The sequence below is a fragment of the Scomber scombrus genome, chromosome 16 (genome assembly GCF_963691925.1).
Source record: "Scomber scombrus chromosome 16, fScoSco1.1, whole genome shotgun sequence".
Classification (NCBI taxonomy): domain Eukaryota; kingdom Metazoa; phylum Chordata; class Actinopteri; order Scombriformes; family Scombridae; genus Scomber; species Scomber scombrus.
In genome coordinates, this window is record NC_084985.1 from 3050717 (window position 1) to 3120940 (window position 70224).

General features: G+C 39.8%; 5 protein-coding genes across 8 annotated transcripts in view; all 5 read right to left on the minus strand.

Moving 5' to 3' along the window:
* Window positions 1–3281: 3281 nt before the first annotated feature.
* Window positions 3282–18671, minus strand: LOC133996327 (zinc fingers and homeoboxes protein 1-like). Of its 3 annotated transcripts, none has more exons than XM_062435878.1 (8): window positions 18384–18671; window positions 15881–16162; window positions 14328–14825; window positions 11473–11599; window positions 8267–9523; window positions 7417–7539; window positions 5070–5662; window positions 3282–4339 (listed from the first exon to the last, which is right to left on the minus strand). In XM_062435878.1, the coding sequence occupies exons 2-7, from the start codon at window positions 16030–16032 to the stop codon at window positions 5078–5080; spliced, it is 2742 nt and encodes a 913-aa protein (XP_062291862.1). In that variant the 5' UTR covers window positions 16033–16162; window positions 18384–18671; the 3' UTR covers window positions 3282–4339; window positions 5070–5077. The 3 variants fall into 3 exon arrangements, with proteins under 3 accessions (XP_062291862.1, XP_062291861.1, XP_062291859.1); XM_062435877.1 differs by having other exon boundaries at window positions 3282–4293; window positions 14328–14954; window positions 15671–16162; XM_062435875.1 differs by having other exon boundaries at window positions 14328–14954; window positions 15671–16162.
* LOC133996801 (uncharacterized) lies at window positions 18417–31841 on the minus strand. Its single transcript, XM_062436386.1, has 10 exons — window positions 31618–31841; window positions 31402–31512; window positions 30370–30604; window positions 28588–28591; window positions 27731–27985; window positions 26991–27269; window positions 26608–26910; window positions 26047–26157; window positions 20844–20926; window positions 18417–18605 (listed from the first exon to the last, which is right to left on the minus strand). Exons 1-10 carry the CDS (start codon window positions 31839–31841, stop codon window positions 18417–18419), a joined length of 1794 nt encoding a protein of 597 aa, XP_062292370.1.
* Window positions 31842–38540: 6699 nt separating this feature from the next.
* LOC133996802 (major histocompatibility complex class I-related gene protein-like) lies at window positions 38541–40375 on the minus strand. Its single transcript, XM_062436387.1, has 4 exons — window positions 40320–40375; window positions 39719–39975; window positions 38953–39231; window positions 38541–38866 (listed from the first exon to the last, which is right to left on the minus strand). Exons 1-4 carry the CDS (start codon window positions 40373–40375, stop codon window positions 38541–38543), a joined length of 918 nt encoding a protein of 305 aa, XP_062292371.1.
* Window positions 40376–48479: 8104 nt separating this feature from the next.
* Window positions 48480–50353, minus strand: LOC133996803 (major histocompatibility complex class I-related gene protein-like). The gene is made up of 4 exons (XM_062436388.1): window positions 50278–50353; window positions 49546–49824; window positions 49159–49461; window positions 48480–48616 (listed from the first exon to the last, which is right to left on the minus strand). The coding sequence occupies exons 1-4, from the start codon at window positions 50351–50353 to the stop codon at window positions 48480–48482; spliced, it is 795 nt and encodes a 264-aa protein (XP_062292372.1).
* A 5380-nt stretch (window positions 50354–55733) lies between these two features.
* The window catches only part of LOC133996131 (ATPase family AAA domain-containing protein 2-like), a 21355-nt gene continuing 6864 nt past the window's right edge, over window positions 55734–70224 (minus strand). For both annotated transcript variants that reach the window (XM_062435692.1, XM_062435693.1), the window contains 23 exons: window positions 69321–69399; window positions 69087–69218; window positions 68521–68587; window positions 68130–68210; window positions 67518–67614; window positions 67292–67407; window positions 66843–67017; window positions 66635–66723; window positions 66231–66390; window positions 66011–66101; window positions 65254–65568; window positions 65048–65165; window positions 64210–64396; window positions 63505–63690; window positions 63147–63282; window positions 62837–63033; window positions 61471–61630; window positions 60729–60851; window positions 60310–60387; window positions 58287–58730; window positions 57263–57390; window positions 57017–57145; window positions 55734–55874 (listed from right to left, as the gene is read on the minus strand). In XM_062435692.1, the coding sequence (XP_062291676.1) occupies window positions 55842–55874; window positions 57017–57145; window positions 57263–57390; window positions 58287–58730; window positions 60310–60387; window positions 60729–60851; window positions 61471–61630; window positions 62837–63033; window positions 63147–63282; window positions 63505–63690; window positions 64210–64396; window positions 65048–65165; window positions 65254–65568; window positions 66011–66101; window positions 66231–66390; window positions 66635–66723; window positions 66843–67017; window positions 67292–67407; window positions 67518–67614; window positions 68130–68210; window positions 68521–68587; window positions 69087–69218; window positions 69321–69399 (3321 nt within the window). In that variant the 3' untranslated portion in view covers window positions 55734–55841. The remainder of the gene's footprint in view (window positions 55875–57016; window positions 57146–57262; window positions 57391–58286; window positions 58731–60309; window positions 60388–60728; window positions 60852–61470; window positions 61631–62836; window positions 63034–63146; window positions 63283–63504; window positions 63691–64209; window positions 64397–65047; window positions 65166–65253; window positions 65569–66010; window positions 66102–66230; window positions 66391–66634; window positions 66724–66842; window positions 67018–67291; window positions 67408–67517; window positions 67615–68129; window positions 68211–68520; window positions 68588–69086; window positions 69219–69320; window positions 69400–70224) is intronic.

Sequence of the window (70224 nt, forward strand, 5' to 3'; positions counted from 1 at the left end):
TAACTTTGCAAAAGAATAAAATAAATGACATAGCTCATACAAGGATCTCACGTCGCTGATGAAACCATTGATTAAACCTTTCTACGACTCCGCTGATTGTTCTTTGATGTTTGCATATTATGCTAGTAAGAGTCCGACATGGTTCAGTTAAACACGAAGAAAAAACAATACAAATAAAAAGCTTATTTCTTTTTTTTCTTTCTTTCTTTTTTTCCCCTTTCCCCACACACATATACGAAAAAAGTTAAAAAGCCAAGTGCTTGTGGTTTCTTGTCCCTAAAATATCATCTTGTTATTTTCTTGTGTGGAAAAAACCTGAAAGATTTTTTTTTTGTACTAGTTTCTACGACGACGTTTTAGGGTCAAATATGTAAAAAAAACAAAAAACAAAAACAACAAAATACAGACCTGGAGGAGAAGGGGGGGGTGGGGGGGGGGGGGTTATATTTCGAGAAAAAAATCTCGTGAGAAATTCTGAGATTAAAGTCGTTCATTTACGAGAATATTAAATCGGATATTCTCTGACAATATAAAGTCGCAAATCTGCGAGAAAAATACTCAAATTTCTTTTCTCGTATATTTGTGGGGGGGGGGGGTTTCTTGTAAATTTGTGACTTTATAATATAAAAGAATATCAATTTTTTTTTTCTCGGAATTTTACGACTTTAATCTCAGAATTTCATTTACGAGAAAAAAAATCTGAAAGAAAATCGGTGACAAAAAACTAACAAATTTACAAGAAAAAAAACCGTAATTCTTTCACATTATGAAGTTTACGACAAAACGACCTCAGATATTCTCTGATATTATAAAGTCGCAAATCTGCGAGAAAAAAGCTATTACTACTAAATTTGTGGTGGGGTTTACCACTTTCGCTTTAATTTCCCTTTTTCTTGTTTTTGGTATAATTGGGTTTTTTTTATTTGAAAAAAGTCAAAAAATGTGCGACTTTATAATATCAGAAAATATCAAAAAAAAAAATCTCGTAAATTACGACTTTAATCTCAGAAAAATGTTTACATTTTTTTTCTCGAAATATTTTATATTTTACATACGTGGCCCTAATACGCCGTCGTAAGTTTCACCCGTATTTGAGGAAATAAAACGCACTAATAACTATGTCTTTTTCTTTTCTTTTTTAAATTTCTTTAAAGTTACTTTGGTGGCGAGGACAAAAAAAAAAAAAAAAAAAAAAAAGAAGAAACGCCATCTTGAAAGACATAATTATTATTGTGTACTCGTATTTTCATGCATACAGTATTATTATTATTATTATTATTATTTTATCCCGTAGAAAAAGAAGAAAACTGTCTTTAAGTGTAAATGTCACAATCTTACCAAGTGTTTGTAGCTTAACTGACTGAGGTAAAGGTTGCCTGTTTCCTGAAGTAGAGCACACATGCCTTTTTTTTCTTTTTTCTTTTTTCTTTCCCTCTTATTTGGACAAAAGGACATTAAAACAGTATTTGGGTTCATCCTCTGTTCATTCTGCTTTAAAATTAAAAATTAAAATTAAAAAAAGACTCACGAAGAAAAAAAGGTTTTATTTTTGGAGGATTTGTGTGTGAAATGTTGAGCTGAGACAGAAAGGACGCGACACAGAGCCTTTTCTAATGCAGAGCGCAACGTTAAAGGGAAAATCCACCAGGTGTACTACATTTCCCAGAATGCCTTTCAACAGACACTTTAAAAACTACAAAAGAGAGAGAGAGAGATGGAGGTCAGCTGATCATCTTTTTATTGGCTCAAGTTTGAAACGACAGCTGCAACTAATGATTATTCTCATTATTGATAAGTTGTTTGAGCTACAAAATGTCAGAAAATGATCAAATGTATTGATCACTGTTTCCTAAAGCCTCAGAAAACGTCTTTAAATGTAAAAGACGACCAAAGAAAGTAGAAAATATTCACATTTAAGAAGCTGCAAACAAAGAAGTGACATTTTCTCCTAAAAAATGACTCTAAGCCATTAATCAATTAGTCAATAAACAAAAATAATCTCCAATTATATTGATAATCGATCGATTTTTAGTCATTTTTAAACTAAAAATATCAAATATTTCTCATTTCTAGCCTTTCTGAGTATTTCCTGCTTTTCTTTAGTTGATCATCTTTTTATTAACTCAAGTTTGAAACGACAGCTGCAACTTTATTTTCATTATTGATAAGTTGTTTAATCTATAAAGTGTCAGAAAATGATCAAAATGTATTGATCAATGTCTCTTAAATGTCTTGTTTTGTCCACAACTCAAAAAACATTCAGTTTACTGTCATAGACGACTAATAGAAAACCATAACTATTCACATTTAAGGAGCTAGAATAAAAAAAATTGGACTCCCCCCCCCCCCCTATAAATACATTTAAAGCTATTAATTGATTAATAAAATGCTCGACATGTGATTAATTGTCTGTCGATCAATTCATTGAAGCAGCTTTACTGTTCATACACTGATTAGGAAAACTCATTAAGGTGGATATAAAGCATCTACTGTAGTAGAGCTGCAACAATTAGTCAATTAATCAATTAGTAATTCAACAAAGATTATCTATAACTACAACTTGATAACTATATTGATAATTGATTAACCCTCCTGTTGTCCTCAGGTCAAGGAAGGACAGGAGGAAGGAAGGAAGGAAGGAAGGAAGGAAGTAAAGGAGTAAGGAGTAAGGAGGGAGGGAGGGAGGAATAAGGAAGGAAGGAAGGAAGGAAGGAAGGAAGGAAAAAACGGAGGGAGGAAAAGAGGAAGGGAGGAAGGAAGGGAGGAAAGAAGGAAGGAAGGAATGAGGAAGGAAGTAAGTAAGGAGAGAAGAAGGGGAGGAAGTAAAGGAGGAAGGAAGGAAGTGAGGAAAGAAGTATGGAAGGAGGAGGGAGCAAAGAAATAGGGAAGGAAGGAAAGAAGGAACAGTCAAAAGAGATGGGGTCAATTTGACCCGGGAGGACGACAGGAGGGTTAATCTTTATAGTCATTTTTCTCCCGTTCTAGCCTTTCTGTAATTTGTGAGTATTTTCCTGCTTTTGTTCGTCTTATGTGACAGTAAATATTATATTTCTGTATTTTAGACATAAACACATGATTAGAGGAAGTCGGCTCGGCTTTGAGGAAACTGCGACTGGGACCAAACGATTGATCAATAATGAAAATGATCGGTACACGCAGCCCTGATAGGTTTTAGTCCATTTGTGGGATAATTCATGTGCATTATGAAGAGTTTTTTAAGGTGGATTTTCCCTTTAAAGGAGTGTGCGTGTTTGGCTGCTGTGTGTTTTTCTTTGTGTCACTTTTTGTCCTTTTTTTTTTTTAGAGACTTTAAATGTTTGGAGGTAAAAAAAAAAATCAAAACAGAAACTGAATTGATGTTATTGAAACTGAATGGACCCAAAAAACATCTGCAAACATAGAAATAATTATCTTATTATCACCATTTCTCAAAAAACAGAACTCATAATAGCAATAATATTATAATGGATTTGATCCCCCGTCACATCATTAACGTCGTCAGGAGCAAATCACTTGAAAAATAAAATAAAATTTAAAAAAATAAGAGTTAAAACATCGACGTGGATTCATTCCAGCACTGATTTTTTTTATGATTTTTTTAAAAACAAGAACTTATAAACATAATGGCACTAATTTGAATTGTCTATTCACAAAAAAAAGGCTTTAAAAACCTTTTTCAAAAACAGCAAAAATGTTTTTTTTCATTGTTGGATTTTTTTTCTAAGGAGGAGAAAGATCACGTTCCCTTTCAGAATAAAAGGTCAGATGGTTTCCTCCGTTATTCAGAAAAAAAAAGAAAAAGAAAAAAGATTTTATTCAAGGAGAAAAAAACCACGAGAGGTCGTCTTCACCTCTTTAGAAATGTTTTGGATATTTTTTTTTCTTCTTTTCTTTATACAAAGTTTACCGAAAAACATCGATTTTTGTTTGTTTGTTAGAAAAATGACAAAAAAAGGCCCCAAAAAAACCCAAAGCTGTGTCATCCTCAGCAGAATAAAAGCCTTGTTATCTGTACAGGAACTTACTCTCTGGCGTCGGCCGTCCTGCACCTTCAAGTTGGTCCCCAAAGTTCATCAGAGCCAAAAAAAAAAACAACAACAAACAAACAAAGTAACTCCTGATGCTTTGTCCTGTTTTTTCTCTCCTCCTTCATCTCAGTGCTTCTCAGCTGGGACACAAAGTTCACCACCGACCCGTAATCACAGCGCAGAGTCTTCTTCTCCCAGAGCTTCCTGTTTCTGTTCCTGCGGCGTCAGGTCCCGACCCGCCGGCTGAGAAACACTGACACGAATCCTCCTCCGTGATTCACAGCGAGAGAGAGGGGGAAGAAAGTTTAATCCTAGGAAATAAAAGAAAAAGAGAGAAAAAAGATGATGAGACGGAAGTCCTTTTGAACCAGGCGGGGAGTTCCCGTCCTCTGAAATGATGCCAACGCGGAAGTAACTTAAAACTGCATTCTATCAAAAGGCCACCAGGGGGAGACGGTTTTGGTGTCAAAAGGACTTCCGTCTCTATACAAGTCAATGGAGAAATCACCAACTTCTCATTTGATTTCTAACCTCAGTAAACGTTTTCAAAATGTGTTTATGGTCTCAATCGCTAGTTTAAAGCCTTCTTCAATGCAGTATGATGTTCATTTGGGACATTTTGGCCTCCCTGATTTTATATGTGACGATAAAGCAGGGTATGCATTAGGGCGTGGCTACGTGGTGATTGACAGGTTGATTGGTTCACAGGTTCAGGAGGGCGCCTCATGCTCCTCCTGATGCCCATATAAGTAGAATCCATGTTTTTATTTTTCCCAGCATGCACCTGAAATTTTCAAGATGGCGCTGCTCAGATCCGATACTATTGGCCTCCGAGCAGCAGTCCACAAACCAATGGGTGACGTCACGGATGTTACGTCCATTTCTTATATACAGTCTATGGGTGATACACATTTTTATAGATGTGCAAATGTACACATTTGACATGTGGTTATTATTATAATTCATAATCAGCATTAAAACATGTTTGCTGTCTTCATCATATTGTATAAAACAGTGAATGTGAGTGTAGTCATGTTTCACCTTTCTGCTCATGTCTGCTCTTCTGCCTGAGGCTGTGATTGGCTGACACCTTGAGAGTCTTCCTGGATCGTTTCGTGGTCCTCCTCCTCCTTATCCACCACCTCCTCCTCCTCCTTCTCCAGCACCTCCTCCTCTTCCTTCTCCACCATCTCCTCCTCTTCCTCCTCCTTCTCCACCATCTCCTCCTCTTCCTCCTCCTTCTCCACTACCTCCTCTTCCTCCTCAGCGTCCTCCTCCTCCTCCTCCACCATGTCGTTGCAGTCTTCGTCTGATGCTTCCTCTCCTTGTTCTTTCACCTCCATCTCCTCTTCGCTGTCTGCGTGCTCCGCTCCCGCCGCCGCCTCCTCCTCCTCTTCTTCTCCTTCTTCTTCCTCTTCCTCCTCGTCCTCTCCCTCTCCCTCTCCCTCGGCCTCGGCCTCCTCTTCGCTGAAGGGCTCCTTGCCCTCCTCGGCCCGCCTGCCGGTCTCGGAGAACCAGTCCCTCACCTGCTCGTAGCTCATGCTGGACTTGGCCACCAGGTCGTCGAGGTCTTTCTCGCTCAGAGCTCGATGTTTGAGGTAGTAGTCCTTCAGAAACGACTTCCCCGACTTCACCTGCACACAGGACGAAGAAAAGAAAGAAAGAGTCATTTCATTCCTGTAGTACACTAATGTTGACTGTGTGTGTGTGTCGGAGGTATCGTTTTTTTTTCTTTTACCAATTTTTTAAAGGATTTTATCTTGTTGATTTTAATTGATTGTCTTTTACTAAATTAATCTCTGTAATATTCTTTTATATTCTATTTTATTTGTTGTTTGTTGTTTAACTTAATTACTGACTAATGGTGTAGACAGAAGACAAAAAATAAAAAAATAAAAAATGTATATTATACTGATATGTATGCAAGAGAAAATAGGAATGATAAAAATGTTGAAACATTTTTAATAAAAGTAAAATAAAGATGAAAACAACAAACAAAATCTGTTGTTTTATCATCCTGTGAAGCACTCTGTGACATTTGTTTTGTAAAGAAATTGCTATAGAAATTAAGATTATTATTATTAATAAAATATTTAATATGTGTTTATTCAGTAGTAGATTAGCACAAAGACTGGCAGTGGGGGGAAACTGCTAACCTTAATTAAACGACTTCTAACTGCTTTAAGTGTTTTCTTTTCTATATTTCTACATTTTAAATACACGAAACAACAACATGTAAACTGTTTGATTGGAGCGAAGGATAAAAACACACTGGATCTGTGTCTGTAAAATATAGATCAAGCCTATTTTTAAAAAGTTGCGGATTAGTAATTTGTTTAATTTGTCATTTGGTACAAGAGAAATTTAACTTTTATGTTTTTACGCCACAATTTAAAGAAGAAAAATCTAGATGAAGTTGCTTTGTTAATGTTACAGAAGAAATATTACAGGATGTAGTTTCTTCTTTTATAACTATGCAGTGTAATACTTTAAAGAAGTAAAGGGAAAGGAAGGAACTCCTGAAGGGATTTACAGACTGGAAGCAGTTTTAAAAGGAGGTCGATTGGATAGAAAATCTATATGAAGCCACAAGTGTAAAAGGTTTTAATGTTTTAACTTGGAGGAATACGTTTGGGTTTCAGTTCATGAATGTAAAGACGGAGAAAAAAAAGGAAAAAGGAAAAAGGAAGATGGAGAGACTGGAGGAAAACGGCTGTTTGAGGTGAATTAAATGAGATTTGTGCCGTTTCTGAACATTTTAACATTTTAATCCCATGAAATGAGAAAAATTAACTTCATTAAAAACAGACTACATGTTTTAATTGAATATGTTGAATATGTTGCTACTGCTGAGGTTTTTAAATACTCATAATTATAACACTGACAAAAACAGGAAGTGCAGCTTTCTTTCATTATGCTTCAAAATAATGGAATAATCTACCTAAAGCTATAAGAGATGTGAAAACATATTTATTTAATCTGGCTTTTAATTTCAGTCATTTTAACTTATTTTTTACTAAATGTCTAATTTTCTTATTTTTTATTTATTATTTTTTTTTATTTTATTGTATTTTTATTTTCTTTGTAAAGCACTTTGAGCTATAAATTAATTATATTGTTATTATTTTATTGCTTTTATTATATTTATTTTATCAGGATTTTAATTAACGTCATTTTAACTTTTTTACTAAATGTTTTTATGTATTTTTTATTAAGGTGCTCTACAAATAAAGTTTATTATTAGGATTATTTTCATATATTTTTGCTGATTTTATTTTAGAAGTTACAACATTTAAAACTGCTGCTCTTCACAATTTCACATATTTAAACATATTGGTGCATTTTAATGATGAACTCTCTCCTATCAGGAGTGAATAAAGACACAGACCTTGATGGCGGTGACGCTTTGCGGGGAACGTTTACAGGGATACGGCCGACGCGTCCTCCTCGACCAACCCCGGAAACGCTTCCTGGGTTTCTTCTTGGCTCCGCCGTTCAGCGCCTCGTCCACCTTAAATATCGATAAGTGAGTTAAAGTGACTGCAGGTAAAGTGTTGCTATGACTGTTAGTGAGGACTGAGTCCACTCCTGGTTAATATCACTTTTAGATAAAACCCAAGACTGTTTGACTGATTAACCGCCATGTCGTCCTCCCGGGTCAAATTGACCCCGTCTGTTTCCTCCCTTCCTTCCTTCCGTCTGTCCTCCCTCCCTCCTTCCTCCCTCTTTCCTCCCTTCCTTCTTTCCCTTCCTTTCCTCCCTTCTTTCCTTCTTCCTTCCTTCCTCCTTTCCTTCCTTCTTCTTTTCCTCCCTTCCTTCCTCCCTCCTTTCCTTCCTTCCTTCCTTCCCTCCTTTCTTCCTCCCTCCTTTTCTCTTTCTTTCCTCTCTCCTTCCTTCCTCCCTCCCTCCCTCCTTCCTTCCTTTCTTCCTTCCTTCCTTTCCTCCCTCCCTCCTTCTCTCTTTCTTTCCTCCCTCCTACCTTCCATCCTTCTTTCCTTACTCCCTCCTTTCCTTCCTTCCTTCCCTTCCTTCCTCCCTCCTTTCCTTCCTTCCTTCCCTCCCTCCCTTCATTCATTCTTCCTTCCTTCCTGCCTCCTTTCCTTCCTTCCTTCCCTCTTCCTTTCTTCCTCCCCCCTTCCTCCCTTGACTCGAGGACAACAGGAGGGTTAAATATAAAGACAGACATCGGACATTAAATAATAATATGAACATAATGTGAAAGAGGAACTGAGCCCCACCTTCCCGCTCTGATAGAGGTAGTACCACTTCAGGTTGCTGTTCTTGCAGGCGTAGCGCGTGTCTCCGAACCAGTTGACGATGTACGTCCTCGGCAGGCCGCTCTCCTCCGCCATCTGGTCGTACTCCTCGCCCGTCGGCCACTGCGTGCGGACGAAGGCCTTTTTCAGGATGTGGAGCTGCTCCGGCGTTTTCTTCATTGTCTTCCTGCTGGCGGGAGGAGTTGTCTGCCGTTCCTGAGCTGAGGACGAAGGCGCGGCACCGGTCGGTTTCGCCTTCTCGCCGTCTCCCTCCGCGTCTCCGTCTTTGGACATTTTCCGCCTCTCGGTGAACCAGGCGTCCACCTCGCGTCTCGTCAGCTTTGTCTCCGCCCGCAGCCGGCTCAGCTCCTCGTCGGAGGGCGTGTCCGACTTCTGGAAGCTCGCCTCCAGGTTGAGCAGCTGCTCCGGAGTCTTTTCCTTGAACTTCTGCGGCGTGAAGTCGGGGAAGGCGTGACGGAATTTGACCCGAGGGTCGCTGGTGGAGCCCGACGATCCCGGCGTGTTGGCGGAAGTCGGGGAGCACTCGCTGGCGTCGTCGCTGGAGTCGATGACGATGGTGGTTGTGGTGGCGGTGGTGGTTGTGGCGGCGGTGGTTGTTGTTGTTGTGGCGTTATTGTTGTTGTTGCTGGTGTCATTAAAGCTGCCGCTGTTGTTCCTTCCTCCTCGTCCTCCTCCGGACGCCACTCTGCTGGATGGAGACTCGCTCAGCAGGACGCCGTGATGGTCCTTTGAGTTCCTCTGGTTGTAGCGCGTGTCGCTGAACCACTTCTTTATTGCGCGTTTGGAGAGTTTGGTGACCTGCATGAGCCGTGAAATCTCTGCCTCGGTGGCGAACTGCCTCCTGCCGTAGCTCGCCTTCAGCTCCGCCAGCTGCTCCTTGGACTTCTTCGGTTTGGTCGCGCCGTCTAAACCCAGCAACGCGCCGGAGGACGAAGCCAACATTTCAGTCTTTGATTCTGACGTCGATGGTTCGGCGGCTTTGGGTTGGTTGCCGGGGACGCCCGCGACCGTCAGCGTGATGGGAGAGGCGACGGGCATGGTGCCGCCGTTACCGGACACCTGCGTGAGGACGAGGCCCGGCTGGCCGACGATCTGGCAAGTCTGGAAGATGGACTGCAGGCCGTTGGTGGCGGCGGCGAGGTTGGCGGGGATGACAGTGATGGTCTGAGGAACGGTCTGAACCGTGCCGTTAAACTTCTTCCTCCTCGCCTCCTCAACCTGCAGAGAAGAAGAACAAAGTGTTATCTATACTGTCTCTCCTCGAGGTCCTTTTAGTTCCATTTTTTCTTATTATTGGTGGAGGGGTTTTGTTTTTAACCCTCCTGTTGTCCTTGAGTCAAGGAAGGAAGGGAGGAAGAAAGAAGCAAAGGAGGAAGGAAGGGAGGAAGAAGGAAGGAAAGTAGGGAGGAAGGAAGTAAGGAAGGGAGGAAGAAGGAAGGAAAGGAGAGAGGAAGGAAGGAAGGAAAGGAGGAAGGAAGGACGAAGGAAAGGAGGAAGGAAGGAGGAAGGAAAGGAGGGAGGAAGGAAAGGAGGGAGAAAGGAAGGGAGCAAAGGAAAAAAGGAAGAGAGGAAGGAAAGGAAGGACGGAGGAAAGAAAGAAGGAAAGAAAGAAGGAAGGAAGGAAGGAAAGAAGGACGGACATAGGAAAGAATGAAGGGAGGAAGGAAGGGGGAGGAAAGAAGAAGGGAGGGAGGAAGGAAGGACAGAAGGAAGGAAGAAAGGGGGATGGGGGTAGCGCTGATGTAGAGATCTATATTCTTGATGTTGCTTTACAGTAAGTAATAGATTTAAGGCAGTACTGTTATTATAAATCATGTAACATAACATTTAAATTGTCATTTCCCAACATTTGGAGTCCACCGCAGTGACAACGACTTCACACTTTACTAAAGAACAGTTTTTGTCCCTCAGAGGAAACTTAACTAAATTAAACTGGAGGCACACGACAGTAAAAGCTTAAAAACTCCAATAAAACCAGAACAAAGAAAGAGAAACAGAGAGTTACACAGCTTTAAAAAAAATAATAAAACAAATCAGGTCACAGAATCGATAAAGACATTAACAGCAAGTCTATAAAAATGACTGTTTATGAAGTGATTAGAGGAACGAGTCTCGGCCTGCCAACTTCTGGCTGGAGTTAATAAAACAAGCTGCTTTAAATCTACAGCTGAAAAACTAAAGCCTGACTGATACTGGATGTTTAGGCTGATAATGTTAATAATGTACTTTATATTTACATGAACACACTTTTTTATTTTTTTTGGCAATGATCCCTCAAATGTGATTATTAAACACTTAGATATGAAATGAAGGCTGTGATATTTTACAGTTAAACAATAAACATTATTGTATAAAATGACACTGAAACAGTAAACCACACTGGAAATTTAATCATTATAATTAGTTAAGAATTTTTTTTAAAACACATGAAAAAACTGTACATATATATAAAACTTTTTTTTAAAAATTTTATTTAACATAGTTTTAGTCTAGCTTTTATTATATTTTATCTCTTGAATTTTATTTTACTTTTCTTCTGCCCTTTTAATCTATTTAACCTAGTTTTTCTTTTTTTTTTATTCATTTATTTAGTTTTTATTTTTCTTATTTCTAGATATTTTAATCATCCGTATTTTCTGCTGGGTGCATTGGTCTCAGTTTTTTGTCTTTTAATTTACTAGTTTTCAAGCTGAATAATAAAAAAAATTGTATATATTAAACTTGAATTAAGAAAAAGGATCAAATTTACATCAAGTGCAGTTTGTATAATTAAAAAATAAATACAAATATCGGCACATATCCGACAACATATTCGCTGATACTGATCTTTGATAGGTCGATAATATCAGCTGACTGATAAACTATCAGGCTCTAGTTAAAATGTGTGCTGTGTAAGATTATGTAGCAGTTCTTATTTCTTTTGATAAATAATGACATTTACCTAACTAATTAAAATAATTATGATTCTAACATTTTTAAAATATTATTTTTGTGTGAAATAGGAGGCGAAAAAAAGATGTTTTCTGACATTTACAGTAATTAGAAAACATCAGATGTGCATTACAGTAAGTGTAAAAACTGCAGCGTGATAATAGAAGACGATGTGATGTCATGTGATGTCATGTCATGTGATGTCATGTCATTTCATGTGATGTCATGTGACCCACCTCCTCTGGCGTCCAGCTGACTCCGTGTTTCAGCCTCTGAGCAGAAAACCAGACCTTGATCTGCTCCTCGCTGAACTTGGTCTGCGATGATAAACCCATGATCTCTGACACCGAGGGATACGGAAACCTACGACACACAAAAACAAACACAACAACAACAACTGTGAGTTCGACTGGCGGCTTCTCTTCTTCACCTGTAACTGCAGATATAAACCCAGTAGATTCAGGTCAGATAGTGGAGCCCAGAGTTCAGACTCAACATGGAGAAGCAGCTTTTACACAACTGGAACAAACTACCAGCTGAACTGAAATCAGGTTAAAAACACTTCTCTTCTCCTGTGCTTTATGATTGAGCTCTTTCAAAGCACTTTACATTTTAATCTTTCATTTGCACTCGAGTCAAGGAAGGAAGGGAGGAAGAAAGAAGGTAGGAACGGAGGAAGGAAGGAAGGTAGGAGGGAGGGAGGGAAGAAGGGAGGAAGGAAGAATGAAGGACAGGAGGGAGGAAGGAAGGGAGGAAAGGTAAGAAGGAAGGGAGGAAGGAAGGAAGAAATGGGATGGAGGAAGGAAAGAAGGAAGGGAGGAAAGAGAGAGGAAGGAAATGAAAGAAGGAAGGAAGGACGGAGGAAAGAAGGAAGAAAGGAAGATAGGAGGGAGGGAAGGAGGGAGGAAGGAAGAAGGATGGAACGGAGGGAGGGAGAAGGAAGGAAAGGAGGGAGGGAGGAAGAAAGGAATGGAGGACAGAGGAAAGAAGGAAAGGAGGAAGGATGGAACGGAGGAAAGGAAAGAAGGAAGGGAGGAAGAAAAGGAAGGACGGAGGAAAGAAGGAAGGAAGGAAGGTAGGAGATGACATCGCTCTGACATTTATCAAGTTTGTTTCCTCGGACTCGACAGCAGATTTTAAACTGATCTTCATGTGTGAAAGTCCTCAGGTTTTTTAACCTCACAGATAAACCATTTTTCCGCAGCACGCCAAGAGAAACATATTTCCTTCCTTCCTTCCAGGCAGCCGTTCATTTCAGGACATCTCTTCACGCTTTAAACACAAACTTGCGGAGACTTGAAACTTGCTGAGGATTCACTTTTTCCATCACAGTGAATTACAGTCACCTTTACTTAACGTCAGAGTTATAATATCACTGTGTGGACTGAAGCCGTAAACAGGGATAATTATATTCATTCTTACTGGTGACATGTTGGAATTAACCCAGAGATGATACACAGAAGAAATCATGAAAAAAAAGTTCTCAAACCGAAAACTGATAATGGAAACTAGTCTGCGGTAAAACTTAACATTTTTTATATTTTTGTTAACCAACAGTGAACTCAGTGACTAATAAGCTGAGCAAGATGAACAATTCAAAAATCTGTTAAAAACTAGTTTTAAAAGCAGCATCAGGTTTGTTAAAATCTTCATTTAGTATTTTTGTTGGTTTTATATCATTTGAAATGACATTTGCACCATTTTTTTTAACCAAAAGTAAGACTGAATGCTCCTGAAAATGTCAAATGGTGTAACCACAAAAGAATGATAAATATTACATGTTTTATCCACCTACAGTGTATTTAAGTGGACATTTAACTCTTTACATACTGTTCACATTCATAAATATGCTTCCCAAACATTAAAAAACTGCATTTTAGGAAGTAAGGAAAGGAGTAAGGGAATAGGAAGGAAGGAAAGGAGTAAGGGAGGAAAGAAGGAAGGAAGGAATGAGGAAGAAAGGAAGGAAGGAATGAAGGAAGGAAGGAAGGAAGGGAGGGAGGAAAAAAGAAAGGAAGGAAAAGAGTAAGGAAGTAAGCAAAGAAAGAGGAAAGGAGGGGAAGAATGAAGGAAAAATGAAGGAAAGAAGGAACAGTCAAAAGAGATGTGGTCAATTTGACCCGGGAGGGCGACAGGAGGGTTAAACAAGGGGTGAAAAGCTCATATTCGAGCTGTAATTATGTGTTCAAAACGTAGGCTGCAGTCTGTCCATCGGACCAGCAGAGGGCGCCATAAAAGCCTCACCTGTTGCTCGCCCTGTTGACTTATGGGTAAACTAAGCTAACGTTCATTTAGGGTTGTTTTGTTATGATGGAGGATAATAGTTAGGAAGGAAGGGAGGAAGGAAAGGAGGGAGGAAGAAGGAAGGAAAGGGGGAAGGAAGAAGGAAGGAAGAAGGAAGGAAAGGAGGGAGGGAGGAAGAAGGAATGAAAGGAGGGAGGAAGGAAGAAGGAATGAAAGGAGGGAGGAAGCAAGGAAGGAAGGGAGGAAAGAAGGAAGGAAAGGAGTAAGGAAGGAAGGAAGGAAGGAAGTAGGAAGAAAGGAAGGAAAGGAGTAAGGGAGGAAAGAAGGAAGGAAGGAATGAGGAAGGAAGGAAGAAAGGGAGGAAAGAAGGAAGGAAGGAATGAAGGAAGAAATGGAGGAAAGGAGGGAGACAAGAAGGAAGGAAGGAAGGAAGGAAGGAAGGAAGGAAGGAAGGAAGGAAGGAAGGAAGGAAGGAAGGAAAAGAGTAAGGAGGGAGGGAGGAAGGAAAAGAGGAAGGAAGTAAGGAGAGAAGGACGGAAGGACAGGAGTAAGGAGGAAAGAAGGAAGGAAAAGAGTAAGGAGGGAGGGTAAGAAGAGCAAAGAAAAAGGGAAGGAGGGGAAGAACGAAGGAAAAATTACACAAAGTCACGAACAAAGATGTAAGTTGTATGTACGATCAGCACTAAACTTCCCGTCCAGGTGTCGTTACCTGTTGTAGGCGCTGACCAGCAGAGGGCGCCATAAAAGCTTCACCTGTTGCTTGCCCTATTGACTTATGGGTAAACTAATCTAACGTCCATTTAGCGTTGTTTTGTTATGATGGAGGATAATAGTGAGCGGTTGTTACCTGTTGTAGGCGCTGACCAGCAGGACGTTGTTGTCCATGGCGGTGTTGTAGGTCGGGATGCTGCTGATGGGGATGAGGAGCTGCGTCTGCGTCTGAGCGCTGTTGTGCTGGTTCTGCAGAGCCGACAGAACCTGAGCCAGCGTCCCAGGAGGCAGCACGGCCCCGCCCCCGCCGCCACCGCCTTTAATCTGCAGCACGTTGGGGCTGTTGACCACGATGCTCTGCGATAGGGCCTGGACCTGCATCGCCGTGGAAACGGGGATGAGTCGGGGGGTGACGGCGGCGGGCGTCATCGGGGCAGGCGACAGCGTGGGCGGCTCCTTGTTCTCGTCATCCTCGTCGCTTTCCACTTTGATGACGTCGTCCGCGGCCATTTTGTGCAAGGCGGCGAACTTCTTGGGGTCGGGTCGGCTCTTGATCCTCATGATGGGCGTCTTGCTGAGGGCGATGCCTTTACGGGACGTCTCCTCCGCCTCCACGTCCTCCACTTTGATGAAGCTGCCGTCGAAGGTGAGGTCGTTGACCGTCTGCTGGAAGACGGTCTCATTGTTGCGCTTCACCATCGTCCGGGTGAAGTTGTCCTCGCCCGGGTGGAGGCGAGCGTTGTGGGCGAGCAGCGTGTCATAACTAGAAGAGGAGAAGGTAGGTTAATATCGAGTTAATCTTTGTGTCGTCCTCCCGGGTCAAATTGACACCGTCTGTTTTGACTGTTCCTTCTGTCCTCTCTAACTTCCTTCCGTCTGTCCTTCCTTCCTCCCTCCTTCTCTCATTCTTTCCTTCCTCTCTCTTTCCTCCCTTCCTTCTGTCCTTCCTTTCTCCCTCCCTCCTTTTTTCCTTTCCTCCTTCCTTCTCTATTTCTTTCCTCCCCCTACCTTCCTCTGTCCTTCTTTCCTTCCTTCCTCCCTCCCTCCTACTTTCCTTCCTTCCTTCTTTCCTCCGTCCTTCCTTCTTTCCTTCCTCTTTCCTCCCTCCTTTCCTTCTTCCTCCCTCCCTCCCTCCCTTCCCTCCTTCCTTCATTCCTTCCTTTCCTTCTTTCTCCCTCCCTTCCATCCTTCCTTCCTTCCTTTCTCCCTCCCTTCCATCCTTTCTTCCCTCCCTCCTTCCTTCCTTTCTCCCTCCCTTCCATCCTTCCTTTCTTCCTTCTTTGACTCAAGGACAACAGGAGGGTTAAATATCTTATTTTATCCACAACCCAAAAACAGTCAGTTTACGGTCATAAAAAACTAAAGAAACCAGAAAAAATTCACATTTAGAAGCTCGAATCAGACAATTTGGACTTTTTAAAAATTATTTATTTATTTTGACTCAATTATCAGAATAGTTGGCCGCTAATCAACGAGTACCTCTTGGTGTGGTAGTCACACTCCATGCAGACGTAGGAGGTGTTGATGACGACGTCGGGATGCTCCGTGTCCACGTGCATGGTGAACAGGTTGAGCTCGGACGTCTGGAAGCTGCAGTATTTGCACTCGTAGCCTCCTTCCGCCATGTTCAGGTCCATGTAGTGGTCTGACACCTGCTGGACGTCCGCCTCCTCGCCGCGCTCCTCCGACATGCCGCACGCCTCCGAGGAGACGGTCGCCACCATGCCGTTAGCTTCCTCCGACTCGGCCGCCTCCGTCACGTCCTCCATCTCCTGATCCGAGTCCAAGGTTTCTCGAGGAGGAACCATGCACGGAGTGGTGGATTTTCTCCTGCTCGACATCCTGAGGTTCGGTTATAGCGACCGCCGCGTCTAGCTGAGTATCGAAAATGTCTCAGTTCAAGACGTCCCGTCGCGGCTCCATAAAGAAGGACGCTACCAGTCGAAACGTTTCCTTTGTTGTCCTTAAATCCTGAAGAGAAGACAAAGGATTATTTTCATTTTTGATTATTTTCTTTATGAACTGATTAGTCGTTTGGTCTTTTAACCTTGGTGTCGTCCTCCCGGGTCAAATTGACCCCGTCTGTTTTGACTGTTCCTTCTTTCCTCCCTTCCTTCCATCTGTCCTTCCTCCCTCCTTCCTTCTCTCTTTCTTTCCTTCCTCTCTCTTTCCTCACTTCCTTCTTTCCTTCCTCCCTTCCTTCTTTGCTCCCTCCTTCTCTATTTCTATCTTCCCCCTACCTTCCTCCCTTCCTTCTTTCCTCCCTTCCTTCCTCTTTTCCTTTCTCCCTCCCTCCTTCCTTCCTCCCTCCCTCCTTTCCTTCCTTCCTCCCTCCTTTCCTTCCTTCTTCCTCCCTTCCCTCCTTTCCTTCCTCCCTTCTTTCCTTCCTTTCCTTCCGTCTTCCTCCCTTCCCTCCTTTCCTTCCTCCCTTCTTTCCTTCCTTTCCTTCCTCCCTCCCTTCCTTCCTTCCTTCTTTCTCCTTTCCTTCCTTCTTCCTCCCTCCTCCCTTCCTTCCTTCCTTGACTCGAGGACAACAGGAGGGTTAAATGCTCAAAAACTGTTCCCCGAAGCCCAAGTCTGTCTTTTTTTGTCCATCAATCCACAACACAAAGATATTCATTTTACTTTCACATAGTGTATTTTTCACATCACACGAAAAAAACCAATAAAATGCAAGGTATTATGGGAGGAAGGCAAGAAAAATGGGTAAAGTTAATTTAATAAAAATGGTGATTTTTTACAGCCAAGCTGACACAGGATCTTTGAGGCAACACTGACATCACAATATAGAGCAAACATGTCTAATAAAATTCCTTTAAATTCGGCTATTAAAGAATCATAACACAGATATAAGAGTAAGGCTGGGTATTGATACTCCATACCATTTTTTCCGATACCTGCAATCGATCCTTATTGCACCCAGAGATAGTAAATATGACTATTTGTACGGACTTGCTCAGAGCCAATCAACACAGGCATCCTTTGATTAATAAATATTAATAATTTCAAGACTTTTAAAATGCATTTGTGTAAAAATTAATCACTAAGGAAGGAGGAAGGAAGGAAGGAAGGAAGGAAAGGAGTAAGGGAGGAAAGAAGGAAAGAAGGAAAGGAGTAAGGAGGGAGGAAGGAAGGAAGTAAGTAAGTAAGTAAGTTAAGGAGTAAGGGAATAGGAAGGAAGGAAGGAATGAGGGAGGAAGGAAGAAAGGGAGGAAGGAAGGAAGGAAGGAAGGAAGGAAGGAAGGAAGGAAGGATAACTAAGACATGTTACAATGTAGAAATAAACTTATCAGCATGTCTGTATGTTGTCACTATTTCTATTTAACCCCTTTATATTGTTCATATGCATGTGTACAATCTCAAATGTACTAATCTAATCTTATACCATTCATCTGTTTTGTGCCTTTCTGCTACTCTGACACTTTAATTTCCCTGAATGGGACAAGTGATAATCATCTTATCTCTTATATCAACATTTGTTTGGTTACTTTTCGTTTGGCCTTGTTGGCTTCAAATCAAGATAAACATTTGTATTAGATGCTGTTGAAAAGCTGCGGTGAGTTTTATCAGTGGAGTGTGATTGTGTTAAAATCTGGTTTTAAAAAGAAATCAGGGGGATTGATTGATTGATTATAATTGAATATTATCAGAATAGTTAGCAGCAACTAAATCAATGCACTGATGAATTGTTGCAGCTCTTAACTCATTGCTACCAAACTTGTGAGGATGCAGCAGAAAAATGCACTTCCTGTAAGACACACACACACATACACACATATGCATCCCCTGTATCGTCAGCGTGTTTTTCGTACTTATTTATTGTTTATTTTTTGTTCTTCTATTTTTACTGTCCACTTGCTGCTGTAATACTGCACATTTCCCCACTGTGGCACTAATAAAGGAATAACTTATCTTATCTTGACTAAATCGATGCATTGAGTAACTGTTGCAGCTCTTAACTCATGCTACCAAACTTGTGAGGATGCAGCAGTATAATACACTTCCTGTGAGACACACACACACACACACACACATTCACATATACATACATATGCGTCCCCTGTATCGTTTCACACAACAACATCAAGGGGTCTGTCTTGCCCCCCCACCCCTCCCTCCCTCTCTCTCCTTCTCTCCTTCTCTCTCTTGCAGCTCCTGTCTAAAGGGAGAAATGGACAGAGTGTGTGTCTACCTGCTGTATCCTGGGACACAAATAGTGAGCTGGTTAGCGGCTGTAGCTTTGTAGCATCTCTGGTTGTCCGTGTTGATACGCAGTCTTCCGCCTTTTCCCCCGAACACACACCGAGGCTCCCATCTGCTGCAGCCCGCACACACAGCCGCCAATCACCGCCGGGACCGAGCCCTCTACCGGCGGGACGCCCCCGTGAAGACCCGCATTGTCTACTGTGTTGCTCTGCTAATAAAAGGGAGAGTTTATTGGAAAATGCACCGATAGTTCAACGAATCTGACGATGGCCATTTTTTTTGGTACCGCACGCTACAAGCGAGCAGCAGCCGAAAAAATACATCCGGTTCCGCCTTTTCAAAATAAAAAAAGCCGAATTTAAAAAAAATAAATAATAATAATAAAAAAAGTTAAAGGCATTTCATTTAATATTCTTTTGGCACGTTAACTGTAAACAGCCTGCTCCTCCTTCCCATGCTAGATGGTTGAGAGATGTTCTGTTTCACTTAACCTTCGTGTCGTCCTCCCGGGTCAAATCGACCTCGTCTGTTTTGACTGTTCCTTCTTTCCTCCCTTCCTTCCTTCCGTCTGTCCTTCCTCCCTCCTTCTCTCTTTCTTTCCTCTGTCCTTCTTTCCTTCCTTCCTCCTTTATTTCCTCCCTCCCTCCTTCTCTCTTTCTTTCCTTCCTCTCTCTTTCCTTTCTTCCTTCCTTCTGTCCTTCCTTCATTCCTCCCTCCTTCTCTCTTTCTTTCCTCTGTCCTTCTTTCTTTCCTTCCTCCTTCCGTCTGTCCTTCCTCCCTCCTTCTCTCTTTCTTTCCTCTGTCCTTCTTTCCTTCCTTCCTTCCTTCCTTCCTTCCCTCCTTCCTTTCCTTCCTTCCTTTCCTTTCCTTCCTTTCCTTCCTTCTTCCTCCCTCCCTCCCTCCTTTCCTTCCTTCTTCCTCCCTTCCTCCCTCCCTCCCTCCTTTCCTTCCTTCTTCCTCCCTTCCTTCTTTGACTTGAGGACAACAGGAGGGTTAACTCTATCATGCCAAGTGAATCATATTTGATGCATGAATTTTAGAGATCTCTAAATCATCAGTGTGATCATATTTCGTTGCTTTTTTTTTTATTTCACTTTGCATTGTTATTGTGTATTATCTCTTATAGGTGAGGTTTTAAGATAAGCACAGAGTGGGTTTCTACCTCATCCGCATGTTTTATATTTATTTTTAAATTTCTCTGACTTTTATTTTTGTGCAAATTAACCAATAAACCAATGTGAACCTTATAACAGGCTTCAGCAGTCTGGGCTTCACTCCTGTATCCTGCAGGTGTTTACCTTCATGTTAGTGAACGATGTCACTTAAAGGAAAAGTTCACAATCCTTCAAATCTATCTGTAAACTAGCAGTCAGGTGTCCATATGCACACTGAAAGAGGTTTTCCTCTCTGTAATCAATCCTCCTGTTCATACTGACTATTAAAACCTTCAAATGTGCTTCCAATGTAAAGTGATGGAGGACTAAATCCACAGTGTTTCCACACAGTCATTATAAAGTAGCTGATCAGCTTCTATTGAGCTTCAGCAGTCTGAGTTATTATATCAAGTGATATCTGACACATTTACAGTGTTTTTAGCATCAGATTCCCTCTTAGTGTTTCCCTGTTGAGCTGTGGTGTAACCATAGTAACAAAAAGACTTTGCTACTAAAAACACTGTAACGTTGAAACATAGAAGATGAAGATTTGACTCATTTGAACGCTGAAGCTTCATATTAAAGTTCAAAAGTTCAAAAAAGCTCAAAGTTCAAAGTCAGCTTTATTGTCAATTTCTTCACATATACTAGACATACAAAGGAATCGAGAAGACGTTTCTCACTATCCCATGGTGAAACAGATAAAGTGCACAGGCACAACAGATAAGACATTTAGTAATATAAAAAGATAGGCAATGAATATAAGGTCAAGGAGTCTACTTTGTATATGTAGGAAGAAGCAGCACAAGTTTCTGTATATTAGCTTCAGATCAACTTTTAAATACATGTTTACACAGAAGGAGGACTGTGGATTTAGTCCTCCATCTCTTCCATTATAAACATTAATGGTCAGTATGAACAGGAGGAATCATTACAGCAAGATAAACAGCAGGAGGACTGAAGAAAAACAGGTTTCACTGTTCATTTGGGCTCCTGACTGCTGTTTTAAGACACATCTGAAAAACTGTGTGTCTTAATAATTATAATTATTATTATTATCAAGCAGCCTAATCTTGTCAAGGGCTTTATAATGAGTTAATTATTAGAATCAGGTGTGTTAGAGTGAGATACCTAAAACATGCAGGGTTGGTGAAAACAGCTCTAAAAATATACATGCAACAGTTCCCAGCATTTATTCTGAAGGGATCCCTGTAAAGCGGAAACGGCTGCTGCTTTAGTGACGTGAGTTTGACAGATTTTAATGTTTTGTGTTTTTTTTTTCTTTTTTTCACGTCAGCGTCAGGGGTAGACGGGTTCGTGCGTCCTGCGTCACAGAGCGACGTCAGGAGTGTGAAGTAGGCCAACGTGCTGCGTGCTGAGGTTACGCAAGAAGAGACAGAAACAAGCTGTTCTCAGGTCTCTAATGCTGCTGCTGCTGCTTCTGGACATGCATTGAAATGAGCAATATTACAATATATAAATATCATATTACAGGTAAAATTTCTGTAATAAAAAGCTGCCTTAATTATATTGCATTATTATCAATCAATCATCCAAACTCTATTTGTAGAGCAGCTTTCATACAGGTAACTGCAAATCACAGTGCTTCACAGATAATAAGACAATAAAATGTTTTGAGACTAATGCACAGGAGAAATACAAAATGTGAAAATAGTTAATAGATAATAAATAGATAATTTACTAAATAACAGACAAATTAAATCAATAAGGCTTATAATAATAATAATAAAATAAAATTTAACAGCATGAATACAATACAATATAAGTGAATAATGTTGAACTCATTCTCAGTGAAAAGCCAGGCTGAAGACGTATAAAGTTCACATTTAAAGACTCTTCCAGCTGCTCGGAGCATAAAAACCTCAGTAAAGGTTTTAGTCCTGCAGTTTGGGAACAAACTGGTGCAAGAGGACCTGAGGGGCCAAACTGGTTGATACACTATGAGCATATAAGACATGTAGGCTGGTACAAGACCATGAAGTGCTTTTCAAAACCAGTAAGAGACAAACAATGTAAAGTTCAGAATCAGCTTTAACTGATTATTGTGACTCCAGTCAGTGCTGAGACTGATACAGGTGGAACTTTAACTGTTTTACAATGAAGCCAGATACTCTACAATCAACATACAATTCTCCTCAGCTCTTTAAACTCCTGACATCAAGGCTGAAGACCTACAACGAAACACATTGATGATGCTGCTCTTGAAAGCTGGGAATCATTCTGCAGTTCCAGCTTTCTTCCTGAAGATGGCGACATCGCAGCTTTGCAAATTCAACAGGTAATTGATCTAAACAGCATTAGTCATTAACTGACATCCTGCAGGTTGCAGGTTACAGGAATCTATACTCACAGAGTCCACTTTAAAAGCAAATATATTGCCCCTTGTATTAGTTATGTTTTTATAGATTGAAGAGAAGAAGTTCATGGTCTAAACAAACCTATGTGGAGACTGAGTTGGAGCTGTGTTCATGCCCTGCAGGACAAACTGGAGCATCACACCACCAGGCCAACATCAGGCATCAGTGGCTAAAACCTACAGCTGTTTGTCAACATTTCCCTTCCAACAAGTCCAGAGACGATGTGATGAGAGAGAACTGCTCAAACTAACATTAAGAGGTCAAGTCATTATTTTCATAATAACTGGTATATCAAGACTCCCAACATTTCCAGTTTAAATGACACAATAACGGATAGATGCTTAATTTTAATTCAGCATAGACAAGCCTCACTAGAGTATGACACGTATGACATAACAGGAACACCTCTTATACAGGTTTTCAGGAGGATTTTATTTATTAATTGAAGGTAAATATAAACCATATTACAACAAATTAACACAAAAATTACATTAGATGATGTAGCAGCCTTTCTAAAAAAAAATTTGCAGTAGGTACACTGAATAAAAAGAATGAAAACATAATCAATTAACAATTCATAATTAATCATTAACTTGTAGAGGATGTAGAGACAATTCTTTGAAGTGAACACATGTAGTAAAAAAAAAAAAACCCGATCACATAACCTCACAGAAGATGTTTACTGTCACATAGACAGTGTGACAATATGCAATAAAGAACATCCATCAGTACAAGTTAAATTGTCAATAATCCTCTAACAGCAATAATCCAACAATTAACAATAACGTTACAATGACATTAACATTAATCATCCACATAACAAATATAGACATGAATATGTCAAATGTATGCTCTGAGAAGTATTATTGCTTTAATATGTCAGTTTCAATTTTAAAAAGTGTCTAAATATTCACAAATATGTTTTGTGTAAGTGCAAAAATGTAGAAACCTTTACAAATTTAAGTGTAAAAGAGTTACAGCTGTAACTTGTAGTGGAGGAGCAATGTGTGTTAGACTAAGACATAACTCAGGTATTTACATTTTTGTGTATTACAAGTTTGTATGCAGTGTTCAAACTATGGGAGAAATCACAATGAAACTGAGAAACAAAAATATTAACTAGAAAATTTCAGAGAAATTTTGAGTGCCACGGGACTGCTGCCGGAACGAGTACACGATTTATTTCCAGTGTTCGAAAGTCAACCTGATCATATTCTGGTTTCCGGTATTAAGTACATCTTACTAGTCAGTATCAAGTGTAATGTACTTTATTCTCAACTTAACATCCCTGAAATATTGAGTAAATGTTAATCATATTTAAGCATAAATAATATTTATTTAAACTAATTAAAGTCCCTGTAAAGTAAGAATAAATATCTGAGTTTGAAATACCACAGAAAAGTGTGTTGTTAACCACCCTACCAAATGTGAATGATTAAAAAAAAAAAAAAAAAAAAAATCGCTAAATATGTGAAATTAGGCTTCAAAGTTGTGTAAAAATCAGCCTCTGGTCTCTGCTCCCAAACGCTGTGGGCGTTCCCACCGATTTCACTGAAGCCCCGCCCCCTACCGAGTGTCACCTATCAATCAAAGTCAACACCTCTACCTTAAACATGGACGCTATTGCTGAGAGCTTTCGGCCGCTAGCGTGGCCGAGCTAGCTCGGTTAACTGGTAAAACAGACAGACAGGAATTAGCCAATCACAAAAAAGTAGCTCAGTTTCTGCCCAGCAACAGGCTGCCAAGGACAGCAAAGGATCTACGGTTGCTACGGCGATTTGAGAATCTGCTTGGAAAAAATTCTCTAAATGCCCCAGAATTTGGCTTCTGACAAGGTCCCGAACAATTGCAAACTGTGAGAAAACCTTAACGTCTGTCCAAAAACCGAAAACACTGTGAGAGACACAGAAGCCGGCAGATTCTGACAGTGTTTATTTTATTCAGATATTCCTTAAAATGAGCGCGTAAGCTCAGTGCGAAGACAGAGTGAGATTCTTTTGGAAAAAAGACGATTACATTAGTGTCAATGGGGAGCGAGACAGGTATTGCCGCCGGTCTCGGCCCCCCCGTTTAAATTTTGTGCAGACCCCGCCTGTCAATGTCACATTTTATGAATCCAAACACCTACGTCTACATTTTGACAAAAAATTATTTGTCTCCTTTTCACGGTTTGGCCGTGAGCTCGAGTTGAATATAAAAATTGAGGTTATTTTTTTGTGCTTCTCGCACTCAAGCTAACTGACGCTTCCACTCTAACTTTGAAGAAAAAGTAATTTCCACTCCTCGTTTGACTGCTCATAGTTTGAAAAGTTTACATGTTATGTAAAAACAGTTTGGTGTTTTGGAGAGATCACAAGTTTTCCTCCGTTTTAAAGTTGGAATACCATTTCTTCATGCAGGTATGAGAGAGAGCTAGGTGACTGAAAAAAGGTGAAATTTTTTTGGGTTTAAAAAAAAAATTCCCATTCATTTCCAATGGGGAATTATGCTCGTTTTTTTGGGTATAACTTTGGGCAATTTGAACAATCCAAATAATAGCACCTCTTCCAATCGAGCCGCACGTTTTGATGTATATATTGTCAGGGTTTTCTCAAAGCTGTGGGAGGAGTTACGCGCCGAAATTAGGCGGAAGAATAAGAATAAGAAGTATGGGGAAGATTAATAGATGCCCCGAGGCACTCCCTCTGCAGTATTACTGCTGAGGGAGTGCCTCGGAGCTTAGCACCCGTGGCACTAATAAGCTTTATCAACTGTGCAGAATCTTCACTAATTCTTTTAAAACGTAACTGTGAAACTAATTGTGAGTAAAACATTGAAAGCATAGTAGTAGTTAAACATCTAGCGGTTTAGGATGTTTGGTTTCAGCTTGGTTTAAGTGCTGAGTATCATCATGTCTCCCACTAATGGATATAATGCTAATGATTATCAAAAACGGTATAAATTTGATATCTGAAGATAAAAGATGCTTCACTGGAGTGACGTTGTGGCTGTGGTAGCAGCTGCAGTGATTCATCTCCACCAAAGCTCTGAGGAAACAGCTGGACAGCAGCATCACTTCTCTCCAGATGTTGTTACTCCTGCAGTGGAGGATTCACATCAACATTAACGCTTGAGTCACATCTCAACATTCATTAAGACAAGTTTGTTAATGTACATTTATGGTGAAAAATAGGATAAAATATAGATGTCACAGTTTCTTTATTTGAGTTCACTATTAGTGGTCATATCATACAGTTTTTGATATCAGTCAAAAACAGCCAAACACTTTCAGTACTTTCAGATATGAGAGTATACTTTCAGTATATTCATTACAGTATTATATCAGTATACTGTAGCTAGTTTCAGGAGCAGCAACAGAGGAGAGATTCTTCATATAGTATCTGCTCAGTGTTGATGACATGATGAAATACTCACGTGTCTGCATCTTTGACTCAAGAGGGTTCAATGGTTGGCAACTCTGAATCTTGGAAAGAAAGATAAAGTGTCAGTAATTCAATTTAAACTATTAACTGTATTTGTTTGTACAGAGAGAGATAATCTGACAGTATACTCACCGTTTACACGGCTGAATCCTGAAATACAGATGAGATTACAGTATTTAAACATTTTAAATGTCAACATTTATAGAAGCAAACAAAGAAAAAACTAGTACATGTTTTATAGAAACACTGTATGTATTAATTTTACTTATTTCTGCTTTTATTTCAAATGGTAAGAAAGTAACCCTCCAGTTTGAGGTCAAGCTACTGAACATCAGCCAGGTTACACTGTTATTTGTATGAAAGCCCTGAAAGGCAAGTGAGATTTCTAAATTATTTTCTCTCCTGTGGTTATGACTAATGGTATAAAAAAAAAAAAAAAAAAAAAAAAAAAAGAGTCTGGATAATCTTTGTAATTTTTTTCATCTGTGTAAATGGATGAAAAGGAACAGTTTTGGGAGGTGAAATGTTTATGTCTCTCGGAAGTGTTTTTTGTTGCAATACTCATTTCGGCCACAAGAGGGCACAGGTGTACAACTACCATGTTCTAAATGGGACTGAAAGCATTTGGTCCTGGTGAGTTTTAATTTCTCCATGTATTAGTTAAAATTGACTTCAAGCTCATTGTTGTCCCTCACCATTTTTTCTCCTTCTCCAGATGAACACTCCAGTGATGCAGACTGCCAGGAGCAGCAGCAGTACAACAACAGCTCCAATAACAGGACCAGCAGGGGAGTCTGAGGGAGGAACTGGAACCAAAACAAAACATTCACAGTGTGTGTAGAACAATGCACCTTTGGTATTTTCACCTATAATTACTTAAACTGTGATAATCAAACATCATTATTAATGTGAAATTCACATTACTGGACATGTTGATCTGATGGTGTAATTTGGCATCACAATAATCTATACAGTTACCATCTGCAGTTGAATACACCTCATTGCTTCTGACCTTCATGTGTCCACCTTGTGTCTATGTTGAATGTGCGTAAGGTAATAAGTACATTTGTTAACCCTGGACTAACCCTCAGCTCCATAACGTCAGGACTGATAACTTTGTTTCAAACCCATTCTAATTATAAAATCAGAACCCTGAGTTAAAATTTTATGAATATTCACAGCAATCACGTGTTCATTTTATTGGATAGCAAATGTTTTTGAGGCAAAAACCTTTTAAATCAGTGTTCCAGTCTTACCAAAGTTGGTCTTGATCACAGTTTTGTCCAGTTTGGTGATGATGTCGTCCTTCACACCAGAGAGCTGAAACACACATTCATACTTCCTCCAGTCTTCAGGTGTGACTGATGAAAGGTTCAGGTCAACATTCATCTGGAAGGATCCATCATGGTTGGGGAGGATCTCTCCAAGCTCCACGTTCTCATGAAGCTCCTCTCCATCTTTCCTCCAGAATATCTCGGCTCTGTCAGGGTAGAAACCTGTAGCGAAGCAGCTGACTGGAGAGGAGGGAGTCTTCTGGAGGAGAGACACTGAGGGAAGGTCTTCAGAGACAGGGGGGGTTAGAAATGAAGAAACATTTAAATATTGAGTAATGAAACTACACCAGGTCACGTGATTCTACCTGTTCTCAGCAGATGGCTCTTCCCAAGGTCCAAATATCTCTTCAAAAACTCAGGTAAAAGCTTAGTAAGTATGTTTTTCCATTTTTCATTTCTGTGTCTATCACTGTCCATATAGTGTTTGGTGCTTTCAGCTTCTGGTTTTTGTGCGATCCATGTCAGTGTCTGTGGGTCAAATGCTAAGAAGTCTTCTCCATCTTGACCAAACTGAGTAAATCCATTAACCTCTCCAGTCTCATTGTCCCATTCACAGCTGTCTATCCTCTGGAAGACGTGGACAGCTGAGACAGAGACAGAGAGCAGAGTGAGATCCCACAGAGGATTACAGGTGAGGCTGCACTTTAGAGAAGGTCGAAAAGCATACTGCTTCATCACAAGGACAACACACAGAAATACAAACACTCACTTCAAGCAGCGATGTAAACTTTCAACCAAAACTTAACATTTAAACATACAGATGAAATCAGACCTAATAAGAAAGGCGACAAACACAAAAAAAAGTGTCAGATTCAAATCTAAATCTAGTTCAGTCTTTCGGTGAATACAGCACAAAGTTACCAGATAAGCTAAGTGAAATATTAATATTGACCATCCATTTAGTAAGAGTCACATTACATGGTGAGTAATCGAGTGAGTGATATGAGGGAAGTATAGGTGGATTTAACAAACATGTTAATGGAACTATATCTGTTTGCTATGTGACAAAAACACAACTTAGCGTTTTTACATTACTTTTACTTACCTCCAGATTCCTTATTATTGTCAATTAATGCTTTGTACTCTTGTAGGGCTGACAGACACCTGCCAGTGTACCACTTAAAGTGCTCTGGATCATCATCTATCAGTTTTTGTGCCCAGTCCAGTTTAGATTCTACTTTCTTTCCGATGCTGTCACAGTGACCTACTGGAACTTCATCAATGAACCCAACAACCACAACATCTGGGATGTTTTTGACTCCATAGGACGCGGTGTAGTCAAACTTTAGCGTGTGCTGCGCTGTAAGAGGAAGAAGTTTTAAAGGGTTTTTAAGTTCACATCCAGACTTATGACAAATACATAATTACATTTAACTACATTCAATATTTTTACATATAAAGGTAGTGACGAGCTGGTGATGAAAGTGGAACATAAGAGCCTGATATTATAATTGGACTGGAAGCCGAGGAGCCAAAAACTTGACACAACTCAAAACACAAATCAATGCTGGATATGTTAATAGGCATTTTTTTATTGAAATGTTAAATCTGGATACAAATACTGTACACTACTATGTGATTCCTGAAAGTACAAACATGCGATGAGCAAAGTATATGAAATTAAAGTGTCTTCTCTAATTTGCCTTATTTTGCTTGAATAGTGATATAATATTCACCTTCCCAATTTTTTTTTAGAAATTATATGATTTAATTTAATGAAACACTTTTTAAAAATCTGTCTATAATAAAGAATGCCATAATAATAATTAACATGAGTTGTTAGTTCAGTTAGAAGCTTCTAGTTCAATGACGTCAGTATCAAAAACCTCATCCAAGAAAGAACAAAAGCCAACTGAATTAGGTCAAAGTAAATAAATACACATACTTAATAAATATACTTACACAACTGTTTAAAAAAAAAAAAGAAAAGAGTATTACATTACCTGGAGTGGTATCATGGCAAAAGAGAAGAAACAACAGAATCCCCTTCATCTTGCGTTGATACAGACTTTAAAAACACTTTGTGGTGGAGGAAAGACTGTCAACAGTCCACAAAGACAATATGAGGAAATGGAATAAGTGGACTAACCAGTATAAAGGAAATATAGTTGTGCATCATGTGCTACCAGGAAGTGTCAATTCAATGTCTGACTCTATTAACAAGACGTTTAATAGCATGTCGTAACATGAGCAACTGTTTAAAGTCAAAAATAAAATTGATCCTAAAATCAGAAAATGAGGGAAAAAAAGTTACACAATTAAGAAAGTGTAAGCAGTTCAAAGATGCTCTTTAGAAGACAGAGTGCACCAGCAGGCACAGTAAGACACATGTATCTACAATATACAGGACAGCACAATTCATACAATGTGGCATAGTACCTGATAGAAATTCATTAATTTTAAAACTAGTGAATGACTTTCCACTAAAGCTCTTTGTCTGCACTTGTTTGCGGCTAAAGTCCAAAGCACATTGTGTTATGAAACACAGAATCTGATACATTAAACATGACGCACTTATTCACCTGAAGAGCTAATAATGTTTCCAGCTGCAGTTTGCCAGAGAATTATTATTATTCTTCCTAAAAGGATACACATGACTGCTTTAGTATTATTGTATCTCAGTGTCTTAACTTCCCATAGTAACAAGAAACCTGCTAAACTTGTTTCTGTTTTCAGTTTACTTTTTTCTCATTCCTCCTCCTGTGTGATAAATCACGCAAAGACCTATCTGGATTGTTGACATATCAACATTGACAGAAATGTCAGTAATTATGAAAGTTAACATTACAAAGTAATAAAAATTAGGAATTGACAGTGTTTTCAAATGTAAACAGTGCTCGAGTTTTAATAAAGTTTAAAATCTTGAATGTTAATATGGATTAATATTACATAATGGTGCTTACCATTAATATTGTGCTTTCAGGGTTTTACCCTCAAGCCCACTGTCTCCCAAACTAGGGGTCGGGTCCCTCCAAAGGGGGTATATTTGTATAGCAAATTTCAACATGAAGGCAATTCAAGTGCTTTACATGAAACATAAAATGCATCAGGACAGAATATAAAAGCAACATGGCAAAATTAAAAAAAAAAAAAAAATTTAGACACAATTAAGTTTTAAAATGGAAATTAAATTAAGCTAAAATACAATAAGACAGATATAAACAGGAGAATATAAAGTTACAGTGCAGTGTGAGATGTTAACCTTAAAATGTGGATTTGCAAACAAAAAAGTCTTCAGCTGTGATTTAAAAGAAAAAAAGAGTTTGAACTGACCTGCAATCTTCTGGGAATATGCTCAAATATGTGGAGCATAAAAAACTGAACGTTGCTTCTCCAGGTTTAGTTTTGCAGACTTGTTCCACATCACCTTAGAGTTCTGGATGGTTCATAACACAGCAGCAGATCAGAAATGTATTTTTGCCCTAAACCATTCAGTGCTTTGTAAACCAGCAGCAGTATTTTGAAGTCTGTTCTTTGACAGGCCATTTTGGGGATGGTTATCACAAGTGTACAAGACATATTTGATGGTCCATATCTTTTGAACAAAATCAGCTAAAGGAGAGTTAGACGACTGTATTTCTACCTGACACTTTAGGCTTCCATTAAAAATGAAAAGGGACTATACACCGATCAGGCATAACACTATGACCACCTGCCTAATATTGTGTTGGTTCCCTTTCTGACCTGTTGAGGCATGGACTCCACTAGACCCCTGAAGGTGTGCTGTGGTATCTGGCACCAAGATGTTAGCAGCAGATCCTTTAAGTCCTGTAAGTTGCGAGGTGTGGCCTCCATGGATCTGACTTGTTTGTCGAGCACATCCCACAGATGCTCTATTGAATTGAGATCTGGGGAATTTGGAGGCCAAGTCCTCAAACTATTCCTGAACCATTTTTGCTTTGTGGCACGGCGCATTATCCTGCTGAAAGAGGCCACAGCCATCAGGGAATACCGTTTCCATGAAAGGGTGTACAAGGTCTGTATCAATGCTTAGGTAGGTGGTACGTGTCAAAGTAACATCCACATGGATGGCGGGGCCAAGGTTTCCCAGCAGAACATTGCCCAAAGCATCACACTGCCTCCGCCGGCTTGCCTTCTTCCCATAGTGTATTCTGGTGCCATCATAGACTGTATATAAAATGGACGTAACATCCGTGACGTCACCCATTGGTTTGTGGACTGCTGATCGGAAGCAAATAAGATCGGATCTGGGCAGCGCCATCTTGAAAATTTCAGGTGCATGCTGGGTAAAAAAAACCCACGGATTCTACTTATATGGGCATCAGGAGGAGCATGAGGCGCCCTCCTGAACCTGTGAACCAATCAACCTGTCAATGACGACGTAGCCACGCCCTAATGCATACCCTGCTTTATCGTCAAATATAAAATCAGGGAGGCCAAAATGTCCCAAATGAACATCATACTGCATTGAAGAAGGCTTTAAACTAGCGATTGAGACCATAAACACATTTTGAAAACGTTTACTGAGGTTAGAAATCAAGTGAGAAGTTGGTGAATTCTCCATTGACTTGTATAGAGACGGAAGTCCTTTTGACACCAAAACAGTCGCCCCCTGGTGGCCTTTTGATAGAATGCAGTTTTAAGTTACTTCCGGGTTGGCCTCATTTCAGAGGACCAGAACTCCCCGCCTGGGTGCCATGTGTTTCCTAGGTTTGGCCATCAACGTGAAGTAAAAGAAAACATGATTCATCAGACCAGGCCACCTTCTTCCATTGCTCCGTGGTCCAGTTCTGATGCTCACGTGCCCATTGTTGGCGCTTTCGGCGGTGGACAGGGGACAGCATGGGCACCCTGACTGGTGTGCGGCTATTCAGCCCCATACGCAACAAACGGCGATGCACTTTGTATTCTGACACCTTTCTATCACAACCAGCATTAACTTCTTCAGCAATTTGAGCAACATTAGCTCACCTGTTGGATCGGACCACACGGGCCAGCCTTCGCTCCCCACGTGCATCAATGACCCTGTGGCCGGTTACCACTGTTCCTTCCTTGGACCACTTTTGATAGATAGTGACCACTGCAGACCGGGAACACCCCACAAGAGCTGCAGTTTTGGAGATTCTCTGACCCAGTCGTCTAGCCATCACAATTTGGCCCTTGTCAAACTTGCCCAAATCCTTACGCTTGCCCATTTTTCCTGCTTCTAACATCAACTTTGAAGACAACATGTTCACTTGCTGCCTAATATATCCCACCCACTAACAGGTTCCACAATGAAGAGATAATCAGTGTTATTCACTTCACCTGTCAGTGGTCATAATGTTATGCCTGATCGGTGTATTCAGTAAACGCTTTAAGAGGAATTCAAAGGAAAGTAAAAAGTGTGACTACCAACCCTGTTCTCCCCTAATCATCAGTAAATGTCAAAAGGGAAGAAATTAATTTTTTTTTCAAGACACAATTTACAACAAATAACCTACACAAATCTTCAGATCACAAATCATTCTCATTCAATGTACATTCTGTCAGATATAATTTGAAAGTGAATGAAATATATTAATTTTTTTGTATATAATATATACTATCTATCTCTAGATTTTATGATTCTCTATGTAGTGTATTTTTTTGCGGGAATTTTGTATCCTTTTTTTAATACACAGCTAATCTGTATAATTTAGCTTTCTGATGTATTGTTTTATCTGAGTTTTTGTCATGTAATGAAAATAAATAATTTAAGAGTCTTTGTCAATATCTTCCTCATCATATAGACTACTATTTTACAGTTGTATGTTAAGGATTCATGTCTAAAAGTACTGAAATGCCAGAAATATATTTTGAAACTGTGTCACTCTTTACAGTTAATTATGTATTTTGTTTGTAGAATAAAATAAAATAAATGAAAAAAAAGTAAGTATAGCACTTTTGTGTATCAAGTTAGTTACTGTCCACTACTAAATATGAATGCTCAAAACCAAACTACACATTTGAGACACGTAATGTAAACTCAAAGAGAATGTTACAAATGTTAACATAAAGAACAAATATCAGCGAACAGGAGAACATTTGCAAAAGGTAGAATATTTTATCTGTTTTCTAGATTTCTAGACACACCTGATTATAATAATGAACTTGTTATCAAGTAGCTTAATAACAAATCATTATTAGAATCAGGTGTGTTAGAGTGGGGAGATACCTAAAACATGCAGGGCAGTAGCTCTCCAGGAGCAGAGTTGGAGACCATGGTTGTAGAGGCAGTCTGGAAAAAAGACCAACAATTTTGCAGAAGTGGCATTGCGTGTCCTCAAAGACAAGATACTGCAGAGGACGAAGGCCTTCAATCCTCCTCAGCTCTTTAAAGTCCTGACATCACGGCTGGAGACCAAGGCCGTAGCCAGGATTTTTCAAATACCGAGGTCAAAAATAAGACCACAATTTATATGACTGTTCGGTTTAATACATGATATATTTATATAACGCTTTCTTGTTGTGCATTTCTCAGTCATGGTCACTCTTGTGGTCCAGTTCTTTCTTATTATTTCCAATTGTGCAACTTAAATCAACTCCTATTTCAGTATTCTACAACTTCCATGATTGTATATTTAAAAATTATAACTGCAATATATTATTTTCTTTGTTTGTTCTTAAAATGTGGAATGGAGCAAAGCATGCTGGGAGAAAAGGGCTCATCATCCAATGAATGAACAGTTTGCAAAATCGGGTCAAGTCCAATTCACAAATGTAGACATAAACATATTTCTGGCGATTTCAAGGCTTCACTCCACCGCTGGCTATAGCTGGATACTTTAGCTTTGACATGGCAGCAGAACCTTCAAGTACGTGTCACATGACGGTACGTTGATGCTAGGATAATTGTCTCGTCGACTATTTTCACTTCACAATAAAACAAAACAATTAAACAAAACAAAAAAATACCGAGGACATGACCTCGGTGTCCTCAATGGTAGCTACGGCCATGCTGGAGACCTACAACGAGACACATAGATGATGCTGCTCTTGAACGCTGGGAATAATTCTGCAGTTCCAGATTCATTCCTCAAGATGGCGACATCGCAGCTTTGCAAATTTATCTAAACAGCTGTCATCAACTGACATCCTGCAGGTTACAGGTTACAGGAATCTATACTCACAGGCTCCACTTTAAGAGCAAATATATTGCCCCTTGTATTAGTTATGTTTTTGAAGATTGAACAGAAGAAGTTCATGGTCTAAACAAACCTATGTGGAGACTGAATTGGAGCTGTGTTTGTGCCCTGCAGGACAAACTGGAGCATCACACCACCATGCCAACATCAGGCATCAGTGGCTAAAACCTACAGCTGTTTGTCCAACATTTCCCTTCCAACAAGTCCAGAGATGATGAGATGAGAGAGAACTGCTCAAACTAACATTAGGAGGTCAAGTCATTATTTATTTCAAGACTAAACTTGTTACAAACCTTTAAACACACGTATGACATAACAGGAACACCTCTTATACAGGTTTTCAGGAGGATTTTAATTATTAATTGAAGGTAAATATAAACCATGTTACAACAAATTAACACAAACATTAAAAACATTTTTTTTTTAATTCCGGTAAGTACACTGAATTAAAAAAAAAGGAGATATATAAAATAATTTTTCTAATTCTCATTTAACATTATGAACAGACTAAACATGATGTCTATACCTTTGTATAACACATCTGAGAACTGTGACCCCCCAAAACAATCATGTTTTACAAATCATTAATGAAAAGATGATCAATTAACAATTCATAATTAATCATTAACTTGTAGAGGATGTAGAGACAATTCTTTGAAGTGAACACATGTAGTAAAAAAAACAGATCACATAACATCTCAGACGATGTTTACTGTCACGTAGACAGTGTGACAATATGCAATAAAGAACATCCATCAGTACAAGTTAAATTTTTCAATAATCCTCTAACAGCAATAATCCAACAATTAACAATAACGTTACAATGACATTAACATTAATCATCCACATAACAAATATAGACATGAAGATATCAAATGTATAAGCTCTGAGAAGTGTTATTGCTTTAATATGTCAGTTTCAATTTAAAAAGTGTCTAAATATTCACAAATATATTTTTTAAAGTGCAAAAATGTAGAAACTTTTACAAATGTGTGTAAAAGAGTTACAGCTGTTACTTGTAGTGGAGGAGCAATGTGTGTTAGACTAAGATATAACTCAGGTATGTTTGTATGCAGTGTTCAAACTATGGGAGAAATCACAATGAAACTGAAAAACAAAGATATTAATAAGCTTTATCAACTGTGCAGAATCTTCATTAATGCTTCTAAAACGTAACTGTGAAACTTATGGCGAGTAAAAGCATTGAAAGCATGAGTAGTTGAACATCTAATGGTTTAAGTGTCATCATGTCTCCCACCAATGAATATAATGCTAATGATTATCAAAAACAGTATAAATTTGATATCTGAAGATAAAAGATGCCTCACTGGAGTGACGTTGTGGCTCTTTGGTGTCTGGTAGCAGCTGCAGTGATTCATCTCCACCAAAGCTCTGAGGAAACAGCTGGACAGCAGCATCACTTCTCTCCAGATGTTGTTACTCCTGCAGAGGAGGATTCACATCAACATTAAAGCTTCTGTCAGCTCTCAGATAATCTTCACACATATCAATCTTCACTGCATCCACTGATGACCTGAAACTCAAGATTCTGATCTATGAATTCACATTTTAGTTTGATGTATCCTGTGACTTTCTGATTGTTCCTGTAAGGTCACATCTCAACATTCATTAAGACAAGTTTGTTAATGTACATTTATGGTGCAACATAGGATCAAATATAGATGTCACAGTTTCTTTATTTGAGTTCACTATTAGTGGTCATATCATACAGTTTTTGATATCAGTCAAAAACAGCCAAACACTTTCAGTACTTTCAGATATGAGAGTATACTTTCAGTATATTGATTACAGTATTATATCAGTATACTGTAGCTAGTTTCAGGAGCAGCAACAGAGGAGAGATTCTTCATATAGTATCTGCTCAGTGTTGATGACATGATGAAATACTCACAGCTGCATCTTTGACTCAAGAGGGTTCAAAGGTTGAAAACTCTGAATCTTTGAAAGAAAGATAAAGTGTCAGTAATTCAATTTAAACTATTAACTGTATTTGTTTCTACAGAGAGATAATCTGACAGTATACTCACCGTTTACAGGGCTGAATCCTGAAATACAGATGAGAGATTACAGTATTTAAAAATGTAAAATGTCAAATTGTATTAAAGCAAACCAAGAAAAAACTAGTACATGTTTTATAGAAACATTGTATGTATTAATTTGACTTATTTCAGCTTTTATTTCAAATGGTGAAAGAGTAACTCTCCAGTTAGAGGTCAAGCTTCTGAACATCAGCCAGGTTACACTGTTATTTGTATGAAAGCCCTGAAAGGCAAGTGACCTTTCTAAATTATTTTGTGTTTATGACTAATGGTAAAAAAAATAAAAAATGTTTTGTTTGAATAATCTTTGTAATATTTTTCATCTGTGTAAATGGGTGAAAAAAAAAAGTTTTGGCAGGTGAGATTTTTATGTGTGTCAGGAAGTGTTTTTGCTGCAATACTCATTTCGGCCACATGAGGGCACAAGTGTAAAACTACCATTTTCTAAATGGGACTGAAAGTATTTGGTCCTGGTGAGTTTTAATTTCCCAATGTATTCAAAACATTAGGTACATTTATTAGTGTTGTGTCTTCCTTTTGGTTATAGATGTATTTTAATTTGCACCAATCTGTTTTTATCGTCATACACTGAGAAACATATTGACACATGAAAATAAAAATGTCTAAAAAACGTACAAAATACATTTTTTTAAAATCCTGGCAAGACTTTTCTCCACTTGTTTCACAGTTGAAAAGGAATTAACCTCTGAAGTATAAATGTCTAAATTCAGTACCGGAATACATTAAAACCTATATAATGGACTTAACAGCCGTGACGTCACCCATTGGTTTGTGGACTAATTTTGAACCAGGCGGGGAGTTCCGGTCCTCTGAAATGATGCCAACGCGGAAGTAACTTAAAACTGCATTCTATCAAAAGGCCACCAGGGGGCGACCGTTTTGGGGTCAAAAGGACTTCCGTCTCTATACAAGTCAATGGAGAATTCACCAACTTCTCACTTGATTTCTAACCTCAGTAAACGTTTTCAAAATGTGTATATGGTCTCAATCGCTAGTTTAAAGCCTTCTTCAATGCAATATGATGTTCATTTGTGAAGTTTTGGCCTCCCTGATTTTATATTTGACGATAAAGCAGGGTATGCATTAGGGCGTGGCTACGTCGTCATTGACAGGTTGATTGGTTCACAGGTTCAGGAGGGCACCTCATGCCCCTCCTGATGCCCATATAAGTAGAATCCGTGTTTTTATTTTTCCCAGCATGCACCGGAAATTTTCAAGATGGCGCTGCCCAGATCCGATACTATTGGCTTCTGATCAGCAGTCCACAAACCAATGGGTGACGTAACGGATGCCTGGTGGCTTTTTGATAGAATGCAGTTCTAAATTACTTCTGCGTTAGCCTCATTGCGGAGGACCTGAACTCCCCGCCTGATTAAAACAGTGGAGTTAAAATGACTACAAGCGCATTGTTGTCCCTCACCATTTTTTCTCCTTCTCCAGATGAACACTCCAGTGATGCAGACTGCCAGGAGCAGCAGCAGTCCTACAACAGCCCCAATAACAGGACCAGTAGGGGAGTCTGAGGGAGGAACTGGAACCAAAACAAAACATTCACAGTGTGTGTAGGACAATGCACCTTTGGTATTTTCACCTATAATTATCTAAACTGTGATAATCAAACATCATTATTGAAAATGAAATGTGTTACTTTGATCCCCTTAAAACACAGAGCTTTCTCCGTCATGATGCACAGACAGACTGTTGAGGAAATGGATGTGCAGAGTTGTAAATATGACTACAGCAGCTCAGTTATGCTGCCATAAGCAGATGATGTCTCTTTTTAAGCGAAATTCATGTTACTGGACATGTTGATCTGATGGTTTAATTTGGCATCAAAATAATCTATACAATTACCATCTGCAGTTGAATACACCTCATTGCTTCTGACCTCTGTGTGTCCACCTTGTGTCTATGTTGAATGTGCGTAAGGTAACAAGTACATTTGTTAACCCTGGACTAACCCTCAGCTCCATAACGTCAGGACTGATAACTTTGTTTCAAACCATAGACTGTATATAAAATGGACGTAACATCCGTGACGTCACCCATTGGTTTGTGGACTGCTGCTCGGAAGCCAATAGTTTCGGATCTGAGCAGCGCCATCTTGGAAATTTCTGGTGCATGCCGGGAAAAATAAAAACACGGATTCTACTTATATGGGCATCAGGAGGGGCATGAGGTGCCATCCTGAACCTGTGAACCAATCAACCTGTCAATGACGACGTAGCCACGCCCTAATGCATACCCTGCTTTATCGTCAAATATAAAATCAGGGAGGCCAAAATGTCCAAAATGACATCATACTGCATTGAAGAAGGCTTTAAACTAGCGATTGAGACCATAAACACATTTTGAAAACGTTTACTGAGGTTAGAAATCAAGTGAGAAGTTGGTGAATTCTCCATTGACTTGTATAGAGACGGAAGTCCTTTTGACACTTAAATAGTCGCCCCCTGGTGGCTTTTTTATAGAATGCAGTTTTAAGTTACTTCCGCGTTGGCATCATTTCAGAGGACCGGAACTCCCCTCCTGGTTCAAACTCATTCTAATTATAAAATCAGAACCCTGAGTTAAAATTTTAAGAATATTCACAACAGTCAGATGTGTTTATTTAATTGGATAGCAAATATTTTGAGGCAAAAACATTTTAAATCAGTGTTCCAGTCTTACCAAAGTTGGTCTTGATCACAGTTTTGTCCAGTTTGGTGATGATGTTGTCCTTCACACCAGAGAGATGAAACACACATTCGTAACTCCTCCAGTCTTCAGGTGTGACTGATGAAAGGTTCAGGTCAACATTCATCTGGAAGGATCCATCATGGTTGGGGAGGATCTGTCCAAGTTCCACATCCTCATGAAGCTCCTCTCCATCTTTCCTCCAGAATATCTCGGCTCTGTCAGGGTAGAAACCTGTAGCGAAGCAGCTGACTGGAGAGGAGGGAGTCTTCTGGAGGAGAGACACTGAGGGAAGGTCTGTAGGGACAGGGGGGGGGAGGTTAGAAAATGAAGAAACATTTAAATATTGAGTCATGAAACTACACCAGGTCATGTGATTATACCTGTTCTCAGCAGATGGCTCTTCCCAAGGTCCAAATATCTCTTCAAAAACTCAGGGAAAAGCTGAGTAAGAACGTTTTTCCAATCTTCATTTCTGTGTCTATCACTGTCCCAGATGTGTTTGGTATCTTCAGCTTCTGGTTTTTGTGCGATCCATGTCAGTGTCTTTGGGTCAAATGCTAAGAAGTCTTCTCCATCTTGACCAAACTGAGCAAATACATTAACCTCTCCAGTCTCATCGTCCCATTCACAGCCCTCCATCCTCTGGAAGGTGTGGGCAGCTGAGACAGAGACAGAAAGCAGAGTGAGATCCCACAGAGGATTACAGGTGGCTGCAGTCTATGTGAGGCTGCATTTTAGAGAAGGTCGAAAAGCATGTAGAAGAGTTACCGCTTCATCACAAGGACAACACACAGAAATACAAACACTCACATCAAGCAGCGATGTAAACTTTCAACCAAAACTTAACATTTAAACATACAGATGAAGTCAAACATGATAAGAAAGGCAACAAACACACAAACAAGTGCCAGATTCAAATGTAGATCTTGTTCAATCTTTCAGTGAATGCAGCACAAAGTTACCAAATAAGCTAAGTTTAATATTAATATTGAACATCCATTTAGAAAGAGTCACATTACATGGTTAGTAATCGAGTGAGTGATATGAGGGAAGTATAGATGGATTTAACAAACATGTTAATGGAACTATATCTGTTTGCTATTTGACAAAAACACAACTTAGCGCTTTTACATTACTTTTACTTACCTCCAGATTCCTTATAATTGTCAGTTAATGCTTTGCTCTCTTGTAGGCCTGTCAGACACCAGCCAGTGTACCACTTCAAGTGCTCTGGATCATCTTCTAGTAGTTTTTGTGCCCAGTCCAGTTTAGCTTCTACTTTCTTCCCGATGCTGTCACAGTGACCTACTGGAACTTCATCAACGAACCCAACAACCACAAAATCTGGGATGTTTTTGACTCCAGAGGACGCAGTGTATTCAAACTTCAGCGAGTTCTGCACTGTAAGAGGAAGAAGTTTTAAGGATTTTTAAGTTCATATCCAGACTTATGACAAATACATAATTACATTTAATTACATTCAATATTTTGCCCAGCATGATTTCTAAGACATATAAAGGTAGTGACGAGCTGGTGATGAAAGTACAACATAAGAGCCTGATATTATAATTGGACTGGAAGCCGAGGAGTACAAATACTGTTCAGTTAGAAGCTTCTAGTTCAATGACATCAGTATCAAAAACTTCAACCAAGAAGGAACAAAAGCCAACTGAATTAGGTCAAAGTAAATAAATACACGTACTTAATAAACTATATATACTTGCACAACTGTTTAAGAAAAAGTATTACATTACCTGGAGTGGCATCATGGCAAAAGAGAAGAAACAACAGAATCCCCTTCATCTTGCGTTGATACACTTTAAAAACACTTTGTGGTGGAGGAAAGACTGTCAACAGTCAGTCTGAGGGCTTGGACTAAGTGGACCAACCAGTATAAAGGAAATATAGTTGTGCATCATGTGTTACCAGGAAGAGTCAATTCAATGTCTAACTCTATTTACAAGATGTTTAATAGCATGTAGTAACATGAGTAACTGTTTAAAGTCAAGAATAAAATTGATCCTAAAATCAGAAAAAAAAGTTACACAATTAAGAAAGTGTAAAAGCAGCTCAAAGATGCTCTTTAGAAGACAGAGTGCACCAGCAGGCAAAGTAAGACACATGTATCTACAATATACAGTACAGCACAATTCATACAATTGTGGAACTTTCAAAGTGCCTGATAGAAATTCATTAATTTTAAAACTATTGAATGACTGTCCAATAAAGCTCTTTGTCTGCGCTTGTTTGCGGCTAAAGTCCAAAGCACATTGTGTTATGAAACACAGAATCTGATACATTAAACATGACACACTTATTCACCTGAAGAGCTAATAATGTTTCCAGCTGCAGTTTACCAGAGAATTATTATTTTTCCTCCTTTTAAGCTGTGAAAGCATTACAGTAGAAATGGTCAAGATACAGTGATCATGATGTGACACAGATGCACAAACAACCACTTTAGATCATTTAGATTGATTCAACCTGGGTCATAAGTTTAGTTGATACACATGACTGCATTAGTATAGTTGTATCTCAGTTTCTCAACTTCCCACAGTAACAAGAAACCTGCTAAACTTGTTTCTATTTTCAGTTTACTTTTTCCCTCCTCATAGTTCAGATTTCTGTGTGATAAATCACATACAGACTCTCTGGATTGTTAACATATCAACATTTACAGAAATGTCAGTAATTATAAAAGTTAACATTACAAAGTAATAAAAAGGAAATTAGGAATTAGAAAGTGTTTTAATAAAGTTTAAAAACTTGAATGTTAATATGGATTAATATTACATAATGGTCCCGCTGGCTCCCAAACTAGGGGTCGGGTCCCTCCAAATGCAAGGCAGGCAAAGCAAGGCACATTTATTTGTACAGCACATTTCAACATCAAGGCAATTCAAAGTTCTTTACATAAAACATAAAATGCATCAGGACAGAATATAAAAGCAACACATTGAAAAATAAAAAATATTTAAACACAATTGAAAGTGTTCAAATGGAAATTAAATTAAGCTTAAATAGAAGATAGATATAAACAAGAGAATATAAAGTTACAGTGCAGTGTGAGATGTTAACCCTAAAATTTGGATTTAATTAAAAGCAGTTGCAAACAAAAAAGTCTCCAGCCGTGACAAGAAACCTGCTAAACTTGTTTCTATTTTTAGATTGCTTTTTCCTCATGTGGTAAGTCAATTAATGTGGCTGTTGAAATTCATGTCTGAGTGCATGACTACAGCAAGATTTCTGGTTTGGTTTGTGGTTTTAAACATCACCAACTTAAGTGGAGCGCTGACTTTTAATTGTTCTTCCTTGTCACCAAAAACAATTACTTCAGTTTTATCTTTGTTTATTTGAATAAAATTCTGGCAAATTGAGTCATTCATTTGTTCAGGGCACTTACTCAGTGCTTGTATTGGTCCATAGTCCCCTGGAGATGTGTTTATGTAAATTTGTGTTTTGTCTTCAACTATGGTAGGTTATTTTGTTGTTTTCTATAATCTTAGCTACTGGAAGCATGTATATGTTGAACAGAAGAGGCCCTAGAATGGTACCTTAGGGAACGCTACACGTCATTATGTATAATTACCTATTGACACAAATTAGACCCTGTCCTTTAAGTAGGATTCATCTAGTTTAGTACTGTGCCCGGAAGTCCCACCCAGTTTTCCAGTTGATCTAGTAATAAGTTGGTCGACCGTATCAAGTGCAACACTGAGATCCAGCAATACTAAGACTGAAATTCTGCCACTGTCAGTGTTTAAGCATATGTCATTGAAGACCTTAACAAAAACTGTCTCAATGCTGTGGTATAGTTGAAATCCTGACTGGAAGACATTCAAACTGTTGTTTAGTGCCAAGAAGTTGTTCAGCTGTTGGGAAATTGCTTTTTCAACGATTTTACTTAAAGATTGAAGATTTAAAAGGGGCCTAGAATAGCTCATTAGTGAAGTGTCTCAGTTTTCTCTTCTTTAAGAGGGGCTTGATGCCAACAGTTGTCAGAGCCTGTGGAAAGACACCTGAAAGAAAAGATGTGTTGACAATCTGTAGATCTGAGGCTGTGCAGTTAGAAACAGTTTTGAAAAAGCCTGTAGGCAGAATATCAAGGTAGCAGGAGGAAGATTTCAGATGTTTTACAATGCCCTCCAGGTTTTTATAGTTGATTGGATAAAATTATCTCATACTAGCTGAATTGATTTTAAATGGACACAGGGACAATACATATCCTGAACCTGATATGGAGGCACTGACTGTCTAATATTCTGAAATTTGTCAGTGAAGAAGGAGGCAAATTCATTGCATGGCATGGTGTAACGAAGTTGAGAGGCTACAGATATAGGAGGGTTGGTTTACCTGTCGACAGTACCATATAAGGCAAATGTATTATTGATTTTGGCAATGATGTCAGAAAATAACCTTGCATCCCGTTCTGAATTATAAATACAAAGCCTCTTTTTGTAGAAGACATAATGAACCTGGAGATTTCTTTTTCACCACCTGCGTTCAGCTTTTCAACCTTCTCCTTTTTCTACTCTGACCAGCGTGGCATTTCTCCATGGAGATCTAAATGACACAATAAGGGATAGATGCTTAATTTTAATTCAGCAAAGACAAGCCTCACTAGAGTGTTTCCCAGAACTTGTTCCAAACCTTTAAACACACGTATGACATAACAGGAACACCTCTTATATAGGTTTTCAGGAGGATTTTATTTATTAATTGAAGGTAAATATAAACCATATTACAACAAATTAACACAAACATTACATTAGATAATGTAGCAGCCTTTCTAAAAAAAATTCCGGTAAGTACACTGAATTAAAAAAAAAGAAAATACAAATATTTTTCTAATTCTCATTTAACATTATGAACGGACTAAACTCAACGGCGACAAAACTGAGGTCCTCCTCATCGGTACCAGATCAACCTTAGCAACACTCAACACTTTCTTCATGTGCATCAACAATTCCACTGTTCCTACATCCCCTCAGGTAAAGAGCCTGGGTGTCTTCCTGGACAGCACATTATCTTTTGAAGTCCACATCAATAACGTTACTCAGTCTGCATAATTCCATCGGCGTAACATCAATCGTCTCCGTCCCTCACTTTCACCAACCTGCACCGCTATCCTGATAAACACAATGATCACATCCCGTCTAGACTACTGTAACTCTCTCCTCTTTGGTCTTCAGCGGAAATCTCTCCATAAACTCCAGCTGGTACAGAACGCAGCCGCTCGCATCATAACCAGAACTCCCTCTACTGTACATAGGCGCAGGAAGTGCGGCAGCTGCTGCAGCACCCCCTGGTGGCGAAGCTTTAAAACTGCTATGAAAATAAAATGATATCTTATAAATATATCTCCGCTTCTTATTCCTGCCGCCGTGCAGGCCCAGATGGTAGCCTATATGTATATTATGATTGTGATTTATGTATGCCTATTATTATAAACAAACGAACAGTCTGCAACTTTTAAAGATTTTGCATATAGTTTGTTACTTTGTGGCACTAAATCCTTTTTAGACCGTCATGTGGTTTATTGACACTTAATCAGAGTGTCATTTTTATTTATCGAAAGTATGATTGCATTACGTTTTTCTATAGTTTGTTTTATTTGATGGGTTTGTGATTGACGTCGAAATTGCATTGCATTGCATTTTCTGTATGTTCTTTTTACGCACTAATTGCTGTATGATAATTGCTTACACTATGTTTTATGTTACCCGCCGCCACCGTGCAGGTAGTTTATTTAATATGGTTTGTGACTTAAATAGGCTGTATCAAAAGTTATGATTATTACATTGCATTTTCAGTATCTTCATGGTTTTATAACGCACTTATTGCTGTAGTCTGTTAGGCATACACGCTGGTTTATGAAACTCCTGTCGCCGTGCAGGCATTTGATGTGCTAGTCAAAAATGCTTTTGTCTGTAAAAACATTTAATTTGATAGCCTAGTGTTAGTGCATTCAGGTCATTCTGTTGTGTGATTTGCTTATTGTTATTCATAGCCTAGGGTTACTAGTGGTTGTTTTAAAATAAACACACATTGCCATCTAGAAAACCGATCCTGGTGCATCGAGCTCTTGTTTTTGACATTTTGTTTTTTGACATTTTGATTATGGTTGGTTGCACTATGTTATGGTTGGTTGCACTATGTAAATATCATATTGAGATAGGCTATTTTATGTTGCGATATAGTTTATGTTCACCGTCAGCTCAGCTGTTCTTCATGCAGGGGAGGGACGAGTGATTTTTTAAACGGAGACAGAGCGATAGAGAATACAGCGTCTGCATAATACAGAGCCTGTGTACCACCACCACCCCACCACAGCAACCCCTGCCGAAAATATCTCCCCGTGCGCTTGTGTTGTTGTGTTATATGTGCCTTGTAAGGTGTCCTTGAGTGCTTTGAAAGACGCCTTTTAAATAAAATGCATTATTATTAATAAACATGATGTCTATGCCTTTGTATAATACATCTGAGAGCTGTGACCCCCCCCCCCCAAACAATCATGTTTTACTAATTATCAATGAAAAGATGATCAATTAACAATTCCTAATGAATCATTAACTTGTAGAGACAATTCTTTGAAGTGAGAACATGTAGTAAAAAAAAAAAAGATCACATAACCTCACAGAAGATGTATACTGTCACGTACACACAGTGAGGATATGCAATGAAGTACATCCATCAGTATAAGTTAAACTGTCATTAGTCCAACAGTTAACAATAATGTTACAATGACATTAACATTAATCATCCACATGACAAATATAGACATGAAGATGTCAAATTTATAAGCTCTGAGAAGTGTTATTGCTTTAATATGTCAGTTTCAATTTAAAAAGTGTCTATCCTAATTATCATCAAAACAATACATTTGATATCTGAAGATAAAAGATGCCTCACTGGAGTGACGTTGTGGCTCTTTGGTGTCTGGTAGCAGCTGCAGTGATTCATCTCCACCAAAGCTCTGAGGAAACAGCTGGACAGCAGCATCACTTCTCTCCAGATGTTGTTACTCCTGCAGAGGAGGATTCACATCAACATTAAAGCTTCTGTCAGCTCTCAGATAATCTTCACACATATCAATCTTCACTGCATCCACTGATGACCTGAAACTCATGAATCTGATCTATGAATTCACACTTTAGTTTGATGTATCCTGTGACTTTCTGATTGTTCCTGTAAGGTCACATCTCAACATTCATTAAGACAAGTTTGTTAATGTACATTTATGGTGCAAAATAGGATAAAATATAGATGTCACAGTTTCTTTATTAGTGGTCATATCATACAGTTTTTGATATCAGTCAAAAACAGCCAAACACTTTCAGTACTTTCAGATATGAGAGTATACTTTCAGTATATTCATTACAGTATTATATCAGTATACTGTAGCTAGTTTCAGGAGCAGCAACAGAGGAGAGATTCTTCATATAGTATCTGTTCAGTGTTGATGACATGATGAAATACTCACATGTGTTATTTAAGAGCTGCATCTTTGACTCAAGAGGGTTCAAAGGTTAAAAACTCTGAATCTTTGAAAGAAAGATAAAGTGTCAGTAATTCAATTTAAACTATTAACTGTATTTGTTTTTACAGAGAGAGATAATCTGACAGTATACTCACCGTTTACAGGGCTGAATCCTGAAATACAGATGAGAGATTACAATATTTCAAAATCTAATATTTCAACATTTATAGAAGCAAACAAAGAAAAAACTAGTACATGTTTTATAGAAACACTGTATGTATTAATTTGACTTATTTCAGCTTTTATTTCAAATGGTAAGAGAGTAACCCTCCAGTTTGAGGTCAAGCTTCTGAACATCAGCCAGGTTACACTGTTATTTGTATGAAAGCCCTGAAAGGCAAGTGAGCTTAAATTATTTTGTGTTTATGACTAATGGTAAAAAAATAAAAAATGTTTTGTCTGAATAATCTTTGTAATATTTTTCATCTGTGTAAATGGGTGAAAAAGAAAAGTTTTGGCAGGTGAAATGTTTGTGTGTGTCAGGAAGTGTTTTTGCTGCAATACTCATTTCGGCCACAAGGGGGCACAAGTGTAAAACTACCATGTTCTAAATGGGACTGAAAGTATTTGGTCCTGGTGAGTTTTAATTTCTCCATGTATTCAAAACATTAGGTATATTTATTAGTGTCATGTCTTCCTTTTGGCTAGAGATGTATTATAATCAGCGCCAATCTGTTTTTATCGTCATACACTGAGAAACATAGTGACACATGAAAATAAAAATGTCTAAAAAAACTTAGAAAAGAGATTTTTTTAAAATCCTGGCAAGACTTTTTCTCCACTTGTTTCACAGTTGAAAAGGAATTAACCTCTGAAGTATAAATGTTTAAATTCAGTACTGGAATACATTAAAACATATATAATGGACTTAACAGCAGTGACGTCACCCATTGGTTTGTGGACATGGCCGTAGCTACCATTGAGGACACCGAGGTCATGTCCTCGGTATTTTTTTCTTGAAGTTTCGTTTTGTTGTGAAGTGAAAATAGCCGACGAGACAATTATCCTTGCATCAACGGACCGTCATGTGACACGTACTTGCAGATACCGCTGCCATGTCAAAACGAAAGTAGTCGGCTATAGCCAGCGGTGGAGTGAGGCCTTGAAATCCGGTAATTTTTTCACCGGCCCCGGTGTCCCAACTGGTGTCCAATTTAACTGGTTTCCTTACCGAACAGCTCCAGCTGTGTTGTGCTTCCGTCAGCAGATTCGTCACAAATTCACAAATATACACAACATATTACTGGAGATTTTTAAGTAGCAGTTATATAGTGCTCACTTCCAGAAAATATATTCGGTGCAGTAGATGTTGAACTGCGACTTGAAAATCGCCAGAAATATGTTGTCTACATTTGTGAATTGGACATGACCCGATTTTGCAAACTGTTCATTCATTGGATGAGCCCTTTTCTCCCTTTCCCAGCAGGCCGTGCTCCATTTCACATTTTAAGAACAAACAAAGAAAATAATATACAATTTTTAAATATACAACCATGGAAGTTGTAGAATACTGAAATAGGAGTTGATTTAATTTGCAAAGTTGGAAGTGATAAGAAATAACTGGAACACAAGAGTGACCATGACTGAGAAATGCACAGCAAAAAAGCGTTTTAAATACATCATGGATTATTTTAACCTTATGTATAATTTGTAGTTTTCTTTTTGACCTCGGTATTTGAAAAATCCTGGCTACGGCCTTGTTTGTGGACTGCTTTTGAACCAGGTGGGGAGTTCCAGTTCTCTGAAATGAGGCCAACGTGGAAGTAACTTAAAACTGCATTCTATCAAAAGGCCACCAGGGGGCGACCGTTTTGGTGTCAAAGGGACTTCCGTCTCTATACAAGTCAATGGAGAATTCACCAACTTCTCACTTGATTTCTAACCTCAGTAAACGTTTTCAAAATGTGTTTATGGTCTCAATCGCTAGTTTAAAGCCTTCTTCAATGCAGTATGATGTTCATTTGGGACATTTTGGCCTCCCTGATTTTATATGTGACGATAAAGCAGGGTATGCATTAGGGCGTGGCTACGTAGTGATTGACAGGTTGATTGGTTCACAGGTTCAGGAGGGCGCCTCATGCTCCTCCTGATGCCCATATAAGTAGAATCCGTGTTTTTATTTTTCCCAACATGCACCTGAAGCTGCCCAGATCCGAAACTATTGGTCTCCGAGCAGCAGTCAACAAACCAATGGGTGACGTCACAGATGTTACGTCCATTTCTTATATACAGTCCATGTTTTGAACACAAAACGGTCGCCCCCTGGTGGCCTTTTGATAGAATGCAGTTCTAAATTACTTCTGCGTTAGCCTCATTGCACAGGACCGGAACTCCTCGCCTGATTAAAACAGTGGAGTTAAAATGACTTCAAGCGCATTGTTGTCCCTCACCATTTCTCCTTCTCCAGATGAACACTCCAGTGATGCAGACTGCCAGGAGCAGCAGCAGTACAACAACAGCTCCAATAACAGGACCAGTAGGGGAGTCTGAGGGAGGAACTGGAACTAAAACAAAACATTCACAGTGTGTGTATGACGATGCACCTTTGGTATTTTCACCTATAATTATCTAAACTGTGATAATCAAACATCATTATTGAAAATGAAATGTGTTACTTTGATCCCCTTAAAACACAGAGCTTTCTCCGTCATGATGCACAGACAGACTGTTGAGGAAATGGATGTGCAGAGTTTTAAATATGACTACAGCAGCTCAGTTATGCTGCCATAAGCAGATGATGTCTATTTTTAAGTGAAATTCACATTACTGGACATGTTGATCTGATGGTGTAATTTGGCATCACAATAATCTATACAATTACCATCTGCAGTTGAATACACCTCATTGCTTCTGACCTCTGTGTGTCCACCTTGTGTCTATGTTGAATGTGCGTAAGGTAATAAGTACATTTGTTAACCCTGGACTAAAACACTCAGAACCCTGAGTTAAAATTGTAAGAATATTCACAGCAATCTCATGTGTTCATTTAATTGGATAGCAAATGTTTTGAGGCAAAATCATTGTAAAATCAGTGTTCCAGTCTTACCAAAGTTGGTCTTGATCACAGTTTTGTCCAGTTTGGTGATGATGTTGTCCTTCACACCAGAGAGCTGAAACACACATTCGTACCTCCTCCAGTCTTCAGGTGTGACTGATGAAATGTTCAGGTCAACATTCATCTGGAAGGATCCATCATGGTTGGGGAGGATATCTCCAAGCTCCACGTCCTCATGAAGCTCCTCTCCATCTTTCCTCCAGAATGTCTCAGCTCTGTCAGGGAAGAAACCTGTAGCGAAGCAGCTGACTGGAGAGGAGGGAGTCTTCTGGAGGAGAGACACTGAGGGAAGGTCTGTAGGGACAGGGGGGGGGGTTAGAAAATGAAGAAACATTTAAATATTGGGTCATGAAACTACACCAGGTCACGTGATTCTACCTGTTCTCAGCAGATGGCTCTTCCCAAGGTCCAAATATCTCTTCAAAAACTCAGGGAAAAGCTGAGTAAGAACGTTTTTCCAATCTTCATTTCTGTGTCTATCTTTGTCCCAGATGTGTTTGGTATCTTCAGCTTCTGGTTTTTGTGCGATCCATGTCAGTGTCTTTGGGTCAAATGCTAAGAAGTCTTCTCCATCTTGACCAAACTGAGCAAATCCATTAACCTCTCCAGTCTCATTGTCCCATTCACAGCCCTGAAGCCTCTGGAAGGTGTGGACAGCTGAGACAGAGACAGAGAGCAGTGTGAGATCCCACAGAGGGTTACAGGTGGCTGCAGTCAATGTGAGGCTGCTTTTTAGAGAAGGTCGAAAAGCATGTGGAAGAGTTACCGCTTCATCACAAGGACAACACACAGAAACACTCACTTCAAGTAGCGACGTAAACTTTCAACCAAAACTTATCATTTAAACATACAGACGAAATCAAACATGATAAAAAGGCCACAAAAAAGTGCCAGATTCAAATCTAGATCTTGTTCAGTCTTTCAGTGAATGCAGCACAAAGTTACCAGATAAGCTAAGTGAAATATTAATATTGACCATCCATTTAGAAAGAGTCACATTGAGTGATATGAGGGTAGTATAGGTGGATTTAACAAACATGTTCATGGAACTATATCTGTTTTCTATGTGACAAAAACAAAACTTAGCGTTTTTACATTACTTTTACTTACCTCCAGATTCCTTATAATTGTCAGTTAATGCTTTGTACTTTTGTAGGATTGTCAGACACCTGCCAGTGTACCACATCAAGTGCTCTGGATCATCATCTATCAGTTTTTGTGCCCAGTCCAGTTTAGCTTCTACTTTCTTTCCGATACTGTCACAGTGACCTACTGGAACTTCATCAACGAACCCAACAACCACAAAATCTGGGATGTTTTTGACTCCAGAGGAAGCGGTGTATTCAAACTTCAGCGAGTGCTGCGCTGTAAGAGGAAGAAGTTTTAAGGGTTTTTAAGTTCACATCCAGACTTATGACAAATACATAATTACATTTAATTACATTCAATATTTTGCCCAGCATGATTTCTAAGACATATAAAGGTAGTGACGAGCTGGTGATGAAAGTGGAACATATGAGCCTGATATTATAATTGGACTGGAAGCCGAGGAGCCAAAAGCTTTACACAACTCAAAACACAACTCAGTGCTGGATATGTTAATAGGCATTTTTTTATTGACACATTTGCTATAACGACTGAATCAACTTTATTAACCTTACTGATCATTACTTTATATCAGTTTATTAATGACTACACACTGTAACTATTCACATTAAAAACTAACTGAAGTGTTAAATCTGGATACAAATACTGTAAACTACTATGTGATTCCTGAAAGTGCAAACATGCGATGAGCAAAGTGTATGAAATGAAAGTGTCTTCTCTAATTTGCCTAATTTTGCTTGAATAGTGATATAATATTCACCTTCCCCAATTTTTTAAGAAATTATATGATTTTATGATATTTAATTTGATGAAACACTTTAACACAATCTGTCTATAATAAAGAATGCCATAATAATAATTAACATGAGTTGTTAGTTCAGTTAGAAGCTTCTAGTTCAATGACATCAGTATCAAAAACTTCATCCAAGAAGGAACAAAAGCCAACTGAATTAGGTCAAAGTAAATAAATACACGTACTTAATACATATACTTACACAACTGTTTAAAAAAGAGTATTACATTACCTGGAGTGGCATCATGGCAAAAGAGAAGAAACAACAGAATCCCCTTCATCTTGCGTTGATACAGACTTTAAAAACACTTTGTGGTGGAGCAAAGACTGTCAACAGTCCACAAAGACACTATGAGGAAATGGAATAAGTGAACCACCCAGTATAAAGGAAATATAGTTGTGCATCATGTGCTACCAGGAAGTGTCAATTCAATGTCTGACTCTATTAACAAGATGTTTAATAGCATGTGGTAACATGAGCAACTGTTTAAAGTCAAAAATAAAATTGATCGTAAATTAAGAAAATGAGAAAAAAAAGTTACACAATTAAGAAAGTGTAAGCAGCTCAAAGATGCTCTTTAGAAGACAGAGTGCACCAGCAGGCAAAGTAAGACACATGTATCTACAATATACAGTAAAGCACAATTCATACAATGTGGCACAGTACCTGATAGAAATTCATTAATTTTAAAACTAGTGAATGACTTTCCACTAAAGCTCTTTGTCTGCGCTTGTTTGCGGCTAAAGTCCAAAGCACATTGTGTTATGAAACACAGAATGTGATACATTAAACATGACACACTTATTCACCTGAAGAGCTAATAATGTTTCCTGCTGCAGTTTACCAGAGAATTATTATGTTTCTTTCTTTTAAGCTGTGAAAGCATTACAGTAGAAATGGTCAAGATACAGTGATCATGATGTGATACAGATGCACAAACAACCACTTTAGATCATTTAGATATCCAACCTGGGTGATAAGTTTAGTTGATACACATGACTGCATTAGTATAGTTGTATCTCAGTGTCTCAACTTCCCACAGTAACAAGAAACCTGCTAAACTTGTTTCTATTTTCAGTTTACTTTTTCCCTCCTCATAGTTCAGATTTCTGTGTGATAAATCACATACAGACTCTCTGGATTGTTAACATATCAACATTTACAGAAATGTCAGTAATTATAAAAGTTAACATTACAAAGTAATAAAAAGGAAATTAGGAATTAGAAAGTGTTTTAATAAAGTTTAAAAACTTGAATGTTAATATGGATTAATACATAATGGTGCTTACCATTAATATTGTACTTTCAGGGTTTTAGTCTCAATCCTGCTGGCTCCCAAACTAGGGGTCGAGTCCCTCCAAATGCAAGGCAGGCAAAGCAAGGCACATTTATTTGTACAGCACATTTCAACATCAAGGCAATTCAAAGTTCTTTACATAAAACATAAAATGCATCAGGACAGAATATAAAAGCAACACATGGAAAAATAAAACATTTAAACACAATTGAAAGTGTTCAAATGGAAATTAAATTAAGCTTAAATAGAATAAGTCAGATATAAACAGGAGAATATAAAGTTACAGTGCAGTGTGAGATGTTAACCCTAAAATTTGGATTTAATTAAAAGCAGTTGCAAACAAAACAGTCTTCAGCTGTGATTTAAAAGAACAGAGTTTGAACAGACATGAAGTTTTCTGGGAATATATTCTAATATGTGAAGCATACAAAAACTGAATGCTGCTTTTCCAGGTTTAGCTTTGCAGACCTGTTCCACACCACCTTAGAGTTCTGGATGGTTCATAACCAGGTGGGGAGTTCTGGTCCTCTGCAATGATGCCAGCACATAAGTAACTTAAAACTGCATTCTATCAAAAGGCCACCAGGGGGCGACCGTTTTGGTGTCAAAAGGACTTCCGTCAATGGAGAATTCACCAACTTCTCACTTGATTTCTAACCTCAGTAAACGTTTTCAAAATGTGTTTATGGTCTCAATCGCTAGTTTAAAGCCTTCTTCAATGCAGTATGATGTTCATTTGTGAAATTTTGGCCTCCCTGATTTCATATTTGACGATAAATCAGGGTATGCATTAGGGCGTGGCTACGTCGTGATTGACAGGTTGATTGGTTCACAGGTTCAGGAGGGCGGACAGATAGACTGCAGGAAATAGCCGTGAACTTGTTTCACACCGACAGTTTTCTCCAGAGTTTTGTGGTTATAGTGAGTCGTAACAGCTTGGTTAGCATCACCAGGTTACCGGTGTAGACTGTGGTAGATCCAGCCCTCGCAACCTCCCCTGCTCCGTCCTCTTGCTCCTCCTGATGCCCATATAAGTAGAATCCATGTTTTTATTTTTCCCGACATGCACCTTAAATTTTCAAGATGGTGCTGCTCAGATCCGAAACCATTGGCCTCCGAGCAGCAGTCCACAAACCAATGGGTGACATCACGGATGTTAGGTCCATATCTTATATACAGTCTATGTTCATAACACAGCAGCAGATCAGAAATGTATTTTTGCCCTAAACCATTCAGTACTTTGTAAACCAGCAGCAGTATTTTAAAGTCTGCCATTTTGGCCTGTCAAAGAAGCGGATCCTTTAAGTCCTTTAAGCGGATCCTTTAAGTCCTGTAAGTTGCGAGGTGGGGCCTCCATGGATCGCACTTGTTTGTCCAGCACATCCCACAGATGCTCGAATGGATTGAGAACTGGGGAATTTGGAGGCCAAGTTAACACCTCAAGCTTGTTTTTGTGCTCCTCAAACTATTCCTGAACCATTTTTGCTTTGTGGCACGGCGTATTATCCTGCTGAAAGAGGCCACAGCCATCAGGGAATACTGTTTCCATGAAAGGGTGTACAAGGTCTGTATCAATGCTTAGGTAGGTGGTACGTGTCAAAGTAACATCCACATGGATGGCAGGACCCAAGGTTTCCCAGCAGAACATTGCCCAAAGCATCACACTGCCTCCGCCGGCTTGCCTTCTTCCCATAGTGCATCCTGGTGCCATGTATTCCCCAGGTAAGAGACGCAGACACACCCGGCCATCCACATGATGTAAAAGAAAACATGATTCATCAGACCAGGCCACCTTCTTCCATTGCTCCGTGGTCCAGTTCTGATGCTCACGTGCCCATTTTTGGCGCTTTCGGCGGTGAACAGGGGTCAGCATGGGCATCCTGACTGGTATGCAGCTAATCAGCCCCATATGCAACAAACTGCGATGCACTTTGTATTCTGACACCTTTCTATCACAACCAGCATTAACTTCTTCAGCAATTTGAGCAACAGTAGCTCGTCTGTTGGATCGGACCACTCGGGCCAGCCTTCGCTCCCCATGTGCATCAATGACCCTGTGGCCGGTTACCACTGTTCCTTCCTTGGACCACTTTTGATAGATAGTGACCACTGCAGACCGGGAACACCCCACAAGAGCTGCAGTTTTGGAGATTCTCTGACCCAGTCTTCTAGCCATCACAATTTGGCCATTGTCAAACTTGCCCAAATCCTTACGCTTGCCCATTTTTCCTGCTTCTAACATCAACTTTGAAGACAACATGTTCACTTGCTGCCTAATATATCCCACCCACTAACAGGTTCCATGATCAAGGGATAATCAGTGTTATTCACTTCACCGTGTCAGTGGTCATAATGTTATGCCTGATCGGTGTATTCAGTAAACGCTTTATGAGGAATTCAAAGGAAAGTAAAAAGTGTGACTGCCAACACCATTCTCTACACATTTGAGAAACGTAATGTAAACTCAAAGAGAATGTTACAAATGTTAACATAAAGCCAGCTGGCAGTTTGGACCAGGCGGGGAGTTCCGGTCCTCTGAAATGATGCCAACGTGGAAGTAACTTAAAACTGCATTCTATCACAAGACCACCAGGGGGCGACTGTTTTGGTGTCAAAAGGACTTCCGTCTCTATACAAGTCAATGGGGAATTCACCAACTTCTCACTTGATTTCTAACCTCAGTAAACGTTTTCAACATGTGTTTATGGTCTCAATCGCTAGTTTAAAGCCTTCTTCAATGCAGTATGATGTTCATTTGGGACATTTTGGCCTCCCTGATTTTATATGTGACGATAAAGCAGGGTATGCATTAGGGCGTGGCTACGTTGTGATTGACAGGTTGATTGGTTCACAGGTTCAGGAGGGCGCCTCATGCCCCTCCTGATGCCCATATAAGTAGAATATGTGTTTTTATTTTACCCGGCATGCACTGGAAATTTTCAAGATGGCGCTGCCCAGATCCGAAACTATTCACTTCCGAGCTGCAGTCCACAAACCAATGGGTGACGTCACGGATGTTACGTCCATTTCTCATATACAGTCTATGGTTTAGACAGATGATTTTTGGATGTTTAGGTGGGTTTCGTGTCACTACATTGTGCACAGGTGTGTGTATGTTGTTGTGTATGTGTGTGTCCAATTTAAATACACACCTGCATCACTTCCAGTTTCTGCTGAACATAAAACACACAGACGACGAGTAGATTTAAGACTCAATAACACTTTTATTCAAGTTTCCTTCAAAATAAAGCTGAATTAAAAACTACATAGTCATAAATAATAACTCTTCTATAAGCTGGTCACATTCATAAATACTCTCAATATTATAAATTACATCTAACATGATCAATCCTGAGGTGTTTCTGATACATGATGTGTTTTATGAACGTATCAAAATGTAAAAACAAAAAGAAGAATAAACCACTTCAGGTTGGGATGCACAGAGGTTTTATTAAAAAGAGACTCGGTATGGTAGATCAGGAGAAACTGTCAATTTCTTTCTTCATTTCCTGGAAACAAAAATAGAAAACATGAAAAGTGAATGGAGAGAATACAAGGAGAAAGAGAGACAGAATACTTTTACTCAGAGCAGCAGGGATCGATGTTTTCTCATCACAAGCTGCTCACAGATTATTGAGGTTCATTAAGACAGAGATCTCAGATCTCAGTTAAATCTGAACACACGAACATGGAACACACATTAATGTCCGTGTCCATCGCCAATAAACCTCCATTAATCCACTAAAAACCAGAGGGAAAAAAGAGGCTGCAGAACCTGCCTGAGAATCGTCCCATTTTTACGTTTTCTTCAGTTTCACAGTAAATCCCGTCATAATTGTCTGTATGTCATGTTACACTGCAAACAGAGGCTACTAAATGACTTCTATTGGAGATAATGAGAGAATAGCAGCACCTACCTGCAGCCGACATTACAACAACCCACCTGATGAGCTTCTTCTGTTGCCATGTTGGTTCCCAAATATGTTGAATATGTTGGTGTTGGAGCGATTTGTTGTTCTTGCAATGAATTAATCTATTATTTGTTGCGTTTTATTTTAAAGAATAGAGCTGAATTAGTTTGATTGTAATATAAGTATCATTTTAGTTCATTAGAGTACTGGTTAATGCTTTTGTTTTGAAGGTATTCGGGGCACAGTTAGCCAGGTGTGGGACCAGTGTGCACCGAGAAGGGATTATGATTTTTTACCAGAGGGAGAGAGGCAGCAGACGCCATTGTTCTTTGTCTGTCCGTTTTTAAGAAATAAACCGAAAGAAACGTCGTGCTTTCCTGGACAATGAACCTTTTTTTCCCTGCTTTTGATTAATTCCTTAGGTGCCTCAGTGGCTGTTCTAGTTTTCATTTTAAAGTAAAGGACCAATCACCACTGTAGTTTGCGTTCATCTGTCAAATTAGTAAAAACTGTTGTAGTCACTGCAGCTGTAATTATTACTGGAGCGGAGCTGGATTAAAATCACTGACCAGCAGGTAAATCAAATCACTCCAACTCCTCCTACATACACAAAATCAGTCCGAACGTGGTTTAGCTAGCGTGTGATATTATGAAATATGACTCTGCCAGTATTTGTGTTAAAGTAAAGAGTTTCAGTTTTATAGATGGAGCCACCGGTCGTCTTGGTGAGATCATCGTACCTGGATGAGCTGCGTCTTGTTGTAGTTGCTGCGGTGTCTGTAGATGCACTGAGCCAGCACTGCGTAGAGCTTCTCCAGCGGCTCCACCTCAGCTCGATCCGTCTTGGACACGGCTCGGCTCAGCAGTTCCTGAAAGAGTGACGACGGCAATCACACCTCTGATTCCTGATAAAACCTTTAGGTCTACCACCAGGACCTGTGGTTGTGAAGAGATGCGGTTCATCACTGTTCACCCGGTCGACTCACCTTCAGTTTTTGGTGATCGACTACGAGCGGCGTCGCTTCCTCTTCGGGGATCTTCACAGTTCTGCTCTTCTCGAGCTGCTTCGGCTGTTCCAGGCCGGTGTCGTTGGATCTCTTCTCATTACGTCTCTCTGAGGAAGAGGAAGGAGAAGGTTTAGTATCCTGCTGAGTTCATCGACCTTCCAAAAGGATCGGTCAATTTTTCAGCCTGAATCACGTCTTTCTACGTGTACAGCAGCACAAATGTATTGATGTAACACTTCACCAGTTACAGTTTTTAGGTACTTGTACTTTACTGTAGTATTTCCATGTGATGCTACTTTCTACATCTCAGAGGGAAATATTGTACTTTCTACTCCACTACATTTATCTAACAGCTTTAGTTACTGTTCAGATGAAGATTTGACACAATGGATAATATAACAAGCTTTTAAAATACAACACATTGTTAAAGATGAAACCAAAAAGCAGTGTGTAGTCGGCTCACATTTCAGATGTCTATGAGTTGTATGAGCTCCACCAAATAGTGATTTTTCCCCCTAAACTTCTCACATGGCTTCATTTCAATAAATGTTTGGATTTGATTGAAATCCCTCTTTAACTGTACACCACTTTCACAGGGTAATATGTCACAATACAGAAGCTAAAGTCGTTTAACCAGGAATTTAAAAGCCTGTCCTTTAATAAGTGATTATGATAAGTTGATGTAAAGGGGACGTTTAGTCTTTTATAGAACTGAAACCATCACATAGTCTGTAGAGTAAACCAAAAAACTCTCCACTTTTGGCGTGAAGCACGTTAACTCTACCTTTCTTTGAGAATACGACTGACGCTCTCAGCTCAGCTCGTGTCAGACTTCAGTTGAGTCTTTGAGTCTGAAGCTTTGGCCTGTCGAAGCTTGTTCAGCAGAAGAAGAAGAAGCAGAAGAAGCAGAACTTTTCATGGGCGGCGTTTGGAAGCTGCAGCAGCGTAGTCCGGTGACCAGTTAGTAGAGCGGGGTTATAGGGATTTTGGGAGGCATACAGACCTAACTGGCTCAAACCATTCCCGTTCACCATCTTCTTTGGGTCGGGGGGAGCCTTCGAGGCCCGAGTTACACGCCTAAGGTCAAACTGCCTCGTGAGGTCGCCGTCAGCTGTCTGAGGGTCATGACGTGACTCTGGATGGTGATACCCGTTGGTCAGGGCTCTGGAGAAGTTCGGCGCTTCACCGTGGCCGTTCATGGCAGCCGTGTGGTGGCTGTGCTCGCTGTCGCTGCTCTCTGAAGTTGCGGACGAGCTCAGATGAGCGAAGCCGTTCACCGTTTTGGTTTCAGCGATCCCGTTTTCGTCGTGTTCGGAGACGCCCCTGCTAGACGTGGAGGAGGAGGAAGACGAGGAGGGGACCGGTTGCTTCTTCTTCTTGGGTTTCTTAATGACGCCGGTGCTCCATTTGGTTTTTCGGGGCTTTTTGTAGCTCTTTTTCTTACGAGCTGGAGAGAGAAAAAAAAGGGGGACGGGGGGGCGTAGGGGTTGGAAGTGAGGGAATAGACAGAAGAGGAGAGGTCATTAGAGAAGAGACAGAGACAGACGGCTACCACTCCTCTCTTCATCTCCTCGTCTTCCTCTCCTGACTTTTCCATTTCAGTCATAGTCTTCCTCTCTTATCACTATTTTCTCCTTCCTGTCAGCGCTGCCGTTCAAACTGCCTCCTCCTCTCTCTGTCTGCTCTCTCACTCTGATGCTTTGATGCTTAAATCAGACTCCGAAGCCTCTTGTCCATGTTGCTTTACCTCAGCGTTACTTCAAAGTGACTTATCGGTAAGTTTGTTTGTTTAAAGTGTCTCAGCGTCAGACACACATTACACATAATAAATATATGGCAGCACATTTAAACACATTTGTTCCCCTTACTATACAGTGAATAGATTAAAAAGGTTGGTAGATGTGCACATCTGCAATAAAAAAACAGCTTCTGGACCAAAAAACTAAATCTGTAAAGGCAGAAAACACTGTTGCTCCCAATGCAGGTATCAACACATCCCATTAAACTCTACCTACATTGGGAGCTACGGTATGCATACATTTTTGCTGCCTTTACTGTCTACCTAAAAATATCCACGGTTGTTTACTGCATACAGGACACTTTTATTACCTGATTTTAGCCTTTAACCCTTTACATACTGTTCATACTCTGACTCATAATTAGTCTCGACACCAATTCACATTCATAAATTCCCTGTCAGTCATTAATAAATGTTTGATTAAAACATTTGATAGAATATGAAGAATTAAAATACATTCTGATTTTGGATTACAGTCGTACATTTGCATACATAAAAATGTGTAGGAGCTGCACAAAAATAAAAAAAGATGCATTTTATCTCCATTTTTGTAAACTGTGGGTCATACTAGGATGAATCCAGCTAAACTAAATGTGTATATGGTTTTTACAGCTCTCAAATGTTAAAAAAGGGTCAAATTTGACCCTAAACAGTATGTAAGGGTTACAGCACATCATTATTTGTTCATTTAAAACCTGTTGCATGTCCCAGAGTTTCCCTTCATGTGTTTCTGACTGCCAGAAACAGCTCAAAGTTTTGACTGTTTGTGAATTTTTAGTGTGTATTTCATATTTTTCATGGCCTGAAAAATGAATCAGAGTGTAAAAAAACCTGCTATGTGTTACTTTAAATGATAAAAACAACCTGCTGACACTGAAGTATGAAGTACATGAGGCTAATATTGAGTCTTTACATTATTATCAAGGGGAATTATTTCCATTTTTGGCACAGCTGTCTCTTACATATACACAGTACATGTATTTTATAATGAAACAAGTGGAAAAGCAAATTATCGAGCTATAAGTAATAACTGTTTTTGTTTTTGTGGTGGTGATTTAATCATTAGTGCATCACGTTGAGGCTGCGTTTGAAAACTTCACTCAAAGGAAATCACTTCTCTCAATGTTATAGTTTCTACATTTTGCCATCAAAGGTCAATAATCAAATCTAAGAGGTTATTTCATATTCAGTATACATGGTGCGATTCAGGAGCTTCTCGTGGACTTACGTGAAGGTCGAGTGTTCCTGTTGAAAGCGGAGCTGTAGACGCCTCCGGCCTCCTCTGAGTCAGTCCTGTAGGACGAAGCTGCCGGCACAATTAGAGCTATTATTTTAAATAATCGGGCTTCATACAAGAACCACCCGAATCCTTTCTGAAGAATGAATGATTTAAGACAACTTTCAAGCAGCAAACATTCTCCAAATGCACCAAACGTTCTCAAACACCCAAACCTGCTCTTACCAAAGTAAAGTGAGCCAAATGATGAATACCACTTCTTAAATCTTACATTGGAGGCGTGTGGCTGATTATTAAACACTATATAACGGCAGGTGTTGTGCACATGTTCAGGAATCAGAGAGATGCCACAAAAAAGCACAAAGAAGATAAGAGAAAAGGAAAGAAGCAGCAGTTTCAGGAAGTTTCACCTCTCCTGATCCGCGACTCTTTGATCTCCTCACAGATTCCCTCAAAGTCCTCGTCCAGCTCGTCTCTGATGATGGCGCGAACCGTGTCCTTCAGCGCACACGCACGGTGGCGAATGTGACGGTCTATACACACACACACACACACACACACACACACACACACACACACAGTTTAAAGTTAATTTAACATATACAGTATATCACTAATCTACAATATACATTACTACACTGAAAAATCCCTTTTGAAATGCTTCTGAAATTTCTGCTTATTTTTGTATTTTGCAGAAAGATAAACTATCGATTAATCTATCATTTTGTTTTTATATTTGATAACCGGTCTAGTAAAAAAATAGTAAAAAATGTCCATCATAATTTCCCAGAGAATAATTTAATGTCTTCAATTGTCTTATTTAGCCCGACCTACAGACAAAAACCAAACTATACAAAACAGAGAAAATCCGTAGATCCTCACATTTGGGAATCTGGCACCAGATGAAATGACACTTTTACTTTATTATAGACTAAAATGATCAAAGCTGATGCAGATTAATTTCCTGTTGACCGACTAATCCATTAATCGTTTCCCCTCTATTATAATGGTTTTTAATTTTCCACTTTTTGGCTGCTCCACGGAGACAGTGATGAAGATTTATACTTTTAGAAAAGCACAAACTTCATCTTTTAAAGCTTTAAAATAAGGTCATATTTGTGTTGAGCTGCCCTGCCCCCCCCCCCCACTCACCCATGGGGTCGCTGTCGGGGTTGTACTCCAGGGCGTTCCTCCAGATGAGGTCGGCGTCCGACATGAATTCGCTGACGGTGACGTACTTCTGCTCGTCGATGTTGGACAGCAGCGTGGACAGATCCATGGGCTTCCTGACCACCAGCAGGTAGTCTGGGACCTGAAGGAGGCAGAGAGAGAGAAAGGAGGAGGAGATGAGAGGAGGAGATGAGAGGAGGAGATGAGAGGAGGAGATGAGAGGAGGAGATGAGAGGAGGAGATGGCAGGAGGAGATGAGAGGAGGAGATGATGGAGAGTTAAATAAATCACACAAGTAAAGTTATGAATTTATTTATATCATTTATTTTATCTACAACTTTTGCTTAATTTTCTATTTAACATTAATTTAACCAGAAAGTCTTTTGAGTTACATCATCGTTGTTATAAGAGAGATTACAAGTGTTCTGTATGAACATTTATACATATTCCTCTACATCAGTTTTTAACTTTTAATAACCTTTTATTCTCTCTCATTTCCCCCCTCTTAATTATTTAATTTTAGATTTTTATTATAAATACTGATTTTTATTAAATTATTATTATTTTAATCATTCTTATTTTTCTCTGGTGTGCATTAGTCTCAATTTTCTCTTTGTAATTTGTCATTTTTATTCTTTTTCTTTATGTTGTAACTGTGAAGCACTTTGACCTACAATAACCTGAATGAAAGCTGCTATATAAATAATGATTGATTGATTGATCGATTGATTGATCGATGCATCAACATGCTGTACAGTTTCTCATGAATCTATTAACTAACTTCCACATTTTTAGAACGACCTGCTTCGGACACATGCCATTTATTTTAATGTAAGCTTTAAAACTGAATTTAAAAATGTCTCTTCATGACTTTTCACCTTTTTTCTACGTCTGACTATAAACCATAATTTCCAAACGTATGTGTAAAGCTGGAATGAAGTTGGCTAAAAAATGTCCAACACAGAATTTGGTGACCCTGGAGGACACAAAAGTTACCTGCCGACAGGAATAGAACAGGAATTACGCTTCTTTTAAATATATTTAGCTCCTACAGTTCTTTAAACACTCGTTCTTACAGTTTGGGAGTTTTGCAAGTTGTCAGCATCATAGATTATAAGTGCAGATCATCTCTCAGTGGAATATTTTTGCAGATTAAAATCTCAGAGTGAAACTGAGTGTTTTGATTCAGATTTAGGATAAATGATTTTTGTTTTCAGCAGAGATTCAGTCACACCTGTCCGTCACCTCCTACAGACACACACACACACACACACACACACACACACACACACACACACACACACACACACACACACACACACACACACACACTCTCTCTCTCGCTCACCTCCTCAATGTCGACCGGCTTGGTGAAGGCTCTGAAGCGGCGGTCCAGGGAGAGGCGCTCGGTGACGTTGCGCAGGAAGAGGCGCAGCTCCCGCAGCACGTCCTCCTCCTGCTCCTCCAGACGGAGGCGCTCCTGCTCAGACAGCTGGCGGGGGGGAGGAGGGGGGGCCAGCGGGAGGATCTCCATGGCCTGAGACACTGAGAGGGAATGACGAGGAGGAGGAGGAGGAGGAGGTTTCATTTACAGTATCACACAGACATTTGAGTGTTACTGTACGTTGTTTTGATACTTTTGGTTTAGAGTCACGTACACGCAGTTTTTTTGGTGGGCGGAGCTTCGGCCGCCTGGTTCAGAACGAGGTCCTGGAAGAAGGTGGTCCTCTCCTGACGGGTGGGAACGCTGACGGTGTAAACTTCGCCGTACTCCTCCCGAAACAGTGAAAGAACCTGAGGACAGAAACGAGCAGGAGGAAGCAAACAGCCATCATTTTAGTCCAGTTTGGAGTTTGAGACACTTTTATTGTGATTTTAACTTTATTATTAAACTTATTAAACTCTGATTGATGGATTGATTGATAGATCTCACTTTCACAGTATTTCAGGAGCTCCTCTCTGGATCAACAGAAACCATTAATACAGTATAACACCAGGCTCAGTGCAGCCGCTCACCTCTGTATCCAGCTGTTGGAAGGGGACGCTGCAGGTGGCGAGGAGGAGGATGGGGGAGAAGGACGGGATGCTGGTGAGCAGGCTGAGGAAAGAAGCCCTCAGCGCCGGCCCGGCCGCCTCCCACCACTGCTGGATGTGAGGGACGTAGAGGATGCTGGGAGACGTCCGCTTAGCCTCGCAGAACACCTGACGGGACGGAGGAGGACGTTACTGACTGCAAACCACACTGAATCTGAATACTGACTCTGCTCCCTTTCATCAGCTTTTTAGACTCATAAATGTCTTAAAAGTTAATGAGTAAGAATGATTTTGATTTAACATGTTGGTTCCTCTTCTAAAATAGTTTTCATCTTTTGTGTTGTTGGTTTTCTGTGATGTAAAAGCTGCAAAATACTGTTATTAAATATAAAGAATCATTGCCTGTCATTGCCTCTAGATGTTACTGCAGTTTTAATCATTTCTATGGAGGCGTTCAAGGACACAATAAACCTTGTTGAACCTAATTTAATCAGTGAAATAAGTGTGTTCTTATACTTTTACTTGTATGAAAAACTCCATTTGGTCGGCAGATTAAACATAAGAAGTCACAATGAGACATTTCAACTGACTGAAACACAATTTTTGAAGCTAATCTACTTTCTGCATTGTTTCATTTCCTCTACTCTGTCTGTCTGATAGCAGCTGTTTTATTTTACGATGACTCACCTGGGAGCAGGCTTCCTCCGGCGATGTGCTGCTGACGCCGAACAGCACGGCAGAGTCGAGGCTGTGGACGGTGAAACGCTCGAGCGTGTGCAGCACGGCGGGGGCCAGGTGGGACGTCTGACCGGCGCCGGGACAACCTGCCAGGAGCATCCTGGGACGGTGAGACATCGGCTGTTTGACCGCACTCCTGCAGGACAGAGAAGAGGGGAGGGATGAGGAATGTGATGAAAGGAAGTGAAAGCAAAGAGGAAGAGAGAAAAAGGAAGGAAAGAATATGGAGAAGAGATTAAGACGTGAGGAAAAGAGACATTAGGTGGTGAAGTATCAAAGATATGGGAGCGCCATCTGCTGTCAGAAATAAAAGCAGTTCTTCAAAAGTTATAATAACACATTAAAAGCATTTATTTAGTGTTCAAAATTAAAATTAACTGGTTTATTTCAGCTCAAATGACTCGTTGTGAGGGAGACTTAAAGCAGGAAATAAGTAGCTTTACTTACTTAATTCTTAAATGTAAAGTCAAATAAATAAATATATAATAAATTTAAGTTAAATAATAAAGTGAATAAATATAAGTGCCTCCATTACACAGTAGTGCAGCTTATAGAAAATCAAGAGTACAATAGATAAAGAGGATAAAAGACGGTGTAACTGAGTTGGCTTCAGGTTGAGGACGATCTCACATTTGTTTGTCACTAATTCACTGAAAATATCAAATCTATTCAGGAGTGTTTTAAAGTAAAGGTAGAATAAGGTAGAGTAAAGTAAAGTAAAGTAAAGTAAAGAAATGCCTGGCACCGCTGCTGCTGGTTCTGGTTTTAACGAAACGTTCGGACTCACCCGGCAAAGTGCAGGAAGTTCTTTCCTTTGGAGGAGGAAGGTGTGGAGATGCTGGTGGTGCTGGATCCTTCGTCTCCACCGTACATCAGACCGTCGTCAAGGATACCAGAGGTCAGATCTGATGTGCAGAAAGAAGCAGAAGAAGAAGAAGTGATGATAATGATTTCATCAGGACGTCAGCAGGAGCTCCTCAGGCCTTCACCCACCTGGCTCCCTCTTCCTCTTCATCCCCTGCTCAGCGTGGGGGAACAGCCTCTGCAGCGCCTGCAGGATGTGGGTCAGGGCGGCGCCCAGCAGCGGGTGGACAACGGGCGACAGGGGTTTGGCGGGCGAGGCGGCGGAGCGCTGCGAGGCCGGCGACATCTTCTTCATGGCCGACGCAAAGTCGCAACTGCTGACGGCGATGGAGGAGACGTCCAGCAGGAGCTTCTGGGAGGTTCCGTAGATCTGAGGGTAGCGGCGACGCAGAGCGCACAGAGCCGCCTCCGTGCACACCGCCCTGATGTCAGCGCCACAGTAACCTAGGAGACAGACGGGCAGGAAGTTACATACAGTAGCAAACAAATTCAATTCATCTGCAAATGTATCTTTTTTTAAAGGAAGCTCAAAACCTTCCTGTTCAGCCTTGCTGTTGATTAAGAACTGAATTGTTTTAAAGTCTTTCTATTTTCTATTATTATCATTTTACAGTTTTATCTTATTTTGTTCATCTGTATCTTTTGTCTTTTGATCTTTTTTAACCTATTTTTAGTCCAGCTTTTATTAAACTCCATCTCTTATTTTACTTTTCTTTCATCCTTTTAATCCAATTTAACCTAGTTTATACTAACTAACCCTCTCTTTTCTGTCTTATTTTACTTATTTATTTAATTATTTTATTTTTTTACTTATTTTATTTAAGTTCTCTAAAGATTTTCATCATTCTTATTTTCTCTTGCGTGCATTGGTCTCACTCTGTCTTACCGACACATCTCTCAGCGAGTTCATCCAGGAAGTCTTCAGCTGGAGGAGGTTTCCACTGCCGGGTGTGAATCTTCAGGATCTCTTTACGGGACTGAAACACACACAGATTCACACATACAGAATAAGACAACATGGAGGCAATGAAACAATGAAAATAATAATAATACTAAATCACAAATATTAAGAAGAAACTAAAATAAAGCCTGAGAGCGAGCGTCACCTCTCTGTCCGGCAGGCCGAACAGGAACTCCCTGTCGAAGCGTCCGGGCCGCCGCAGCGCTGGGTCGATGGAGTCCAGCCGGTTCGTCGCTCCGATCACCACGACTTCACCTCGACTGTCCAAACCGTCCATCAGAGCCAGGAGCGTCGACACGATGGAGCTGAGGGACAGAAAACACACACACACACACACACACACACACACACACACACACACACACACACACACACACACACACACACACACACAGAATAACTAAACGTTTGCCTTCATATAACAGCTGACAGACATCAGCTGCAGTTTATTCATCCACACTCCAAATATAACATCATAAAGTTAAAGATGTGTCTGCAGTAAAAGCAGAACACAGACACAAAGACTGCAGACAGTCTGCTGGTTCTGACCTGTGTATCTGGTCCTGTCTGCTGGATCGTACCGGAGCCAGACCGTCGATCTCGTCAAAGAAGATGATGGACGGACGCATCTGATACGCCTGAGGACGACACACAACAACACTCAGCACACAAACCACTGTATTAACTGTATTCCTTAAATACATGAATGAATTGAAACAGTCAGCCAGCAGGGGGCAGCGTCAGGACTGAGTGTTACCTGCTCAAACAGCAGCCGCAGCTGCCGCTCCGACTCGCCGACCCATTTGCTGAGGCAGTCGGCGCCCTTCCTCATGAAGAAAGCCACCTTCCTGTTGCCATGGCTACACTCGTTGGCCAGCGCCCGGGCCACCAGCGTCTTCCCCGTCCCGGGAGGACCGTAGAACAGGCAACCTCTGCAGAGACACGGGCAGGAAACATTTATCTGATTTTCTTAGATAATCACAGTTAAAGTGTTATTTTTTGGTCGTCATCACTGTAATTAAAGAACATTTTAACCTTTTTAAACATCACGGCAACAAGTTTGATGATTAATATAAATTGATCACATTTGTCAGACAGCCAGATGAGGTGTTGTCTCTTTATTTAACATTATAATTAAGTGAGTTTTGTGTCTCTTAATGATGGAAAGTAACTAAGTACATTTACTAATGTGTGTGTGTGTGTTACCTGGGAGGCTGGATCTTGAAGTTATCAAACACTTCGGGGTAGAGAAGCGGGAAGACGACCATCTCCTTCAGAGCGGAGATGTGACCCGACAGTCCTCCGATACTGTCGAAGCCCACCTGAGGACGAATGATGGGAGGAGGCATGAGACCATCCAGCAGATTTCACTAAAAATGTCAACGGTTTCTTTTCTTTTCATGGTGTGAGATCACGATGCAGCTAAACTCACAGAGTGGTCGATGGCCATGGGGTCGATGTCGGCCAGACCCGCTCCTGCGTTCATTTTCTCTCTGCGAGTCCCCAGAAGATCGCCGAGCGGGCGACAGCTGGGAGGAAAAACAAAGAGTAAATTTAAACACAACGAAGCTCAAATCTGCAGAAATATTAAGAATCGACTCAGCAAGATTTCTTCAGCTGTGCGGCCCATTTCTCTCTTCAAATGTGTTCAGGACCTGATTTTGTTTGATAGCTTTACAGTAGAGCTGCAATGATTAGTCGATTAATTGATTAATCAGAAGATAAATTGTACTTTTTAATCAGAAATGAGAAACATTTGCTAGTTTTAGCTTCTCAGATTTAAGGATCTATAAGCTTTCTGTGTCACACATGATTGAAAACTGAATTACCACGAGCTCCAAGAAATTATTAACAGCATTTTTCACTAATTTCTGACATTTAATTGGCAAATCAATTAATCAGTGTATCTAAAAACTAATCGGCAGGTTAATCGATATTGAAAAATAATGGTTAGTTGCAGCCCTGTTTTACAGTTTAAACACCTAAAAGTAATAAATGTGTCAGTCCAGGTAAGCATAGGAAGAGTTTATGTCCTCCTACTGACCTGCCGGAGCCTTTTCCATCGTTCTGATCTTCATCATCAGAGTCTTCTTCGGACTGACTCGACCACACGGTCTTAGTTGGTCTGGAGGACAAAAGGAACCACATCAACATTTGACTCATTTCAGACATTAACAACTGTTTACAGTCTTGTATCTCAGCTGAATCTGCAGGTCAGTTTCTAAGCTACAGACAAACACAGCAGTCATAATAACATAATAACAGCCATTAAAACACAAACTAAGGGACTAAATATAAACTAAACCCCTTGAACGTTCCTTACTGCTTAACTCAGTGCCCCCCCCCCCCCCCCCCCCCCCCCCCCGTTAGGCCCACAGCTGAAAAAGCATCGTTCATCATCCTCCTTTTACCAAAATAAAAGAGAAAAGTCTGACCTGTAGGCTCCTCTGCGGGTCATGTTTGGTCCGGAGGCGCTGATCCGTAACGTTCCTTTAGGGAACTCTGAACAACATCAGAGAACAACATCATTACTTCCTGCTTTGGACTTGTAGTTTTAACAAGGTAAAAACTAATCATATTTAAAGTTACATGGTTGAGGACTGAAACTTATCAGACTTTATATATTCTGCAGAATCTGTCCACCTTTCACTACGGCTGCTTACTTTCCTTTTAACCCCAACAGGAATATAATCAGAGGAACTAATACTGATATTGGATGATTCTGCTCTACATAACTGTGCAGTCAGTGAAAAGAAAACATGGCAGTACCTTCAACCACCTTCCTTTCCTATTTATGGAGAACATATTTCCCCTAACAGCAATCAACTGAGTGTTTCAGCTTTCTGACCGTAGGAACAGTTCATGAAAGAAGAAAGCACTGAAGTGAAGAGATTCAAATTAAGGCTGAAGGATTTTGAAAAGATCTCTAAATGCGATTGTTTTGACTGATTGCAGTTGCTATATTAGATTCTGACTGAGTAATCAGTGGTGCAGGACTGACCGCTGGTTGGTCCCTGGTAGAGAGACGAGGCTCGGCTCAGTTTGGCGTCAAAGTTCTCGTTGACACTGCAGTTGCTGTCCTCGTCTGCGGCCGCTTCCTGTCTGCTGTCGTTGTCGTCGTCGTCGACCGTGCCTGAAAACGCAAGAACAAACCTCTCAGACCTCCGTAAAACCCTGTGAGCCTCCTAACTTCTCTCTTCTCATTCTGTCTGTTTTCCATCGTGTTTGTACGAACTGTTCTCTTCCTCGCTGTCGCTGGGCTCTCTCGCCGGTGGCACAGGCGTTCTGCTCCTCTGGGCTTTAGAGTAGATCTTCTGCAAGTTCATCAAACACAAAAAACACAAAGTGAGAACAACTTTACTGTGACATAAACATGAGGCAAGAAAGTAGTGTTTATTCTCTACTAGTGGCCCTTAACCTTCACATACTGTTCATATTCTACAGCTCGCAGTATGTTCTGGGTCAGGTCAGATGTGTTAAGAAAGCATCAATAGTCGATCTGACTGATCAATAAATGTGATTAAACCTTGATTCATGTTTCAGAGAGTAGAGAGAGTGTATTTTTTAGCTTTTACACCACTAAACATCTCCTATCACACAATAACATGTCCTATTTTACCTAAGACATGAAAATATAACATAGCAATAATGATTAAAATTTGTAGCACCTATACATTTGAAAATATTTTCATTTCTGTGCATTTTGGACCACTTTAGGAAAAGTATTCAAATTTCAGAGTAAAAGAGATTTGGGAGTTTTTACAGTTGTCAAATGTCAAAATGGGTCAGTGCAGCGTCTCCGCCTTTTAGTTTCCAATATGATGCAATATTGTGACAGAATTTACTGAGAAGCCATGTATTTGTAATTATAATTATAAATGTCATCATCACTGGGATCATTTCCTCTCAGTTAAATCACAATGATGACATCACTCGAGGGGAGACGAGCCACCTCGAGACCGACAGATCTAAAACAACGTCGCTCCTTGTTTCTGTCAACAAAACACAAAAACAAGGGCTGGAGCTTCTCCGCTCTCGGCCGCTGTCCCATGTGGTGGTGGCTGATAGAGATACGGTCGCGTCGCCCACTCCCCACCGCCGGCTCCACAGAGGGAGCGGGAGCAGGGTGCAGCTGGGTG

Coding starts and splice junctions, on each gene's coding strand:
- LOC133996801 (XM_062436386.1), bottom strand. CDS start 31,841: ATGGGCAAGCGTAAGGATTTGGGCAAGTTTGACAAGGGCCAAATTGTG. Junction 27,270..27,730: donor CAATAATAAGGAATCTGGAG/GTAAGTAAAAGT, acceptor TCTCTGTCTCAG/CTGTCCACGTCTTCCAGAGG. Junction 26,911..26,990: donor GAGCCATCTGCTGAGAACAG/GTAGAATCACGT, acceptor CTGTCTCTGAAG/ACCTTCCCTCAGTGTCTCTC.
- LOC133996327 (XM_062435877.1), bottom strand. CDS start 16,032: ATGTCGAGCAGGAGAAAATCCACCACTCCGTGCATGGTTCCTCCTCGA. Junction 14,955..15,670: donor TGTGACTACCACACCAAGAG/GTACTCGTTGAT, acceptor CTCCTCTTCTAG/TTATGACACGCTGCTCGCCC. Junction 11,600..14,327: donor CTGGTCAGCGCCTACAACAG/GTAACAACCGCT, acceptor TGTGTGTCGTAG/GTTTCCGTATCCCTCGGTGT.
- LOC133996803 (XM_062436388.1), bottom strand. CDS start 50,353: ATGTGGTACACTGGCAGGTGTCTGACAATCCTACAAAAGTACAAAGCA. Junction 49,825..50,277: donor CAATTATAAGGAATCTGGAG/GTAAGTAAAAGT, acceptor TCTCTGTCTCAG/CTGTCCACACCTTCCAGAGG. Junction 49,462..49,545: donor GAGCCATCTGCTGAGAACAG/GTAGAATCACGT, acceptor CTGTCCCTACAG/ACCTTCCCTCAGTGTCTCTC.
- LOC133996802 (XM_062436387.1), bottom strand. CDS start 40,375: ATGAAGGGGATTCTGTTGTTTCTTCTCTTTTGCCATGATGCCACTCCA. Junction 39,232..39,718: donor CAATTATAAGGAATCTGGAG/GTAAGTAAAAGT, acceptor TCTCTGTCTCAG/CTGCCCACACCTTCCAGAGG. Junction 38,867..38,952: donor GAGCCATCTGCTGAGAACAG/GTATAATCACAT, acceptor CTGTCCCTACAG/ACCTTCCCTCAGTGTCTCTC.